This window comes from Crocodylus siamensis, chromosome 1, assembly GCF_052110815.1.
Source record: "Crocodylus siamensis isolate JL-2025a chromosome 1, ASM5211081v1, whole genome shotgun sequence".
NCBI classification, from domain to species: domain Eukaryota; kingdom Metazoa; phylum Chordata; order Crocodylia; family Crocodylidae; genus Crocodylus; species Crocodylus siamensis.
In genome coordinates this window covers 133,645,792-133,717,290 of record NC_143395.1, presented here as the reverse complement: position 1 = coordinate 133,717,290, position 71,499 = coordinate 133,645,792, and the positions used below count along the sequence as shown (strand labels likewise).

General features: G+C 44.7%; 3 protein-coding genes across 6 annotated transcripts in view; all 3 read right to left on the bottom strand.

Annotated features, from left to right (window-relative positions):
* LOC149873353 (sulfotransferase 6B1-like) overlaps nt 1-10,619 on the bottom strand; it is a 17,035-nt gene extending 6,416 nt beyond the window's left edge. Inside the window, exons 1-4 of one of the 2 annotated variants that reach the window (XM_090031489.1) lie at nt 10,011-10,619; nt 3,593-3,729; nt 1,557-1,646; nt 1-63 (exon numbers count right to left, since the gene is read on the bottom strand). The exon at nt 1-63 is cut by the window's left edge and continues 64 nt beyond it. In XM_090031489.1, the coding sequence (XP_089887615.1) occupies nt 1-63; nt 1,557-1,646; nt 3,593-3,729; nt 10,011-10,212 (492 nt within the window). In that variant the 5' untranslated portion in view covers nt 10,213-10,619. The remainder of the gene's footprint in view (nt 64-1,556; nt 1,647-3,592; nt 3,730-10,010) is intronic. The other variant, XM_090031490.1, reaches the window with a different exon arrangement.
* A 20,541-nt stretch (nt 10,620-31,160) lies between these two features.
* Nucleotides 31,161-45,219, bottom strand: LOC149873352 (sulfotransferase 6B1-like). Of its 2 annotated transcripts, none has more exons than XM_090043219.1 (7): nt 44,846-45,219; nt 38,399-38,535; nt 37,597-37,686; nt 36,816-36,942; nt 36,174-36,268; nt 35,008-35,164; nt 31,161-32,164 (listed from the first exon to the last, which is right to left on the bottom strand). In XM_090043219.1, exons 1-7 carry the CDS (start codon nt 45,045-45,047, stop codon nt 32,034-32,036), a joined length of 939 nt encoding a protein of 312 aa, XP_089899345.1. In that variant the 5' UTR covers nt 45,048-45,219; the 3' UTR covers nt 31,161-32,033. The 2 variants fall into 2 exon arrangements, with proteins under 2 accessions (XP_089899345.1, XP_089899354.1); XM_090043228.1 differs by lacking the exon at nt 31,161-32,164 and adding an exon at nt 32,171-34,207.
* A 6,222-nt stretch (nt 45,220-51,441) lies between these two features.
* Nucleotides 51,442-63,921, bottom strand: LOC149873351 (sulfotransferase 6B1-like). 2 transcript variants are annotated; one of them, XM_090031487.1, is made up of 7 exons: nt 63,720-63,921; nt 61,581-61,723; nt 59,468-59,557; nt 59,079-59,232; nt 58,116-58,210; nt 54,444-54,600; nt 51,442-52,375 (listed from the first exon to the last, which is right to left on the bottom strand). In XM_090031487.1, exons 1-7 carry the CDS (start codon nt 63,919-63,921, stop codon nt 52,245-52,247), a joined length of 972 nt encoding a protein of 323 aa, XP_089887613.1. In that variant the 3' UTR covers nt 51,442-52,244. The 2 variants fall into 2 exon arrangements, with proteins under 2 accessions (XP_089887613.1, XP_089887614.1); XM_090031488.1 differs by having other exon boundaries at nt 59,106-59,232.
* Between the last annotated feature and the right edge of the window lie 7,578 nt (nt 63,922-71,499).

Below are 71,499 nucleotides of genomic sequence, written 5' to 3'. Positions count from 1 at the left end.
GCCATTGGAAAAATGGTAATAAGAGGTAGCTACATCTTTTGGATTGCGAAGAAGCAGCAAGATCTAGAAAATTAAAGTGTTAATTAATTAAATATATTTCTGGAACTACATATAACAAGATTGCAGTAAAGGAGATAGGATATTTTTCAGGTTAACTACAATATTGGTGATTTCTGGGATCTCATACATATATTAGGCATAGAAATAATAGTTCAACCTTATATGGGGAGAAAGCTATTCTTTCACTGCCTTTCAGTGGTCAGATCTACATGATCAGCCAACTGTGAAGTTGTTACTGCCTACTCATTTAATAATTGGTTAACCAAGTACTAAATAACTGCCCAGTAACTGGCATTACTGTACAGTCCCATTGTCACATGGTTATTTTTAGCAGCTAGTGTGCAGTAGCAACAAGCTACTGTACAATAGGTCATTACTACCACACAGTAGCATTGCCAACACAGCTCATTCCTGGTGATGCTATGTCACCATAGCAATGAACTATGCACAGTAGCTCGTTGTTACAGCAACACGGTGTCTCATTTAGCTGCACCCTATATGTTTTGCTTACTTTCTCTGAAATGTGATTGAGATAATACAAATTAATAATACACATTCTGGGTGCACCTACACATGCAATAAATTTGAAGCAATAAACTTCAGAGCAGTTTGAGCCAGTGTAAACTCCCCATGGGTGCAGCCTGAAACATGCACTGGAGACAGTAGCAATTGGAGCCAAGGCAAAGTAGTTTATATCAAAGCCGAGGGCATGAAGGGTCAACCCCAGGCTCCGGATGGCAGTGTCGAATGATGGAGGGACTACCTAGGGCACAAAGGTGCTGAAAATGCAGAGCCATGTGGCTAGGCAGCAGGCAGGAATCTGGCCCCCTGCTCGCTGGGTTGATTGGGGGCAGTTTACGAAGTCATTGTCTATACATGCATTTAATCATAGTGAATGACCCTGCTGTAAGCTAGTTCTGTCTCTGACAGTACTGTCTTATCGCAGCGTTAATTATTTTACTGCAGCCTAATAGTGTTGCAAGAGACGGTGACACTTTACTCCACATCTAATTAGTCCATTGCACAGTTAAGCACATGTGTAGATGCAGCCTCTCTGAACTTTGTCACCTGTGTGTTTCTTCCCTTTATGGTGAGTAAATGCTTCTATTTAAAGAGACCATATTAAATTATAAAAGAGGCAAAATCAAGAGACAGGTTAGAAAAAAAAAGTGGGGCACCCTTAAGCTTCACCCATCTTTGAAACCCTACTTGAAATACCACAGTTAGGTGCCACCCACAGGAAACTGTGTAATTACGCACTTAATCACAGAACAATTTCTCTTTTTTTGATTTCTCTCATTTCTCTTAACTGCTGTTCATTGTAGTTTGGTGTCATATGAAGTAGCTGCCCTGTGAACAAAGACCAGGCATTGAAGTGGTTGAGCTGAGCACTTGGTACCTATTATGGAGACTGTACATGTGGCAATAGAAATTAAAAGTGGCTTGAAAGATCTGTTGAAATGAGTATGCCTTCATGATATCAAATGAAAACTCACCTTAGTTTTATTCTTGAAGATTGACTCAGGTATATTGTGAGGCATGAGATGAGTAAATATAATTCTTCTAGAAGGTAATTTCTTCATCCGCTTTAATAAAAATGAAAAAAAGAAGGAAAGCAGAAACTCTACTTAGTGAAATATTACCTATTGTTAGCCCTGCCTATACCTTTTGCTGGTGTATGTGTAGAAAATTATGATGGACTGGTATCCATTTTCATAGCTTTTAAGTTTTATGGTTTTTTTCTGTGACCAAAAAGAGGATTACATATTTGAGTGTCTCTAAACTATGGCACCTCCCCTTCTCCCCCACACAAGTGTGAAGATCTGGGAAGAGAATTGGTATCCAGTGCAGAGTACATAAAGGCTGAGTTTATCCTTACCCCTAAAGAAATAGTCAAAGCTAGAAGTAGGGAGCAGAATCTAACTGGGAAAGACAACAAGCTCGCAGTCCCAATTAGGTCAACAAGGGAAGCTACAAAGGGAAGATTATTGATACTAAAATAGATGGTACTGGGAATTAGAAGAAGAGAAAAGGTTCTGACTGGATTGGTAGAATGATGGTACATGAAAAAGAAAGTAATGGAGAGAAGAAGAACATCCCAAAAATGTTCATAGATTTCATAGACATTAGGGCTGGAAGGGACCTTGGAAGATCATCGAGTCCAGCCTCCTGCCCCAGGGGCAGGAACTCAGAAGGGGTCATAGGATACCAGAAAGATAAACTTCCAGATGTCTCTTGAAGGCATTCAAAGTAGGTGCTTAAACCACCTCCAGTGGCAGTCTATTCCAAACCTTGGGGGCTCAGACAATAAAGTTCTTCCATATGCCCAGCCTGAAATGGTCATGGAGGAGTTTGTGACCGTTCAACCTTGTCATCCCTTGGGGCACTCTGGTGAACAGACATTCCCTCAGATCCAAGTTCATGACCAACATCAGAATTCTGATTCAGCTTGACAGAAACCTTTGAACAGGATCCATAAGTAATAACTGGCCTTGTATAGAGCCTCAGCAAGGACTGGCTAGACATGGGATGATGCTACTTACTCAGCTCTACAACTGGCCCTGCTGGCTCAGCACCAAGGCACATTGGCAAAGTAGTATGTGAACTTTGTACTAGTCCTGTACATGCTCTCTCTCTTTCATGGGTTAAAAAAAAGAAAAAAGCTTTCACAGCTGTAGAGTTCAGTAAAGGAAAAAAATATATGAAGGAAAATATGGTTCATAAACAAAATTTCAGAGGGGAAAAAATAATGGGTAGAAGGACTGAAATATTTTGTTTTCAATGCTCCGGGTATTAGACTGGGGATTAAACACTCACGTGGGGAATTTTTTGTTCTGTTATTTATTCCTTGTATTTGATTTTGCATTAGCCTGTTTCTTACACCACATAGAGAAACATGTTTATTTAGTGTTCACAAGTCTCAGGTAGCTGTTAAGAATTTGTACTCTGCTCAATTAATTTATCTACCTTTTCCATCAGTTTTGTCAGTATGTTCAGAATTTATTGTGAACAAAGCATTCATTGTGGACAGCAGAAGTGTAACAAGCAGTTTCTGTGCCCTGGTAAGTGGGTGCCAAGCCAAGAGTGGTGGCAACAGCCAAACCTGCACTCCTCTAAGTGGGAGCCTGGGCCTGGTATCTGACTTAACCATTCCTTACATTACTGGTAGATGACTACCCTGCAAGTCAGGCACAGTTCATTCTCTGTAATGCATATTTCATACACAGTTTTTGTGTCTACATGAGACACTAACAGCACAGTAGACTAATTCAACTGCACATTAGTGCATCATGGCAAAAGCCGTGCTATTAGAATGAATGTACTGCACATTAGCAACACCTAAAGACTTGCACTGGTTCTACTGCACAGTAGTGCTGATTACTGCACATTTAGTACCTGTTTTTACAGGTACTAAACTTAATGTGCTGTAATTACAGAATATTAATGCACATGTAGATGCACCCAATATTATCTACTACAGTAAGTGTTAATAGCAAAGGGTTAGCAATATCAGTAAGCATTCAGTGCCCACCTGGTATTTCTCAGCATCTCCAACTTCCAGGTAGGGAAATTCATCTAGTTCATCATTCAGATTATTTGTTTCATCGCCATTATTCTTTGCACATGTTGTTACCAAGTCAGTTATAATTTGGCCTACCCAGTTTGTACCTATGAGAAAAAAAGAAGACAAAATCAGTACAAGAAATCTGGAAAAAGCAACTGGAATAACTTGTTTGCAATATGCTAGGTAATGGACAAGAAGAATCAATGAGACTGCAATAGGTAAACAAATTAACATTTCTAAAAAAAGAGCACTTTCCTTTTGCTTACTAAGAAAAATATGGCTTATGACATGATTTCTACTTACCTAAAAGCGTGGAGCAAACCTGAAGTGAATGAAGTAAATTGAACCATGAAATAAATTTGCTAATCTGGAGTTGTATCAGGGACTATTTATTCTAACAGGGGTTTTAACAGGTATATAGTGAAATTTGCTGCAGAACTAGCATATTTCAATTTATTTTTGCTAATATTCTGTTATCTATTTTTTAACTGAATTCCTGTACAGGAAGTGTCACAGTTATAGGGTAGATTGCTCTTCTGTCTCTTTTGGGTCTCTTGGACTTTACCCCTTCAAGTGTTAAGCTTCAAGCCCTTACCTGTTTCAGCATTAGAATTTTATAATCCTCCCATTCTTAGAGTTGAATCTGGATACACTGCCTCATATATGCCAACCATTTCTTACCCTGCAAGTCAGACTGGAGACTGGACCCTTGTTTCTTCCCTTCAGCAGCCTATGCTTAGTGAAATTAGACTATGCCTACACTGAGGTGGTAATATGTTCTGTCTAGGTCATTGTTGAGCATGTTCTGCCCAATCTATTGCCTCAAGTATGCTCCAAATCTGGAAATACAACAAGGAAGTTTGCCCTGAGGCATCTCTCTGTGGCTATTTGAGACTTGGTTTAGGGCAGGGGTGGGCAAAATATGGCCCATGGGTCATATCCAGCCCATCAGACCATTCTATGATGCCTGCAGAACCCCTAAAAAATTTAGAAAACATTTATCTGCTCCTGGCTGCTTGTCAAAGTTGGCAGGAGTCAGGGGCAATAGGACCCAGGGGGAGTCATCAGCAGGACACAGAAGCCCAGCCCTGCTCCACCCCCAGTCATTTCCCTACCTTTCTACCCCTGCACTGCTCCTGCACCGCATGGCTTCCGGCTGCATCACCAAACCAGGGAGCACAGGGCCTGTCCCAGTACTCCAGTGTGTGTGTGTGTGTGTGTGTGTGTGTGTGTGTGTGTGTGTGTTTTCATAGGGTGAGTCCCATATGCACCCCCCACCATACACATGCACACAGACCTCCCTCACACTGCAATACATAAAGACTTCCACACCCACACCCCCTCACACACCCCAGCTACCCTTCCCCCATATACAAACCTCCACAAACCCCATATCCATCCACATCCCACATATCCACACACACCCCCACATGCTCCCTCACCCCACACCCCCACACATATCCACCCTGTACAGACACAGCCATACCCTTCTCCACAGCCCACACACCCACAAACCTATACCCCCCCACACAATATACAAGAGTAAGCCTTCATTTTAAGCTATTATATACAATCACCTCTATGTACACTACACAAACACATGTAAACTAAGACAAAAATATTTTTTTAATCAGATTAATGAATGTTTTAGGTGTTCATTTTTTAGAATATAATTTGGTATTTTTCTAGTTCCAAAATGGCAAACCCCCTTGCTGAAAGGAGTACTTCTGGCAGCAAGGGGAAGGACTTCTGGTAACAAAGGTCAGTAGTTGGGGGGGTGGGACTCCCAGTCACAAAATGGTGACCAGGGGATGGGGCACCTGTCAAGTGCTACCCATGTGGCCCTCAACAGCTTGCCAAAACTCAGTAAGTGGCCCTCCACCCAAAATAATAGCCCACCCCTAGTTTAGGGAATGCTTCAGAATAGTCACTGGGGAGGACCCCAGTGTCTTGGCCATACATCTCTGAGTTTGAAGATGGGAGTGAAGACAGATGTCTAGGCTGTGCCTAAGAAACACTGTAGCTACAGCAGTGTAGACATGCCCATAGTGACCAATGGCTTTCTGAAAACCAATATACATATTAGTAATGGGGTAGTACATAAGAGAAAATAGTTTGAAAAAAAGAAATATCCAACAGCCCTATTTCATCTCAACCAATGACACGGCTCAGAGCACCCCCAGTCAGGTCATGAGGCACTACAGGGAGTTGGGAGTGGGGCTTAGGTGTCTGGGAGCTCAGGTGGTGTTTTCGTCCATCCTCCCAGTCTCGGCCTATGGGCTGAGGAGGGAGAGGAGGATCCACGCAGTCAACCAAAGACTGCGGCGCTGGTGTCTTCGGGAAGGCTTTGGCTTCCATGACCACAGCCCGCTCTTTGGCGAGAGAGGCAGCGAGTTGCTGGGAAGAGATGGCCTCCACCTCTCTCCCCTGGGGAGGAGGCTCTTCTCAGCCAGGCTGGCTGACCTGCTCCACCGGGCTTTAAACTAAGCCTGCTGGGGGATGGGGGGACTACTGCCACTGCTGGCCTGCAGAGTGACCCTTGCAAAGCCAGCAGACCAAGGCACTTAAGGGAGCCCAGCCCTGGCACAATCTGTGGGCAAGGCAAGAGCCCCCAAGGGCACACTTGCCTGCCTGTACACTAATGCCAGGAGCCTGGGCAACAAGCAGGACGAGCTCGTCCTCCTGCTCAGTGCAAAGAAATATGATGTCATTGGGATAACGGAGACCTGGTGGGACTCCACCCATGACTGGACCACGGGTATAGAGGGCTATATCCTGTACAGGAGGGATCGTGTTGACAAAAGGGGCGGGGGTGTAGCTCTCTATGTGAAGGAAAGCTACATGTCCCTGCAAGCTGATGTTGGCAACTGGCATGGACAGCTAGAGACCCTCTGGGTAAAAATTGGTGGGGAATACGGCACAGGGGACACAATGGTGGGAGTCTACTACAGACCTCCCACTCAAAGTCCTGAGCTTGACCAGGAGTTCGCCCGGGAACTGACTGAGGCTGCTTGCTCCAGGACCTTGGTTGTCATGGGTGACTTCAATTACTCGGACACCTCCTGGGAAGATCACTCAGCAAAATCCGAGCGGTCGCAAAGCTTTCTCTCGTGCGTGGATGACCTCTACCTGACTCAAGAAGTCTATGGGCCAACGAGAGGCAAAGCGCTGCTCGACCTAGTACTGGCTACGGGGGACGACCTAATCGGCGACCTAGTGATCGATGGGAAGCTGGGTGGCAGCAACCATGAGCTGATCACCTTCACCATCCGCCGTAAAGCTGGCAAGTCAGTCAGCAACACAGAAGTCCTTGACTTCAGAAAAGCCGACTTTGACAAGCTCAAGAGGCTAGTCAGTCAGGCCCTCAGGGAACATGACCCCAGGGAGATGGGAGTTCAAGAAGAGTGGTTACTTCTCAAGGAAGCGATCCTCAATGCACAAGCTAAATCTATTCCAACACGGAGGAAAGGCAGCAAGAAGGCACAGCAGCCCCCCGGCTCCCCAGGGACCTAGCAGACCTCCTGTGGCTAAAAAGGAAAGCCTACAAAGGATGGAGGATGGGATTCACCTCCAAGGAGGATTACTCCACGCTGGTCCGGTCCTGCAGGGACCAAACCAGGAAAGCCAAGGCTGCAACTGAACTCCAACTAGCTTCAGGCATCAAGGACAACAAAAAGTCCTTTTTCAGATGTATGGGGAGCTGGAGGAAAAGCAAGAGCAATGTTGGACCCCTGCTAAACCAGATGGGGCAACTGACAACTGACGCCCAGGAAAAAGCCAACCTATTAAATAGGTACTTTGCGTCACCCTTTCATCAGTCACACGGGATGCCCATGCCTGCTATGGGACAGGGAAATCTGGGTGAGGGGGATCCCCTACCCTCCATAAATGCTGACCTCGTGAAGGAACACCTTGAGAAGCTGGATACCTTCAAGTCAGCTGGCCCTGACAATCTGCACCCCAGGGTACTCAAGGAGCTGGCAAGCATCATAGCCCAGCCCCTGGCACGGATCTTTGAAAACTCCTGGCGCTCTGGTGTAATGCCCGAAGACTGGAAGAAGGCCAATGTGGTGCCGATCTTCAAAAAAGGGAGGAGAGTGGATCCGGCTAACTACAGGCCCATTAGCCTGACTTCTATCCTGGGGAAGATCCTGGAAAAGTTTATTAAGGAGGCCATCCTTGAGGGACTGGCCCAGGCTAACATTCTAAGGGATAGCCAGCACGGGTTTGTTGCGGGTAGGTCTTGTTTGACCAATCTCATTTCCTTCTATGACCAGGTGACCTATCACCTGGACAAGGGAGAAGAGATTGATGTCATCTTGACTTCAAAAAAGCTTTTGATCTGGTATCCCATGATCACCTCTTGGCCAAACTGGCCAGTTGTGGCCTTGGCTCCACCACGATCCGCTGGCCGGGAAATTGGCTCCGTGGTCGGACCCAGAGGGTTGTGACTGATGGCAGTGACTCATCAGGGTGCCCTGTGACCAGTGGGGTCCCTCAAGGCTCTGTCCTGGGACGCATACTGTTCAACATCTTCATTAACAATGTGGACATTGGAGTCAGGAGTGGACTGGCCAAGTTCGCCGATGACACCAAACTTTGGGGCAAAGCATCCACGCAGAGGACAGGCGGGTGATCCAGGCTGACCTGGACAAGCTCAGCAAATGGGCAGACGAGAACCTCATGGTGTTTAACACCGAAAAATGCAAGGTTCTCCACCTTGGGAGGAAAAGCCTCCAGCTTCCTTATAGGCTCGGCAGTGCTACGTTGGATAGCACTACAGAAGAAAGAGACTTGGGGGTCATCATTGACCACAAGATGAACATGAGCCTGCAATGCAATGCTGCGGCTAGTAAAGCGATCAAAATGCTGGCTTGCATCCATAGATGCTTCTCGAGCAAATCCCGGGACGTCATTCTCCCCTTGTACTTGGCCTTGGTGAGGCCACAGCTGGAGTACTGTGTCCAGTTTTGGGCTCCACAATTCAAAAAGGATGTGGAGAAGCTTGAGAGAGTCCAGAGGAGAGCCATGCGCATGATCAGAGGTCAGGAAAACAGATCTTACGATGACAGGCTGAGAGCCATGGGACTCTTTAGCCTGGAAAAGTGTAGGCTCAGGGGTGATCTGATGGCCACCTATAAATTTATCAAGGGTGACCACCAGGATCTGGGGGAACGTTTGTTCACCAGAGCGCCCCAAGGGATGATGAGGTCGAAAGGTCACAAACTCCTGCAAGACCATTTCAGGCTGGACATAAGGAAGAATTTCTTTACTGTCTGAGCCCCCAAGGTCTGGAACAGTCTGCCAGCGGAGGTGGTTCAAGCACCTACATTGAACACCTTCAAGAGTAAATTGGATGCTTATCTTGCTGGGATCCTATAACCCCAGCTGACTTCCTGCCCTTTGGGCAGGGGGCTGGACTCGATGATCTCCCGAGGTCCCTTCCAGCCCTGATGTCTATGAAATCTATGAAATCTATGAAACCCATTTCATGGTTCATTAGAAGCTAAGCAAGATGGACCACTATCTTGAGTTACACAAAGAAAGCAGATCAATTTATTTTTTTCAGGCAGATCTAGATAGCCTTTCAGAAACTGTCTCTCTCCAAACTGTTTTTCCCCTTTCATACCCATGTCCCTCCACAACCGCATATTATATTTCACCCTGGTCTCTAACAGTGAGAGAAAGATGAAATTCTTGTGTCATGAGGCTTACTTTCCCTTTGGAAATATTTGTTATAATTTTTATAACCGTGGAGAGTTTTCAAATCCTTGTAATTGTTGTATTCTTTTAAAAATCTTAAGCTTGTGGCTACTCCAATTTCCTATGGAAATAAATTCTGTCTTCTAGAGGTTCATGGGGAATAACTTTCAGTGTTATCAACCAGTAAGGGCAGGATACAGGGAATTACAAACAATCATGGAAGACTATGCATTAATGAATTTTGCATGATATCCCAATCCCAATATTTAATTTTCTCAAGAACAGTCACAAACTAAACATTTTTCATAGGAAACTAAATGAAAAATCTAAACAATGAAAAATATTGCACCTCAAGAAACCAAATGGTTAATTTCATGAAAGACATACATTTTAATTTTGCAGATCTAAATGTTGCAGCAGATACAAAACAGTGTACAAGCCATTTTTACTATGATAAATATGCTTTGATTTTTCTGATGTGTCCATAGCCATACTTTAACAATGACATTCCTAATTTGAGACCATTTGTTACCTCATGGTCATCTGAACTATTTCCTTTATATCTCACTAACAAAAGTGATTTATTAAAATCTGAGATAATTATTTCAGTGGTTTTGATATATCCTGATAATTTTTAATTATATTACACCTTATATTTATGAATAAAACAAACCATATTCACCAGATTTAGGGTACCCTGCTAGGATGACATCATCACTTCTTGCTTCAAATGCTTCCAAAGCTTTGAATTGCTCAGGACTACAAACAGTAGCTGGGTAGAAGATCCCCTTGTAGGAAAATAGCAGATCTTCACTCTTCATTGTCTCACCAGTGGCAATTGCCTTATCTACCAGATCAATAAATACTTTCCTGTTTCTTGCCATCCTTCTCTTTTTCTCACACTCTCTCCTCTTGTGCTGGATGTGAAGTTCTGTTTAAGCAGAGTCCCAGCTTAACTTTTAATAGAGGATTTTGTTTCTTTTGAACCAAATGCGCAAAACCTGACTCCACCTTCTTCATCTGTAGCGATGTAGGTCCAGACAAAGAGTATGAACCAGCAACCACTGGAGTTACTTAAGGTTATACCACTGACAAGGAAAGCCAAGGAAAGAAAGTCCAAAGAAGAAAACAAAGAAATTAAATATTTGCTTAAGTTAAAATGGTTATGTAAGTTTAAAATACCACATGTAAAAATTTGCGGAAGAATTAGTGCATAGAGTACATGGACATAATCCATTGATAAACAAAAAAATAACCCCGATGCCAGGTTTTACTTTGGTTGGTCAAACACAGGATGCTTTTCTGATAGGAGCTTCACCATTTTGTTGATATGCTACAATGGGATTATTTTTATTATACAACCTTATCATTCTTTGAGAACTGAGATGTGAAGTGCTGAGATCTGGAAAGAGAGCTGTCAGTGTGCTGGGCCCCTGGCTGCAGAACTCTCCTACTACGGTAGCTCACCAGAGGCCAGATTACACTTATACACCTAATAGCTGTAATAGAATCTTGGCTCCAAGTCCTCTATTTATCATTCTGCAAGACACAATGCCTCAGTTATTCTTTTAGGCTAGCCCATTGTTAAATTTGGATGGAGGCTAAGGAGTTTTTACCGTCTGGTGGTCATGTGAGGGCAGCTTACATAAGATACAGTTTTTTGTTTAAGAAGGGCATCATGAGTTATTAAGAGTTTGCAGGTTTGTATTCATATAACCCGATTAGTCTGAGTGTCAGTTTAGGGCCCTGCCACATGTTCAAATTAAAGCTGGGTAGAAACCAGATAAAAGGTTATTACAGATTTTGAAGCACTAATTTTGTAGCTGATTGGCTCTTTATAGCTGGATGAACATTTTCATGGTGTGATAATTACCTTGCATGTATAGCTGGTTTAAATTTATTGTACAATTAACCAGTTAGTTGTATAATATATGTAACGTGTGGCAGGGGCCTTACAGACCTATGCAAAAGGTAAAATCCTGAAGCCACTTAAGCCAATGCAAAAGCTTCTAGGAACTCTCAAAAAGGGTGAGAAGAGAAGCATTGAAAAAAACAAGGGATACCATAGAATATGATAGTCCTTGGAACTAATACTATATCACAATTGGCTGGCGTCTTTTCTCTAACCCAAGGGTGCTCGACCCGAGATTGCAGGCCAGATCCAGGCCAGGGAACTGTGTCACTTGACCTGCAGGGCTCCACAGAGGTCTGGAAATTTGGAGGCAGGGGAGGAGCAGCCATGGCCAGCCCATCCTATCCTGCAAAACCTGCAGCCGCAGAGGGCCCTGCAGCCAAAAGGCCCCCTACATCCAGCCACTCACCACACCCCCTGCCCCACCAATGCCGCCACTGGCTTCACATCCAGCCTCTCACCCTCCCCTCCCCCATGTCTGCCGCCACTGCTGTCACTGCCACTGCTGCCACCAGCTTCTTGAGCCACTTGCCACCCCTCACCCCCCAACACTGGCTTCTTCATGTCAGGGGGTTCCAAAACTATATTTTTCAGGGGAGACCCAAAAGATTGTGGGCCGGCCCTGGGAGTGGCAGCATTAATTGTTGCTCCCCTGCTGCCGAATATCCAGATCCATGGGGAGCCCAGCAAGCCAGTGTAAGAAGCCAGTCCACTGTTGTGCTGCCGTGCCCGCACACCGCGCCCCCATACTGCCCCGTACGTAGTATCCTACATATGTGTCGGCATATCGCCGCCTACAGCCCTACTGGTCAATGGGCACATGCGGCCAGTGTGGAATCATCGCGTGATTTCAAGTAATTGAGCATGCCAGTAACTCCCGCACTTTTTAACTGCCGCACTTTTCAAATCAGGCCATGAATAGAATGCCTGAAGCTGATTGGGTGAAAGCACACCTCAAGGTTGCAACGAGTATAAAAAGTGGTGGTTAACACTGCTCAGAGAGGACTTAGCGAAATCCACCAAGTGTGCAACTTCCACACACCATGGGGACCGGCCACCCCCATGCCTCCCGCCATCGAAAACTCCCGGCGTACCCCTTCCCTGGTTAGCACATCAGATCCTATGAGCAGTTCTGTTTCTCAGTAACTAGTGAATGGAAAACAAAGTGAAATCTTTGTAAGAAGTCTGCAGCCTGCACCTCTGATGCGGAGTGTAAGTAAAAATAAACTTGTTTGAAAACATAGGAGTGAGTTCCCTGCCTGTATTTATAAGTCCAGATACTTGATGAGCGTGCAACCCTTTGCAACCCGATCAGGGAGCAACATGGCATCACGAAAAGGATCTGGCGAAGGCAGCAGAGATGACCCAGGGTGCCAGCAGGCCTCAGACAAGGTTGAGAGGTGCTGCCCTTGGGCTCGAGGGAAGCGTCACCTCACCAGTGCAGAGGACTTGTGGTCCCACATAAGCGCAGCTGCATTAAGGTGTATCTCTCCCTGACCACCAGGGGAGAGGAATGGAGTATGTCCCTAAGCCTGGCTGCGTTTGGGTGCGTTATGAGCCATCTGTCGGTCATCTTCTGTCTGAGTGGGGACGATGAAACTGACCAAGGTTAAGCCCGTTCGGAGCCCCAACCCCACTCTGGCGCAAGAGTTCACCTGCGTCATTAGACACCTGAAGGAAGGAGGAAGCGAAAGCACTCCCCCAGATAAATTCAGCTGCCCAACTTTGAGAGAAGGCTCACGCGGCCATGAGCTGTTAATTCAATGCCGCAAGTCCTTAGAATCAGATGGCAAAACCGCCACTAAGTGGACAGGGTCGAAATGGGATAAGGGGAAAATGATAAATGTACTGTTTCAAACTGTGTCAATCTTGCTCTGAGAAAATACCAACCTAAATGTCCAGCTAGAAATGCTAGCCATGGCCGCTCAAAATCAGGCAGCCCTCACCCTGGCTGAGCCCGAAGTTGGTGGCTCTGAGGAGAAGGCAGAGGAGAAGAAGGGCGGAGTCGAGGCGGAATGTGATGATGCTATGCCCCGCCCGACGTTGTCTGCACCACCTCCTTATGTTGGACCGCCCACAGAATCACCTCCAACGTTGTACCCTCACCTCCTGAAAGACTCGCCAGCAACAGTACTCCCTCTTGCGGTTACCAAAACAACTGTCAACAATGGTGTGACTCAACAGACCATGACCTTTCATACCCACACCAGGGCAGAAATGCCAGAACTAATAAAAGAGATGGGGATATGCCCATCGTGTGGCTAGGCCGCTTAGAACAGGAGTGGGGACATGATACAGTCAATGAAGCAGAGGCGACTGTGTTAATTCGGTCCGGTTCCTGGAGTGGGCCACTGCACGAATCCAGAGGTGCTAGTAAACAACGGACACTGGCCTATTCCATTACCAGCAGTAGTAGCGGTCCAGTTCCTCAATAAGCCCCACACTTGGTTCGACAAGTCAACTTCGATAGCGACACTGAATCTCTCACCATTTTACTCGCAATCACGGGCATCGCTTATGCCACCTGGAATTCTTGAGCTAGTCACCTAGGACTAACAGCAGCCCAAAGGAACAGGTGATGGCCACACCATTTCTTGGCAAATCCAACTGCCGTGCCAATCACTCACGAAGCTATTGAAACCACACTAGAAGTTCTGGCCTCCAAGTATGTCATCACGTACCAACTACTACTCAATCCCCTTGATGGACAACAGCTTGGATTAGTGTTATCTTACCTCCCAAAGATGTTAAAAACAAGTCGTCAAATCCCGGCTGACCCACTTACTGCCCAGTACGAGGTGACAGATGGGAAGACTTAAGTCAGGACCTACCCCAACACCTACATCACAACAGGGAAAAATGATTGCCAACACCTCGTTCACCACAATTGGATGTCGTGGCGTGAAAGCCAAAAAGGCCCATTCAATTAACCCTTCATTTTATATTGTTGTTATGTTGTCTGTCTGTGGTGTCATATGTGTTGTTGCAGTTTTATCAACATAAGAAAAATGGCAATGATGACCTTCCTTCTAGGACTTATAGTGGGGCAAACCCTCAGTACGGCGTTCACTGATGCTGACCTGATGAACAACACCTTTCTTCATGCCGTGTCCATCCTTGCCACCGAATGCTTAGCAGCTGGAGGAGATGAGACACTTGTGAGCGACACCTCTTATCAAGTTTGTTTCCTTTGATTACACGATGTCACGCAATTAAGGTTGTGGTTCATTGCCACGCGCCCTGATGAACGTGAAGATGTGCTTCAAGACGTCTTATATGTATATTCTTGTATAGTTGCTCACCCATCTAACCTCGAGACTCATAGGGAACCCTTGCCCATAGTCAGAAATATTATAATGAATTGGCCTTATGTGTGTGTTGGTAGTGGTTGCCCACCCAACACAGTAAACTGTTCCTCCATATTACAAACTTTATTGTCCGCTATACATGTCAACACCACCAACATAAATGGCACATGGTGGGTAGGAGAACTTAAATTAACTCTAAGAAATTTTAACTGAACGCCCTCCGGTTCGTTGTTAGTCTCGAATTACATGAGAGCAAAACCTCAGGGAAATAGTGTCTTGTCGCAAAGGACCCTATTGATAACAACTAAGACAGCAAACAGTATGCGCATGTTAACCTCTATCCTTTACGGCTTGCATTGCCTGTGTTTAAACTCCTCAACCACCCTGATACAAGTCCCTGGTTTATTTGCCGATGTTTCCGATCCCTCTACTATTATCACCTTAACCCTTACTGTCTCACACCTAATTAATTATACGTTACTTAAACCGTTTCTTAACGGTACGAGGGGTGCGTACACATGCTAACTTAATAGCGAAAATAACACCTTAAACGAGTCATTCTTGCTTCCTGGCTGGTTGTGGTTCAACCTTAATTCATCTACCTCAACTCGAAACTTAAGCCCACACCCGAATCAGACATATACGATAGTGGCCTCCCTTTTAGGTGGCAGCGGTATTGAGGTTTATAATTATTCCCGCAGTCCACCCCTTCATGAAAGAAATGCTCTCTTACTAACAAATAATTTGATGAGGCATACAAATTAATGGACAGGTGGGACAAATTGGGTCTATGGTTTCCTATGTCCGGGTCTCAACAAAATTCGTACAAAATTGTTTTATTAACAGAATCCATTGAAAAACTTGCTAACATGATGAAATTAGGGTTCGAACGGGTACAAACGGCTATTCAAGATCTCCAAAGTGCTGTATATTATAACCACTTAGGCCTCGATTACTTATTAGCAACAGAAGGAGGCCTTTGCACAGCAACTGGCAATCACACACAGTGTTGCTTAAATTTTAACACGTCATCCTTTAACTTAACTAACGTTATCCAAGGTATCCAAGATGCGAAAAGTCTTATAGAGCAAAAAAATTATAATCAAGAAGACTGGTTTGATTGGGCCCTCGGTTGGCTAAACTGGTTAAAACTTGGTTGGCTAAAAAAGTTCATAATTAGCGGATTATTGTTAGTGTTGGAATTCTGTATTTGTATGTGTGTTATATGTTGTTTGTTTCAATGGTTAAAGACAAAAGTAATGCACCTTTCTGCTTTTGTATATACTCGCTTGCCTCAGGTACCAGGAGATGAACTGCTCAATTGGAAAACAGATGTGTTGTAAGTGTGCTTATGCACGACGGCAAGGGGGCATGTAAGAAACCAGTCCATTGTTGTGCCGCCGCACCTGCACGCCGCACCCGCATACTGTCCCGTACGTAGTATTCTTATGTGTCGGCATAGCACCGCCTACGGCCCTACTGGCCAATGGGCACGTGCGGCCAGCATGGAATCATCGCATGATTTCAAGTAATTGAGCGCACCAGTAACTCCTGCACTTTTTAACTGCCGCACTTTTCAAATCAGGCCATGAATAGAATGCCTGAAGCTGATTGGGTGAAAGCGCACCTCAGGGTTGCAACGAGTATAAAAAGCGGTGGTTAACGTTGCTTGGAAGACTTAGCGAAACCCACCAAGTGTGCAACTTCCACACACCATGGGGACCGGCCACCCCTGTGCCTTCCGCCATCGAAAACTCCCGGTGTACCCCTTCCTGGTTAGCGCATCAGATCCTACAAGCAGTTCTGCTTCTCGGTAACTAGTGAACAGAAAACGAAGTGAAATCTTTGTAAGAAGTCTGCAGCCTGCACCTCTAATGTGGAGTGTAAGTAAAAATAAACTTGTTTGAAACCATACGAGGGAGTTCCCTGCCTGCCTTTATAAGTCCAGATACCTGACGAGCGTGCATCCCTTTGCAACCCAATCAGGGAGCAACAGCCAGATAAGATGGCTCTGTGTTCCAGATCACAGCAGCGCACAGAGGGCATGTCTACATGAGATGGTACATTGCCACAGCAACATCGGTACGGCAACATGAATCAGCAGACACCACCCATGCCACCGCTGCTACTGTATAGTAGTAGTGAGCAACTGTACAGTAGCTCACTGCTACTGTGCAATAAGGTAGAAAATGACTCAAGCGCCACTGGGACTGCTCAGTACTGCTGGGTACCGTGCAGTCATTTAGTACTTTCTTTAGCTATGCAATAAAGCAAGTACTAAATGACACGTGTAGATGTATCCAATTAAATCAGGGCCATTTAGCCAGGAACCTCTAGGTTTAAGTCTCAGCAGGATCACTGGCACACTGCAGTCAAAAATCCCCAGCCTTTGCCACAGCCAACACCCAATGCTTTTGAAGAAGGTTAAACTCTCCTCCACCAACACACTTAGTAATAGGAAGAGGAAAAAATTCCTTTCTGGCCCTATGTGGCAACAACTGAAGCCCAAAAGCATGGGAAATACTCATAGTAGAGCACAGGCATAGCTACTCCTAGGTCATCCCTGATCAATGCTTTCATTCTTCTTGAACATGTCTAATGATGGAGATGCCACAACTCCCCTAGGCAATCTAATCCACAGCCTCACTATTGTAATAGCAAATATTTTTTTCCTCGTGTTTATTCTACACACATTTTGCTCTTCTTTATGTCATGCCTTTAGATATTTGAAAACTGGTCTCATATAAAATATTGCCATAGAATTACTGTTGGGAGTATCAGCACAAAACACATGCATAAGATATAGTAAGAATTAGTAACAAATAGATTTTCTGTGGAGCCTCTGCACTTCTGCTAATGCATTACAGTGGGATATCTCATTGCACAATTTCATTCTTCTTTGAGAACTGAGACCTGAAACACTGAGGCTGGGAAGAAGCACCTTGTGTGTCAGGCTCCCTGTGCAGAACCCTCCTGCTCTGGTTATCTACCAGTCTCTCCCTTTACAGATGTGCAAGGCACAATGCCTAGCTTATCCTTTTTTTGAGTTTAACTAAGGAGATGGAGATTTGGTTTTTGGATGGCAATTGCTGATTCTAACACTAGAAACAGTGGAAACTGGATCCTTCACATCTGGGTGGTTCAGAATATATTCAGTTCTCAGAGGTTGCTGTATGTAACCTGGGTGGTACCCAGAGACATACTCCCTCCCCAGTTGAAAGGATCAGAGCTGGTGCCAGAGATCTGTAGGAGGTGGAGCTGCCTGAGGTTCACAGCACTCCTCCTACTCTGTATAGAGAAGAGTCAGAACATCCATAAGGTCTTAATCATATACCATTTAATGAAAGGGGACAGGGGCTGGGACATAACATAGATACCAGGGAGTAATGTGTACACTCCTTTACCCAGGGGAACAGGAGACCTCAACAATGGTTAAGCATACTCATTCAATTGACAGGACAAGCTAACAAAATATGAGGCCCAGGTTAACAAAATATAAGGTGCAAGTTAACAAAATATAAGATGTCGGCACCCCAGGATGGCCGGGGGGAGAAAAGAGATGAAGAACCCAACTCCCACAGAGGATTCCCCCCAAAATGCCTTGGCCAGGAATCAAACACCATGTCTCCCACATGGTGAATGAGAGCTCTACCACTGAACTACCAATGCTGGTGCTTCTGCTAGCAACTCCAGGACTCTAGTCCTTCCAGGATCCCCCCTTGTGTACCATCCGCACATTGAGTCAGCTGCCTGGCTTCATGCCAGGGGTAGGTAAAACCCCAAGCTCAAGCCACTGCCCCCAGCTTGGGGCTTGGTGCCTCCCAGCTGTCTTCCAGGCTCTCTCCCATACCTGGGAGCCCCTGCCTTCTGCCCTGGGGGACACTGGCACTTCAGGCTGCCTGGCACAGGCCCAGGACCCTCCATGTACCGACCTGTGCACCAAAGCCAGCCCCATGCCAGGAAGGGGAAGATGTGGTCAAGTCCCTATCGCTGCCTGGGAATCCTTGCAGCTGCCCCCTCTTGGAAATTTGCTGAACTCCCCTTGATCCTAGTGCATTTCCCCTTTTATTCCCCTCCAGTGGGCTGGACATGGGAGGTGAGTCTTCACTCAGGTCTGGTTTCTCTATCCAGCTCCTGGGGGGGGGAGGGGGGAAGCAAGCCTTCCCCTTTTCAGGGGCCTGATTGGCGGGGAAAAGGAAATCCCTCCCACAATCATTTTTCAACTTTACAAAACCCCTGGTCCCAAGCTGCCACTCTCAAGTCCATGACATGTATAAAGGATGAGCTCTTTAGATATTTATTGCAGCTTTGACTTTAGAGGCTGCAATATTGCTCTACTCACTTGGAGCTTGGCAGCAGTCCTACACAGTCAGTAGCAGATCTAGGACTTAGAAAAGGGGGCTGCAGTCAAAATGGGGTTCTTGGACAGGGCCAGTAGGATGCAGCAGGCACTGCTGACTGCCCAGCCAGTGCAGGAAGAGGAGCTGGGAAGCTTGGCTCCAGAAGGATTGCAGGATTCGACTGTGACAAAAGAGGCAGCCTGCCTCTGAGTTTCAGCCTGCAGCTCTGGTGCAGAACACTTGGGGGGCCCCTGTGTAAGCATGTGTTGATGTAAATAGTTTCATAAACTGGACATCTAGGCTAGGTGCAGATGTTAGAGGAGGCTATGGGGTGATTACATAGCATTAAAAATGGCCTCCTGATCTAACTTAGTTCACCCAGGTGCAGAACTTACATTAGTTAGGTGGATCTAACTGTGAAATGCACAGAAGTTCAGGATAGTTAGATCCATCTAAAAATGGCCAACCTGCCATAATTTAACCCTGCCTCTGAGGCACACCTAACTTAGACTGGATTGGCCATCTTTAGACTGATCTAGTTGTCCTGAACTTTTCTGTACAGTCCCCACATTAAAGTCCCCACAGAATTTCCCAGGCCTTCCCCAGGGCTGGGAAAGCCCAGCTGCTGGCCCCAACCCTGGAGCTAAGATATTCCTACCCTCCTTTCTGGAACTGGGCAATTTTTAGCGCCCCCCCTTCTTCCCCCCACCTCCAAATGGACACCCCCCCATGAACCAACTAGGCCCACCCCCCGACAAGGCTACCAAACCCTCTCCCCCGTTCCATAAACTGCTCCCAGTGTGAGTTTTACCAGCATTCACCATTGTTGGGAGCTGACCAGGTAAGTTAGGGTGGGGACATGGGACAGGCAAGATCAGAGGGCTGTTCACCTCAGGGTGTGGAGGTTGGGGGGATAAAAATACCATCTGGTCCTGAGGGTGGAGGAGAGAGCTCTCCAGTCTCACAACCCCACCCCCACAGACCTTGAAAGCCCCCCTGATCCTGCCAACCCCTCCTGAGTCCCAGCAACCCCCAAAAACCCTGTCTGCCCCCCATATCCTACAACCTCCCCACAGACCCTGCCTGAACCTCCAATCCCCTCAGTCCCCTACCCACAGCCTTCTTGCCCTACCACTGTCCCAAACCCCGCCCCCAGCTATCTCCGTCATCCCAATTTACCTTAGATCAGTTGGCTATTTTTAACTCAATCTAACCTTTATCTCATCTCTCCAAATGTCCCCTAGATGCCTTTTCCACCCCAGGGAAAGAGCATTCTGGGTCTGGCAGCAGGCTGCAGAGACTGCTACCCCATGACATTATTTTTAAATGCATTGGATGCATCTACACAAGCCACTTTACTGCACATTAGAGCAGTTTACTGTGAAGTAATTGTGCCCATCTACATAAGCACACAATTACTATGCAGTAAACTGCTCTAATTGCAGGTAAATTTACTTGTGATTAGTTACTGCACAGTAGTGCTCTTCTCGATGCCTGACCAGAAGCAAATATGCTCCTGGTCAGCCAAGCAGCAGGGAGTATGGCTGATCACTGCCCCAAGAAGCTGCCTGCTGCCAGGGCAGGCTCCACCACCAGTGCCCAGGTGGGCCTATGTCCCCCTGCCCCAGCATCAGGGAGCTCACAGACCCCATCCTAGAGCTCCCCTTGGCTGCTGCAGAGGACAGTGTAGAGCCAGTGGAGGTGGGAGCAAATTGCTGCCATGAGCAGCAAATCTTCTCCCAAGTCCCTGCATGTGTAGATGCCTGCCCTAAAACATTTATTTGCTTGTAAGTAAACTGCTCCCAGATCAAATGCACATGTAGACACACCCCCTATGTTGAATACTATACTTTTGTACCAATTTTGTTGTGAGTGTAGTTGACTGTGCCTGAAGAAAAAGAGGGAGGCGCTGAGAGAGATGGGAGGGGAAACAATAGTCTCAGGGAGAACAGAGAGCTGGAGAAAAAGAGTGGTCCCAGGGAGGATAGAGCAGAATCTGAGGAGGGGCAGAGAGAACTGCAGTAGCACAATGAAGACTTTTTGTTTGGAGTTGAGTAGTCTGCTTTGTTGTTTGCAATGTTAGCACTCTGAACCTCCCACCACCCCTGCCCCTTTTGAAGTAGAAAACACTTTCTTCCTGGGAGCTGATCAAAAGAAAGGAGCTCTCTGAGGAGGGGTAATAGATCACTGGAGAAGCCAGAGGCAGAGGAGTCAGTGTCTCAGAGCCAGAGGCTCACTTCTTATGAAAAGAAGAGACCAGATGAGTCTTATTCTTGGGGGGTTCCCAAGGCACAACTTCAAGGTATATGATCTATTACATGAGCCCTCTGCTCCTTCAGATAGCAAGAGGAGGAATCAAGATCTCTCCATGAGCAGTAGCTATGATTTCAGGCCTTCTCTCTGTGTACCCATTAGCAGGATGTCCCTCTGTCACTCTCTGAATCTCATTCCTATAGTCCCAGTCACTTACTTGAGGCCTTTGACTCTCTCTACCTACACCAGAAGTTGCTAAATTATTCATAAAAAACTGCCACATGTTGGGATTGGCAATTGCCCTGATATGGCAATGCCCTGCCCATGCCATTGCCCCTCACTCTCAAGCCACGGCCTCCCAGCCCTGCTGATGCCCCTCACTCCTGACCTGCAGCCCCCTGGGCCCTGCTGGTGTTCCTTACTCCCAACTCAAAGCCCCCTGGCCCTGCCAGTGCCCCTCACTCCTGACCCACAGTCCCCTAGCCCTGCTGCTGCCTCTCAATCCCAGCTGACAGCCCCAATTGCCAAGGCTATGGGGCCACGGACCCAGGTCCACAGCCCCCTGCTACCCCCCTGCCTCCTCCAGCATCACCCGAGCCCCAGCTGATGCTTGTGGGAGGCAGCAGCTGCTGCAGCAGAGTTGAGCCTGGCTTCCCCACTAGAGTCTTTGCATGGCAGGCACAACCTGGCTGTAGGAGCAGGACACCCACATCTCCCTGTAGAGTATGTGGGGTTGTGGGGTTGGAATGATACCCTCCATGAGAGTCTTTGCCATTACACAGCCCTTCCCCTGGGAGTGGGGAGTGTACAGAGCACAAAGAGTAACCCTTGGCGATCCTGTGACATTGCCTGTTCCTCAGTGGCAGCAGGCCAAGTCCAGGCTGGTATGGCAGCAGTAGTATTGAGCATGCAACCCAAATGAAAAGAGCCCCAGAAGGTAAGACTCCTTTCCTCTCTCCTTCCCCCTTCCCTCCTCTCCCTCAGCTCTAGTTGTCAGCATAAGTCCCCACACACACCCGCCTCTGCTCAGGACACTGAAAGAGCTTGCTACCCCTCTGTCCTCTGTCTATCAGAGGGGATGCCCACTCTCTGTCAAGGAGCAGGTTTTAAGATCTGGCACCAGGGAAGTAGAACCTGCCAGACTGGAGATTAGAGACGGAATGCCAGCTTGGAGGAGTGAGTCTTAACAAAGAATTTATAGAATTAAATTTCTTGGCCAAAGAAGTGATCATGTCTTAGTAACATGAGTCCTCGATGTAGCCTCCTGCTAGTACACATTTGCTGAGGAAAAGGGAGATGGAGCACACCATATTCTGTGCAGGTTACATAATGTGCGTAGCTTTACAAGGCCTTCTGAGTGTGCAAATTCAAAGAGAGGGGATTAGCCGAAAAGCAAATGCACACATGTTTAAGCTTTTAAGAAAGTGTTTATAACAGGGGGAGGCTTAAAAAGATTAAAAGCTAGATCCAGATTGATGAACTAGAAGCCTAAACAGGACTTAAGAAGGATTCAGGCACATACATTGCAAAAAATATCCAGAATATTCTCTCTGTAATCACAATATTCTCACTGTAGTAGCCACAAAACTCATTAGGGGTATTTTTACACATCCTTCAGGGGTGCTGGCTGGCAAAGTTTTAGAGTGGCTCTGAGAGCTGCTCTAATTAAAGTCCTGTCACGTCTTGTGTATCAGCATCCCCGTGCTTAAAAATGGCAGTAGGGGTACTTGAATTAAAGCTTACTGAACAAGCTTTAGTTCAAGCACCCCAGCCACCATCTTTAAGTGTGGAGATACTGATACACGAGATGCAGGAGGCTGACTGAGTCTAGTTCGACAGGTTGGAATTCCAGCAGGCCAGAGCAGCCTCCACGCTCATGTATAGGCAACCTCGGTGCCCCAAATCATTCAGTGCCTACATTTTGCACAACAAAGACCCCTACATGCCTGAATGTAAGCTAGACAAAGCCTTGGCTGGGATGATCTAGTTGGGGATGGTCCTGCTTTGAGCAGGGGGTTGGACTAGATGACCTCCTGATGTCCTTTCCAGCCTTAATTTTCTATGATTTCTATTATTTCCATGTATATGTGGAAGTGCCCCAGCCTCAGCACCTAGGCACATCACTCCCATCTAAGTCCCTAGAATCCAAAAGCAAGGGAGGGTAATATTTAAACTATGCTAGATTTGCCCAGAGGTGCATTAGCTTTCTGAGAGCGTGCCTAATATGCACCAGCATTACTGAGTCCTGGGTTCTGATCCCTGCTCCCAGGACTTCTTGTGACTCTTTCTATCTTTACCTATGGCTCTTGCGCACCTGGATGCACAATGGCCTAGCTACAAAAGGAGAGATGGTGTGTATCCCAGTCATAATATTTGATAGTCTGGTAGTTAAAGCACCATACTGGGAAGCAGGAGGTACAATGTAGGCTGAAGAGGCCTAGGACACAAGTCTTCCACTGCCTGAGTGAGTACTCCAACTACTAGATTGAGGTGATGAACCTGAGACACTAGTGCTACAAGTGGCACAGGCAGCCTCTGGGTGTGGCACACAGCAGACTGGGGAGGAAATAGGCAGCACGCTGACAAATCACACAGGAAGAAGAAAGCGAAAGCATCAGGTCAGACAGGGAAGGAAGCAGAATGCAGAGCATCAGATTGGGCAAGGAGCAGAAAGAGAAGCAGATCAGGAAGGGGATCCAAGTGGTACTCAGGGAGGGTGAGGGGCTTAATTTGTAGCACACCTGCCAAAAGGGTTGGCCTCCATTATACTAGGAAAAGTATCCCCCTCCACATAGGTAGGGGTCTGCCCTGGATCCCACATAGACAGCAGTGCCTAAGCTCCAAAGACAGGTTGGAGTACAGACACTCTCCTCTGCTTCATGTTTCTTATTGGCTAGTTCCAGGTGGTTCCTCACTCAGTGCTTTCAGAATTGCCCTTTGGAAAGCCCACTGACTGCAGGTACCCGAGTCACAGTTTTCTTCCTCTATCTTAGAGCAGGACAGCAATGCACCACTCTTAATGTGGAATGCCCTGTAGGTCTACAACTAGCTAAGTAAAATAACAGTCACTACCCTTTACATTCTTACCACTGAATATGGACTCTATTTCAATAGCTCCCTTGATGAAAGAATGGGAGTGCAATTATGCAGTTTTGTTCACAGGCTCAAAGGTATTTAAATGCATGCAATATAGGATACTGCCTTTAGCAAATGGTGCCTACTGTTTATTGTAGACTGGAAGCATTATCACTGTTAAATTCTAAGATTCAAAATGATTAGATTTATTTTTACATTCCAGGTAGTGCATTTTAGCAGTTTTGTAGTATTGAATTGGATGTGATTGTTATAACTGCATTGGTTAAAGACAGTAATCTTTGTGGGCAGTAGGCTTATTATAAAATTGAAGGCTAATAGAAATTGATATTATTCAAAGGAGAAGCAGAACATAAATGTTTGTACATCCACACAAAGAACATTAGAACAAATAATTTACCTTTTTTTTCTTATTGTGATCAGAATGAGATCATGTTGTGGGAAATTGTAGGTTCAATAACAGTGCTTAATCATCAAGCTTTGTCACATGCTTTCAGCCCTCTCTCAGTTCCTTCTACACCCTTCTCAAATTTCCTATCCATTTCTTGGTTCTGAGTTTCAGTATAAGGGCTCTTCCAGGTGCTAATATTCCCTCCATGGTTATGCAGTTATTTCATTACATTGTGTGTATCACTGCCACATGACATGGAAAGTATGTGTTAACACTCATTACTTATTTTCTTAACATTGAGGCTGTTATGACTCCACTTGAATACTACCAGCAACAAAACATGGACCCAATACTCATTCCCTTTTGATAAGTAGAATATAAGGCTAAACCTGATTTAAAAGAAAAAAAACCCTCAAATGCCTAAAGCAGGAATAAGAAGGAATTAGAGCACCAAAGTCTAAAATGACAATTGAAAAAACCCTTTTCAGCTGTCATCTTTCATCAGTCCCATGGGAAGCCCAGGCCTGCTATGGGACAAGGAGATCTGGGTGATGGGGATCCCCTACCCTCCATAAATGCTGACCTCATGAAGGAACACCTTGAGAAGCTGGATACCTTCAAGTCAGCCGGCCCTGACAACCTGCACCCCAGGGTACTCAAGGAACTGGCGAGCGTCATAGCCCAGCCCCGGCACGGATCTTTGAAAACTCCTAGTGCTCTGGTGTAGTGCCTGAAGACTGACCTATCACCTGGACAAGGGAGAAGAGATTGATGTCATATATCTTGACTTCAAAAAAGCTTTTGATCTGGTATCCCACGATCACCTCTTGGCCAAACTGGCTAGTTGTGACCTTGGCTCCACCACGATCTGCTGGCTGGGAAATTGGCTCTGTGATCGGACCCAGAGGGTTGTAATTGATGGCAGTCACTCATCATGGTGCCCTGTGACCAGTGGGGTCCCTCAAGGCTCTGTCCTTGGACCCATACTGTTCAACATCTTCATTAATGATGTGGACATTGGAGTCAGGAGTGGACTGACCAAGTTTGCCGATGACACCAAACTTTGGGGCAAAGCATCCACGCCGGAAGATAGGCGGGTGATCCAGGCTGACCTGGACAAGCTCAGCAAATGGGCAGATGAGAACCTGATGGTGTTTAACACCGAAAAATGCAAGGTTCTCCACCTTGGGAGGAAAAATCTGCAGCATCCTTATAGGCTTGGCAGTGCTACGTTGGATAGCACTACAGAAGAAAGAGACTTGGGGGTCATCATTGACCACAAGACGAACATGAGCCTGCAATGCAATGCTGCGGCTAGTAAAGTGACCAAAACGCTGGCTTGCATCCATAGATGCTCCTCCAGCAAATCCTGGGACATCATTCTCCCCTTGTACTCGGCCTTGGTGAGGCCGCAGCTGGAGTACTGCGTCCAGTTTTGGGCTCCACAATTCAAAAAGGATGTAGAGAAGCTTGAGAGAGTCCAGAGGAGAGCCACGCGCATGATCAGAGGTCAGGAAAACAGATCTTACGATGACAGGCTGAGAGCCATGGGACTCTTTAGCCTGGAAAAGTGTAGGCTCAGGGGTGATCTGATGGCCACCTATAAGTTTATCAGGGGTGTTCACCAGTATCTGGGGGAATGTCTGTTCACCAGAGCAACCCAAGGGATGACAAGATTGAATAGTCACAAACTCCTCCAAGACCATTTCAGGCTGGACAAAAGGAAGAACTTCTTTACTGTCCGAGCCCCCAAGGTTTGAAATAGACTGCCGCCAGAGGTGGTTCAAGCACCTACTTTGAACACCTTCAAGAGACATCTGGATGTTTATCTATGACCCCAGCTGACTTCCTGCCCCTGGGGCAGGGGGCTGGATTCAAAAATTTTCCAAGGTCCCTTCCAGCCCTAATGTCTATGAATCTATGACATGTTGGATGGACTGATAATCTATTACCCTAGGGAAATTATAAGTATGCTGCAGCCTACTAAGCAGTCAGCTGCTAGTGACCGCTTAGAAGTTAACTCTTAAAAAAAATGTTTCCTGCACAGCTCAGCACCTTGATGGAAAATAGGAGAGACCAAACAAGAACTGTGCACCAGAATGAATGCACACCAGAAATCTATTAAAGACAAGAACACCCAATTACCTGTGGCACACTTCTTACAAGAAAACCACTCTCTCTCCAATCTCTTAGTTGTAATCCTCAAGGGAATTTACAAAACACTTTTCACAGATGAGTCTATGAACTTCATTTCATCTACCTCCTGGATACAAAAAATAATGGACTAAATATAGGCATCGGATTTATGACAAATTATAACCTGCCTGACATCTGACTCCCCAAGATACCTCTCCACTATTTACCAGCTACATTCATTCCTCTTCCTTCCCTCCCCTCAGTCTGTCTCTCACCCACTGACTGTTCAATTTACATATTCACTAACTGGCTTTCTTGCATGCATACCCGCTTCTGGCTTCTTTACTATTCATTCCGTCCAGGAAGAGCACAAACCAACTGCAGATGCTTCATCAGCCTGATGAAGGGTATTTATACCCAAAAGCTTGCTAAGAAGAATTTTTCCAACTATTTGAATTGGTCTAATAAAATATATCAGATTTATCCAAAGAACCTTGTCTGCCTATCAGAAAGATACCTTTCCTATGAGAGGCTCTCAAGAGCATATGCTAACATTTAATCCTATAATGAAATGCAGATTATATATAATAAATATACAGAAAATTAGTCATATTTATGGTTCAGGGCCTAAAATACTGGTTGGCGGGAGACATATATCCCTTCTCTTATGGATTCACACTGATATGAATCAACAGCACCAAATACAGTGAGTCTTACAATATCCCTTGCTTTATTGGATGCTGTTGATTCACTTTTAAACACACAAAAAAAAATTCCATACAGCTAGTAGTCACAAACATCACATTCAGCCATTTCCCAGAGTCAGTATTTGATCTGTTCATTCTCTCTAAACATGTATCTAGGTAGAAAGATGGCCTCAGCCTGCTCTTTATGAAGTCAATGGCAAACTTGCCCATACTGGAAACTTAATTAAATTCACTGAGACTTGCTTGCTATGTGTAAAAATGTATCCAATTCATATTTATTTAGCTACTTCTTTCTCACAGAAATAAAGTGTCTATATGTATTTTAATTACCTCATGTGAAGTTGACTCAGCTAATTAATTCAATAGGCTGAATTAACTCCCAATGCAAAGTATTTACCTAACAACCCCAACTTCATTATAAACATATGCTTAACTTTTCTGAAGGTTGGTGGGACCAGGATAATTTTGTCTAAAAACACATTTTATTAAATGTGTGGATGAGGAAAGGTGACTAATTGTTAGATTTGGAATCTGAACTCTTTTTTATAGATATGAAAATTACAGCCCAGGCAGTAGCTATGCACATATCTCATGCTGCCTAGACTATATGCCTCAACCCTGCTTTTTAGAACAGACAACAATGGCTGGGAGACAGCAGTTCACTCTCCCAGTCTATTTAGTCTTTGGTTCCTTTGCATAGATGTTCCCCAAAGATGCCTCTGTGGCCACATCCAGATGAGCCAGATGTTTGTTTCCCCAGGGACAAGTAGCAGCAGAATACCTTGTGCCACTGCTACTTATCCCCAGGGAACACCCATGCCATGTGCATTCTGGTATGCAGCAGGCTATCCCAGGTATGGTAGGAGAGGCTGGATCCAGCAACTATGCTGGGTCCAGAAGCCTTACCTGAGGTCCTGGGTGCATCTGGGAGCTGCAGCCATGGTACCCTTGCATCTGGGAGCCTGGGGGGAGCTGGAGTGTAGCTCCAGCTGGCCAGGCTCTGGTTTTGGGTGGGTCACAATGCCACCATGTGTGCTGCCTTGCTTTTTTTGTTGTTTGTTTGTGCAGGTTTTTTTGACCTTGGGATCTCCCAGGGTCAAATCCCACCCCCTCCCCACCCCTGCTGCAAGGAATGCCTGCATGTGGTGGACCGAATGCCTGCATGTATACTGTGGGACACTGCAAATGTGTCTGCAGTCATATTGTATGTCAAGTTTAGCTCATATATTTAGTTCAATGACAAATATATGAGCTATATATATTTGGGGGCAATAAATAGTATATTAGTATATAAATTTGAAGAGTCATGTGGTTCCCTCACTCCTCCAGCTAGTTCCCATACTAACAAAAAATAAAGGCTCTAGATAGGCTTTGGAACATTCATTGAACACACAGGCTAGGCATCAGCAAACAAAGGTCCCTCTGGCATTAATTGCATGTATTGCATAATTTATGTTTGAACATTGCCCCTCAAGAAAAGAATGTTTAGTCCTGTTAATTATTGTATCAACTGTGTCTCACATAACACAGGAGTATTCAGTCTAAAAGGTTAAATTTCTTTAATTTGCCTGGGATTTCTTTATGGCAAGAGAATAATATCTGCATATTCATAGATCCCCTAAACTCCCTGGACACCAGTTTGGCAATATAATGGACTTTAAAGTAGGCATGAATTTAGTATATTTACATTTTAAACCCTCTTTACGCTGCCATAGTGATAAAAAAGTTTCCAATGAGACCTGTGCTAAGTGGCAAGTATTCTCTTCAGATTTGGATTTGGCCAATTCAGAGGACAGTGATTCAATTCAAAGAGTCAGATCACTGTCCTGATTCAATTCGGCTGAATCAGATCTGAAAACTTTGGCACCAATTCAGTGCTGCTTCAGAGATTTGGCCATAAACTAATCAGGCAGCTGACAGCTGCTTACAGCTGGTAAGTCTGTTGGGGTTGGGGGACAGGGGATGGAACGGGTGTGGAGGAGGGAGGGATTGGGGCTGGGAAAAGCTGCCCAGCTGGGGCAGGGGAGGCATGGCATGAACAGCGCATTCCCCCATGGCTGGGGGGCTGCGCTGGCGACAGCAGAAGCCCAGCAGCAGGAGCCTGGCAGCGGTAATCACAGAGCTCCCACAGACGCCACCAGCACTGTCAGTTGGAGGGGGGGGGGTGGCGAGCGCCAACCATGGATCGGCAACCACCCACAGATGCAACTAACAGTACCAGCAATGCCTTTTTTCAGGGGGTGCACCACCACACTCAGGGGGCACCTGTGTGCACCCTCTACACTTTGCCCCTGGGGTGCAGGGCTCAGGGAGGGAGGTGGGGGAGGACATGGGATGCAGGTACAGTAGCACTCAGAGCAGGGGCTCTGCCCTGCTGCCACTTGCCCAGTTGGGTGAGGGTGGAGGGTGCGATGCAGGCACAGCTCACTTCAGGCAGAAGGGGGCAAGTAGCAGCAGGGCATAGTGCCTGTCCCAGCGCTGCTACACCCACATCCTGCACCCCACCACGCACCCCTGCTGGCAAGCAGCAGCAGTATTTGCCGCAGCTCATAAGCGGCAGCAGTGCCCGCCCCCCTGCCCCGGCTGGCAAGTGACAGGAGGGCAGAGCCCCCACTCCCAGTGCTGATGCCAGCACAACAGCTTCAAATTTAATACCTCATTTTACAGGGGTTAATTTAAAGCACTGCACCCATTTTTGAAGTGCTGCAAAGCCATGCACTTCTGTTAAGTCACGACAATAAAACACTTTAAATGCAAAAAATCCATTTCTGTATATACCCCTAGTCTTTGTATCTATGCCTTACTCCTTGAATAACCTTGGTAAAATCAATATTAGAATGGAAAGCATGAGGTTGCTGTTACCCCTGCCTATTGCAGCTGCTCTAGGCACCCAGGTATACGGTGTTACACCTCCAGCTCTCTGGGAGGTTTTGCTTCAAGGAGAAAAAGAGTTGTATTGAGAAAACTTTCTAACATACTTCTTGAAATAAAATCTTCTGCTAAATTTCTTTCTTCATGAATTGAATGTTTTTAGGAATACAGTTGTTCTCAGTAAATTTTAATCCAGTTTCTGAGAAGGGAGGTTTGTCTCAAACTGTTAATAATAGATTGTTAGCTTTCAGAATTTACTTTGCAGACGGGAACTTTTCCAAATGCAACTTGGCTTGTGGGAGAGGGTGTTTATATAGTCTGGAAGAAATTCAAAGGACTTGGCTCTTTTTTCATTCCTAACAGCCAACTTTCACACCCTCTGCATTCAAACCAGATGCTTCTTCTTCTATACTGCATGGGAGCCATCCAGGGGTGTGTTGTTACAGAAGTCACAAAAGAGAAAAGGTGCCTACTTTCAGTTCCATTGCTGGGCTTCACCCTGGAGAAGAGCAAACAGAACCAGTCCCTAACAGGGAAAGTCCTTCTAAGCTGTTGCACCCCTGAACTGGAAGGGATATGTTAATCTGCAATGCTGGGATGGTGTATGTTCAGTGCTGTCACATAGATATAGTGCACACAGATGCTATATGGATCAAAGGTAACATTAAAAAATTTAACTCAGGAGAAATGCTATTGGTGCAACTTGCTTGCTTGACTCATGCACTAGTATCAATATATGGATTTATTCATATTAATTGTAACAACCAAGGCTTGACATCAAATAGGCATGCAAAATCATGAAGCATCCCTGAAACCAGGTGGAAGATATTACAAGAGAGTAGTTTAATTGTATTATAGATAGAAGAATAACAAAAAGAATAACTGAGAATAACGTACAAAGAAAAGAGGACTGGGCCTGATTCTGATCTAATTCCATAATTTTTACACTGGTTAAACTCGCTTGATATCAATATCTCTATTGCTAATTTAGACCATGAAAAATAAGAAAATCAAGATGATGTTCTTCATGATTCTAAGCCAGATTCTTTGTGGGTGCAATTTCTCTGACTTCAGTTGAGTTTTACTCACTTAAGGGTTCTGTCTTGAGAAAATCTAGCTGTAAAATCACAAGAAAACCCCAAAACCAGAAAGGTGCAGAAGAAGATTGTATTTTCAGCAGGATAAAGAGCCTTAAGAGAATATTGTGCTCTGTTTGAGCAATGCATACTATATTTTGATACAACTTCTACTAAGATCTATGGAAATAATGTCATTGATGTGCTCAAAGAGGTGGATCATAAAATAAGTTTGATTTAAGTTTTGTGAAGAAGCCCAGCCTGAAACATTTGTGGTAAAAATATCTTTATACTAAATGCTTTTACACAATCCAAAAGACTGATAACATTTAGAGAGATAGGGCAAGATGATAGTTCCTTCCAACTGATCACTACTAGAGTGGCATTGTTGTGTTTATCTGGATATGATAGCTTATAACACTCGGTGAAAGGATGAAGTCTAAATGTGCCAGATGTCTTGAACTTAAAGTGAAAATCATATATAAAGGTCTGTTGCTGAAAATCGCAATTGTTATAAATTCAGAAACTTTTGCATCATTTTATTTTTCTCATGTATATGATGCAATTGATCTGAGAGGACAGTAGGAAGCTCTTGCTTCAGCCATCCTATTTTACTTCTCACACTTTACACCAGACATTGTACTTTATCTTTGCACCAAGTTTGGTTTGTGCTAAGCATTCTTCAAATATTTTGTCCATTTCCTGGTTCTGCTCTTCACTGAAAAGGCTCTTCCAGTCACTCACACCACCTGCAAAGAAGCAACACTGACATTACCCTAACATAGACATAAAATAAAAGCCCAGAAAAAGAAATCCATGCTAATGAAATCCATGGAGTTGCATCAGTGCTAAGTAACTACAACAGAATGAAAAACTAGTCCCACAGTGTTTAATCACTTGAAGTAACACATGTGTGCACGTACACACACACACACACACTATATATATATATATAAAACATATACACATATATACATTTTCTAATAAATGTGAGAGGCAAGGATTTCTTAGGGCAGTATCTTTTATTGGACCAACTATGTAGTTGGGATAAAATAATAGAATTGGAGAGAAGTAGGGCTTGGAGCGACCTCCAGAGGTCACCAATCCAACCCCAACCCGAGGCAGAATCATCCCGATCCAAACTATCCTATACAATTCATAATTTAAACTCTATGTAAAATTACCATCAACCCTGACACAACACAGACATAAAACCCTTACCTGCCACAGGTAAAGCAGGGGAACCATGACATCCAAGGTTCTGCCTCTACTAAAGTTTGTTAAGATATACTTAAAAGATCCCAGGTAGAGGGCCACACCACAGAGGAAGGCAGAAATCCCTACAGTTTATACCAGTGTGGTTATGTGGTAAAATTCCTTCCTGACCCCAAATATGGTGATTGGTCTGACCCTGAGCAGAGGGGCAAAACCCTCTACCTAGAAACCTCTGGTTTTTGTTCAACAGGAGCATCGGCAGACCCCAGTCAAAATCCTCAGCCTTGGCTGTACCCAACATCCAATGTCTGTGAGGTAGCCTTTAAAAACACATGTAACAGAAAGCAGGGACATAGGAAGCCACCAAAGACCAGAAGCATGGGAAATGTGCATAGTAGAACATAGGCATAGCTATATTCAAATCATCCCTAACTAGTGGCTGCCCAACCTCTTCTTGAACACCTCTAGTGATAGCAAGTCCACAGTTTCCCTAGGCAGTCTATTCCACTGCTTTACTATTCTCACAGTGAAGAATTTTTAATGAATACCCAATCTAAATGTATTTTGCTGTACCTTCAAGCCATTGGTTAACCACTTCCTCTCTGCAGCAAGAGAGAAAAGGTGCTTTCCCTCTTCAAGTATTTGAAGACTTCTATCATGTCCTCGTTAAGCACCTTCTTCACAAGCTGACCTCACAGATTCACAGATTCACAGAAGTTTAGGGCTGGAAGGGACCTCATGAGATCATCAGGTCCAGCCCCCCTTCTCTGGGCAGGAAAGACTGCATCAAATAACCTCAGGAAGATGTGCATTCAGTCTCCTTTTGAAGATCTCCAGGGTAGATGCCTGCACCACCCCCACTGGAAATCTATTCCAGAGTCTGGTCACATGAATCATGACAAAGTTTTTCCTTACATCTAGTTTGAAACCTTCTTCTAGGAGTTTATGACCGTTGCTCCTGGTTTTCCCCCGGGGCACTTTGGTGAATAGTTGTTCACCTAGCCCCTGATGCTCACCCCTTAATATTTGTAAACCACCACCAAAACCTGGCAAAGTCTTCTCTTTTCTAGGCTGAACAGTCTCATATTGGTCAGTCTTTCCTCATACAGCTTGCTCTTCAGGCCTCTAATCATACAAGTGGCTCTTCTCTGGACTCTCTCAAGTTTCTCCACATCTTGAAGTGTGGCACCCAGAACTGGACACAGTACTCCAGCTGTGGCCTTACCAATGCTGAGCAGAATGGGAGAATAACTTCATTAATTTTGCTTAAGATGTAGCACCACAGAGCCTGTAAGTTTGTTGCGGATGTTTCTGCAGATGGAGCACTTTTCACTTCTCAGTGTTGAACAGCATCTGGTTCCAGTTCTTGTTCTGGTCCTAGTCCATCCATCTAACTAATCTGTCTAGGTCTGCCTGGTTTGTCAGCCTACCCTGATGTGTGGCCACAGTTCCCCACAGCTTAGTGTCATCAGTGAACTTTGCCAGTGTGCTTTTCACTCCCACATCCAGATCATTAACAAACACCCTTCCAGTCGGCGAGGGTCTTGCATAACAAGCAGCCTTTTTCATGAGTCATGCTGAAAGAAATAAAATTTATCTCACAACTTCACAATGCATAATTTCACCTGAGCAATGAAAAGTAATGATTTACAAGGGTGGAAACAGATGTCGCTTTTCATTGCTTTTGTGCCAGAGGTCCATATCCCTTGCTGAGCTACAAATTGTGGCTGCAATGAAGGTAGTATCAATTTGTGCCACTGTTGAGTGGCAGATGCCTGTTGATGGTGGGAAGGTGTCAGCCTGCATTCTGTAGCCACTCCAGGCAGGTGCTCCAGAGGCTTGAGAGCCCTGATCCCATGCACACCAGGACTTCCTGCCCAGGATTGGGCCCTCCAAACCCCAAAAGTGCCTGCCCAGATTTCCCTGCTTATCAAGATGCACCCTTGGGATCTCAGGCTTGTCTTGATAAGCAGGGAAAGTTGGGATTTGCTTCTTACCAAGATTACCCCCAGAATCTCCAGGGACATGTCTCAGTAAGTGGAAAAACCCTGAATTTGAGACTTTGTTGGAAGCTGGTGTGGCCCAGTCAGTTGATTGTGTCAGCCCTGACACCGCACTGGAGCCAGTTTGAGACCCCAGTGTGATCCTGGGACTTAAACCAACAGTCAGCCGCCCCCTGGACAACAGTTGGGCCAATCCCAGAACCCCACCATACAATTTTAGTGCAACAAGTATATTCAGCTGTTATTTATCAAAGGAAAAACTAAATGGATTTTCTGCTTATAAATGCTAACATTAAGCATGTACATGTCAGCAGGCAATGATTTTCGATGCCATTTACTGGGAAACGACAATTTACATCTTTTTAGGTATTTACCTTTGCGAAAAAGGACATTGCCAAACACCCCATGAGTTTCCTTCGAGTTATTTTTCATAGCCTGGAAGCTGCTCCTCTCTGCAACCCCCTTAAGCTCTTCCTCAGTCAGAGGCAATTCAAAGAACTTTGCTATTTTTTTCACTCCCAAGAGTGGATTCTGAAAAGAGGAAAATAATGCATGAGCTATTATTCAAACATAATTCATCATTTCCTTTCCATGGCATTTCTACTTTCAGTGCTAGTGCTACACATTCCTGTAGAATATTTAGAGGACTTCATTGGGAGAGCTGATTCACAGATATTGTAGTAGGTGTCTGTACAGATATGAATGGTACCCCATAAAGATAACTTTCTATATGCTTGATTTTACAATAGACTCAAGTAGAGACTATGAAAGCATAAAGTTTGAAACTATGCTGAGACAGATATATGCATACTAATTCAATGAGGAGTTATTTGGGAAATGTGTGTGTGTGCCTCATACCATATCAGAACCCAGGAAAATGTCTCATGGAAATATTCTATTTATCTATTTTCTTCATTATAAACCTGTTACAAAAGGTGTGCCAAAAATAAAAAATTTTAATGCTTTGGCTAGAACGCTGATATCACCTCAAAAGATAATAATGCAGACTGTCACATCCACAAAAATTCAGTAACAAGCACTTCCTGAAGTATGAATTATTCTTTAATCAAGACTACAAGCAAAGTACTTGGGGAAATGGGAAAAAAAACAGAGCAGGGGATGTGGGTCAGAGCTTTAAACCAAGGGATCCAGAAGAGGGAAATAAAACCAAAAATCCCCTGGTAGCACCAGGGTTTGAATTAGGGGAGGTGTTGGGGGGGGGTGAGAGCTGAGCACCCCATAAAAGACAAGAGCCCCCCTGTAAGATTTGAATACCATAACTCAGAGGGGTCTCCAATTTCATTAGGGCCTTGTGATGGGCAGCCCAGATCTTTTTGCAGGCTCCCACAAAAGTCAAAGTGTAATTTGAACCCTGGGCAGCACCTACTGCCCAGATATGGCAGCTAGTTCATTAAGGTGGGTAGCAGAGCTATGACACTTCCAAGGTGCTCATTCTTTTATGGGAGCATTATTTCCACACAGCTTCAGTAACAAACTCTCCCTGATGTATACATTATTCTTTAAATAGAATTAACCTCACCTCTTTCACCTCTTCAAATGTTATTGGCATAACATGTTCATCGTCAGCATGTTTGTTCCATTCAGAAAGGTAGGTAAAATAAGAACCCCAAGGTACTGGAGAAAATCAAAGTATTAGTTTAATTACTTCATTGCTATCAAGAATTTCATTTCTATTATGATCAAGAATGAGTAAAGACTAAATATGTTATCATAAAATCTGGATTCAAGAAAAGATTCCTCAGCAGAGGAAAACCCTACTACAGTACTCTTCCACTCCCTTATGAGGCAATACAAAAGTATCAACAAGATTTTTTCAGAGGTGTTTGCTTCTAAATACTCATAATGGGAGAAAGGGAACAATTCTAATCCAACCTATTACAAACGTTTAGTCTTAGACCCAAAAATTACAGTCAGTTCTATGGATTTCCTTCAAATTAGGTGCCAAAACAAAGTCAGCAAAGTAGATTTCCTTACAACCCCTCATGTCTTCACTTCATAGTTAATCCAAGTACTTTGAAATCTTATCTGAATGCTTAAAATTCTTTCCAAAAACCTCTGTACTTTTGTGTTTTAAAAACACGAATTTGAGTTACAAATTCTACATTCTTCAGATGTAATCTACACATTAAACAGTTGGGGTAGCAAAAATAAAGTATGGTACTGTTTCCAGTCATGAAGTCTTTGAAGAACTCATCCCAGCTGTCATAAGTTGGAAATGGAGCCATCACTTTGGAAAACTTGAAAAAAGATGTGGCTAAATCTTTTGGATTTCGAAGCAGCAGCAGTATCTGGATAATTAAAATACGGAGTGATACACAAATATATTTCTGAAGCCAGGCATGAGACGATTGCAGAAATAAAAAAATATAACTTTCACTTTAATGACACTATTGGTAACCTCTTGGACCTCACATATTAGACACTGAATTGGATCCTATATGTAGAAGATGCTATTTTTTCACTATCCTTCATTAGACTATGAAGATTTTTGCCTTTTTTTCTCTTGACTCATGCTTGTTGGGACCATACAACTTGATAATACACCATCAGTCAGTGTGACTTGTTTGACACCCACATCTTTCATTCCTTTATGGTGAGTGGGATGAGATTAAATGATAAAAGGGAGAAATTCAGCAGTTCACATTGGAAAAAAAATAAATGAAGGTGTTCTCCCAAGAGAAACAATTCACTTTACCATACAAAGGATCACTCTCTCACTGGGGACTGACTGTTAGGGAGCTGGATATGCCAGCTTTACTGCCAGAATTGACTGCAGTTTGGTATCATGTGAAGTGACTATATGGTAGCTAAGGGCCTGGCAATGAAGTATCCACACTAAGTATTTTGTATTTATTATGAAGCCTAGAAAAATAGCCATCTAAAGAGACATGAACATTCTCTTGAATTGAGCATGCCTATAAGACATTACAATGAACACTAACCTTAGCTTTATTCGTGAAGACAGACTTAGGTAAATTCTGAGACATGAGGTGAGTACGTATAACTCTTCTAAAAGGAATTTTCTTCATCCGCTTTAACAAAAATTGAAAGAAGAATGAAAGGAAACACTTTGATTTATGTAATGTTGTTATTTTTTTCATAAGCCAAAATATACTTTTCCAGCTGAACCAGCCAGCCTGGAAAACTCTGCTGTCCTGGTAACCAATTCCATGCCTTATTAGTTTCCTACTTCTTCTGGCACCAATGTGGACTTTGCCATTTGAGAATTTTTAATTGATAGGTCCTCCACCCTCCAACTGGAGACATCATTCTATTAGTAGGAAGAATGGAACTTACAATTTCCTTATTTTTCTTCTTGTATCTTACCAAAGGCTGGGACTTTTGGTTGCTAAGTGGAAACTTAGCTTATTCCCATTTTTGCCCCCTCTCTGTTTATGAACTAAACCGGTGGTTTGGGCTTGGGACTATTGGGAAGGTGGAGGTCCCAGTGGTGCCCTAAAGAAGGCTAGAGACAGGGTCTGAGGTGCGCACACAGTGTCATATACACATAGCCAATTCGTAGACTACTGTGACTGTTTAGTCTGCACACATAGTGTGTGCACTCACATACTGTCCACGCTGCGAGGAAACAGGTCTGCTGCTTAGAGATGACCAGAAGGTAAAGCATGCCAGCCTTGCTGTACTTGTAAAGGGTCATTTTGTTGTGATGGAGTATTTCACATATGCTTTCAATAATACTGAAAAAGAAAATTTGATTAATTTTAATAAGTATTCAGGCCTTGCCTGGTATTTTTCAGTGTCTCCAATTTCAAGGTAGGGAAATTCATCAAATTCTTCCCCATAGATAGTTGGTTCCACTTCAGGCTTCTTTTCAAATGTTGTTATTAATTCAAGTAGGATATGGCCAAACCAATTTGTACCTGAAGGAGAAAAAAACAAGCAGAGATTTTTAAAAAAAACTTGGGGAAATGGTATATCTCTTAGATTTGTTTGGATATACAGCATTTCGATAGGTGCCAAGTAATGGGCAAGAGAAATCAATGAGATTACAGTCGATAAACAGATGAAAAGTTTTTTCTGAGGGTGTTGGTATTTATTACCTTTTAAGGGCTCTTAAAATTGGAGTGTCCACTGTCCACATATTAGGGCAGGAAAACACAACCTAGGTACCTTTTGAGCATCTCAGAGATAATCTTCTTCTAGTGATGATTATCTCTATCTTGTCATGGGCAGCTCATGTTGCAGGCATATTAGACTCCTCCACTAGATCAGGATGAGTTAGAAGCAGTCCTCCAGCATCCCAAGAAGCACTGCTCCTACCCTTCTCCAGGTAAATGCTCTTTTTTCACCCAGAAGGACAGTGAGGAAGCCAGGGGACAACTAAAGATAAGAATTTCCACTATCTCTCCTTTGCTCCCATTCCAGGCTCACTCCCAGCCCTCAGGGCCCTCCCACTGCCACCCTGTCCAGGATTCAGGCCCCCACCCCTACCTCCTCTGTCCCTTGGCGCTCACCCTTGTCCCCCACCTCCCTCTTCCATGTCCCCAGCTCCCCACCTACCTGCGCCACTGGCACTGTTATAGAGAAGCAGGCAGGCAGAGAGCCAACTTGTCAGCCCACCAGACTTCTAAATGCAGGTCAGAGCAGTGAACATTACACAGGGTATTAACTTTTAATGTGCGACTGCTCACAGTACATGCTAACTTTAACAATGACTAACATTCCTTAGAAGCACATGATAATTTTAATGTGTAACTGTGCCCTCATGCAGGAACTTTTTCCCTTTTTCTTACTAGTGGTGGATATTGAGTTACACCCAAAACATGGCTTACTCATAGGGTTTCTGAGATGATACGTTAGAAGATAATAGTGTGGATCACACAGTTTCAGTTTACTCCTTCTCGGTTCCAAGACAATGATCAAGTCTGAATAGATCTAAATACCAAAAGTGGAACAATCATCATAAAAGCCTACTGTTGCTATGTCCTGGCTGGCTGGTTGGGAAAATTCAATCTGAGCAAAAAGGATAATGTCATCTATCAGGAATCCTGGTTTTCCCTGATAAAAAAAATCACAAATTCTGTGATAAAAAACCCAAAATCTGCTATTAAAATGAAATGCCACTATATATATATATATATGTGTGTGTGTGTATATATATATATAGGTATCAATTGAACACAATGTTCTATTGATATATTTACAATTTTAAAGCAATTTGGAAGCCTACCAGTGCCTCAATCACTATAATAAATAAATTCTAAATACCTATAAATTTCAGTATTTGATTTTGGATTTTTTATCATGGAAAATTAGAGCTCTCCCTGCCCTCTTAGCTCAAGAGGATGCAGGTCCAGGTCCCTCACTCCCAAACCACAACTCCTCAGCCCAGCTGGTGCCCCTCACTCTCCACCCACAGCCCCCTGGGTCCTGCTGGTGCCCCTCAACCCACAGCCCTTTGCCCCCCACCCAGCTGTCATGACTATAGAGCCAGTTTGACAGAACACCCTTTAGAGTGTCTGTCACTTTAAGGGCTGGATTAGGGAGCTGCCAGGTGGCTAATGAGAGTGGCCATTTTGGGAAAGCTCTGTTATAAAAGCACAGCATTGTTGAGATCAGTGAGCTGGGGGTAATATTGCTTGGTGGAGTTCCTGCTCTGGGAATATCTTGGAGGTGAGGGTGAGACTATGAGGAAGGAGGCTTCATTGATCCTGGGCATGACCTAAAACTGCACCCTACCAGGATGGGGAGGCCTTCCTGTGGCAGGCACGGCCACGTAAATACCAGGACTGAGAACCTCCTTGGTGTAAGGTGGGTCAGGGCACCTAAATCCCTGCCCCCACCTTCGGGTGAGTTACCTGTAGAACTAAAGGGGGCCAGGCATGCTTTGTGAAGCACCTGAGCCTGTATGGGTGCAAGACCCCAGGTCCTGAGACTGGCAGGGTGGAGTAGTGGGGCCAGTTAAACTGAGAGAAGAGCAGCTGAGTCCCAAGGGGGTGTTTGACCCTGGGCCCCAGTAGGAGGGGCAGTGTGTTTGCCCCAGGAGGTGGGAGTAAGGAACAGCCCAGTGAGGGGCTAGGGCTGAGAGAGCCAGAAGTGGGGTGAATCAGTGGTAACTGCTCAGATGAGGGTCACAGAGAACCCAAAAGCCTGGGCCAGGGCTATCTGAAGTATGAGTGGACAAGCCTGAGGATCTCTCCAGAGTAGGGCAGTGGAAGTGTGGCCTGGAAAGGCAGCATGTGAGAGGCCCTTGTGAGAGTGGGGTGGAGTGTGAGAGACCCTTGTGAGAGGCAGGAAGTAAGAGAGAGGCCCAAGTAGGGTGGTATGTGAGCAGCCTTACGAAGGGCTATGTTCGACCCGGCTGTAAACCAGAGCTGTTTATGTTTACAGCATGACATCAGCGAGGCATGGGACATGTGTAGGGATGGTAGGAGTGTGTACTGATTGCCTGTGGTCATCTGGAGTGCATGAGGCTTCAACTACCTGGGTATCTCATGAGAAGAGCACTTGGCCAAATCCAAACGGTCACAAAGCTTCCTTACATGTGTGGACAAGCTCTACCTGACTCAAGAAGTCTGTGGACTGACAAGAGGTAAAGCGCTGCTGGACCTAGTACTGGCCAAAAGGGATGATCTAGTGAGTAACCTAAGAATTGAAAGAAAGCTTGGAGACAGTGACCATGAGCTGATCACTTTTACTATCCATCACAAAGCTGGCAAGTCAGTCAGCAATGCAGACGTCCTCAATTTTTGAAAGCTGACTTTGATAAGCTCAGGAGGCTTGTTGTCATGGCCCTAAGGGGCCAAGACTCAACAGGGAGGAGAGTCCAAGATGAGTGGTTGCTCCTTAAGGGAGCAATCCTGAAAGCACAAGAGATGTCCATCCCATCTCAGAGGAAAGGTATCAAAAGGACACAGCAACTCCCTTGGCCCAGCAGAGAACTCATGGACCTCCTACATCTAAAAGAGAGGCTTATAAAGGATGGAAGACAGGAATCATCACTAAAGAGGAATATTCTGCATTGGTTTGTACCTGTAGGGAGTGAACCAGGAAAGCCAAGGCTGCAACTGAACTCCAAATGTGACAACTGACATCTGACACCCAGAAAAAAGCCAAGGAACACCTTGAGAGGCTGGACACCTTCAAGTCAACTGGTCCTAATAGATTCTACCCCAGAATACATAACGAGCTGGCAGGCATCATAGCCAAGCCACTGGCAAGGATATTCAAGAACTTGTGATGCACAGGTGAAGTACCCAAAGATTGGAAGAAGGCCAATGTGGTGCCTATATTCAAGAAAAGGAGGAAAATAGATCCTGGGATCTACAGGCCGATCAGCTTGACCTCAGTCCCTGGGAAGATTTTGAAAAAAACTTATCAAGGAGATCATTCTTGACAAACTGGCTGATGGCAACATCCTGAGAGACAGCCAGCAGGGGTTTGTTGCAGGTGGGTCTTGCCTAGCCAACCTCATTTCCTTCTATGACCAGGTGATATATCACCTAGACAAGGGAGAAGAGATTGATGTCATTTTCTAAAGTTTTAAAAAGCCTTTGATCTGGTGTCCCATGATCTCCTCATGAAAAAATTGGCCAATTGCAGCTTCGGCTACATCACAGTACAATGGCTGGGGAATTGGCTCTGAAGTCAGACCCAGAGAGTGGTAGTCAATGGAAGTGAATCATCATGGCACTCCGTAACCAGTGGTGTCCCCCAAGGCTCTGTCTTTGGACCTGTACTCTTTAACATCTTTATTAACAATGTGGACACTGGTGTCAGAAGGGGACTGGCCAAATTCACCAATGACACCAAACTTTGGTGAAGAGCATCCATACCTGAGGATAGGTTGGTGACTCAGGCTGACCTTGATAGGCTTAGAAAGTGGGCAGATAAAAACTTGTTGACATCCAATATGGATAAATGGAACATACTCCACCTTGGGGGAACCCCCCCCCCCCATATAATGCTTATAAGCTCGGCAGTGCTACACTCATTAGCACCACGGCCAAAAGGGACTTGGGAGTCATGACTGACCACAAGATGAACATGAGCCACCCGTGCAATGTCACAGCTGGTAAAGCAAACAAAACAATGGCTTGCATCCATAGATGCTTCTCAAGCAAATCTCAGGATGTCATCCTCCAGCTGTACTTGGCCTTTGTGAGGCCACAACTGGAGTGCTGCACCCAATTCTGGGCTCCACAATTCAAGAAGGATGTGGAGAAGCTTGAGACAGTCCAGAGGAGAGCCACACACCTGATCAGAGGGCAAGAGAAGAGGCCTTATAAAGACAGGCTGAAAGCCATGGGACTCTTCAGCCTGGAAAAGTGCAGGCTCAGGGGTGACTTGGTGGCAGCCTATAAGTACATGAGGGGCATGCACCAGGGTCTGGGGGAATGCCTGTTCACCAGAGCACCACAAGGGATGACAAGGTCCAATGGTCACAAACTGCTCCAAGACTGTTTTACACTGGACATAAGGAAAAACGTCTTTACTGTCCAAGGCCCCAAATCCTGGAATAGACTTCCTCCAGAGGTGTTGCAAGCACCTACTGTGGACTCTTTTAAGAAATGTTTGGATGCTTATCTTGCTGGGATCATTTGACCCTAGCTGTCTTTCTGTCTCTGGGGCAGGGGTCTGGATTCAATGATCTTCTGAGGTCCCTTCCAGCTCTAATGTCTATAAAATCTATGAAGAGCAGCCTCCCACCTATTTGACATCATAATGATTTACCAATAAGGTGTGAGAGATGAGCAAGGCAGGCAGTTTGCCCAGAGACAAGGGTGGAGCCATCATAGTATCAGACCTGGAAAGTGCCTTTGTCACCTTTGTCACAGCCAGGGACACAGTTCCCTACCCCCTGCAGTAGCACCCAAGCCCCAGCTGCTGCCCATGGGAGGTGGGGGCTGCTGCAGTATAGCATGCTGCCTGGCTCCCTATCCCCCACAGGCAGCATGGCCAGAACAGAGCCTCTGGAGTGGGTAGTGTGGGACGCCCACTGTGGGCTCAGGTGGGGGGGCTGGGGTTGGCTCTGTACCACTGTACACGCTCCCAGGGGGGCACATGTGCAGGGTGGGGGTGGGGGCAGGTACAGGCTGTCCACTGTGGACTCAGGCTCCCTGCCCTGCTTCCCTCCCCTGGGGCCTCCACAACCCAGCAGGCAGAACCCAGAACGGCAGAGCAGGGCCTGGAGGGGAAACTTGTTGCTGCTGCTGCTGCAAGCCCTGCGCTACCTTGGCAATGTGCCTCCTGCCTGGCCTGGAGCAGTGAGGGGCACAGCCCTGCACTGCCACCCTTGCTGCTACTGGGCAGGCAGGGGACACATTACCAAGGCAGTATGGGGCTGTCAGTGGTAAGAAGCTTCCCCACCCAGCCCCACTCTCTCCTGCCATGCCAGGTCCTACCCACCAGGCTGCGGAGGCCCTGGAAGGAAGACAGGTGAGCAGGGAGCCTCGAGCCCACAGCCTGCAGCCCTTATCCACCCCCACCCTAGACACAGATCTGAGGGGGCATATATCTGTCCTTCCCCCACCTGGGAGTACACGCAGTGGCAGGGAGCCAGCCCTAACCTCATTCCCTGGATCAGCCACATGCAGCCCTGGCCCTCTCCTTGCTGGGGCCCTGCAGTCATGCACTGGGGCCCTGGGCCACAAGCCCCATGCACTGCCCGGTTGGGCAGCAGCCTCAGCCCCAGCCCTGTCCTTCCCAACTCCCTCCCTATGGGGGCCTCAATTATAAAAATATACATGGTTAATTACTCACTGATTTTTTTGCATGATTTTCCAAACTTAACATTTCAATATTTCAAGAAGTTTCAGAAGACTGATTTTTTTCATAAAAAAGTAAATGAAACATCTACAAAATGAAGTATTAACCAAATGGCTAATTATATGCCAAAGCAAAGACTGTAATATCACCTGTATGCTAAGAAAGCACATTATGTTTGTAGTGAGAACTATGCTTTGATTTTCCTGACTTTTGCATAGAATCTTTTAACCCTAAGACTACGACTAACAATAATAGTTATTTGGAAAAGAACGTGAGAAGTCATTTTATACCTCCCATAACCTTCATAATATTTTCCTGATCAACATTATTTAATATAGACTAGAATAGCTCTTTTGTTTAAAATATACTACCACCATCACTATCACTATCATCACCACCAGCATCATCAACACCATCATCATCATCTACTTTATATTTTTACAGTAAACAAACTATATTCACCTGATTTAGGAAACCCGGCGAGAATCATGTCATCACTTCTGGCTTCAAAGGACTCCATAGCTTTGAATACTTCATAAGAGCAAAGAGTAGTGGGATAAGGAATCCCCTTGTAAGTGAACATCAGGTCTTCACGATCCATAGTGTCAGCAACAACCATTGATTTTTCCAAAATATCAATAAATTTTCGATGGGGCCTTGGCATTTTTATCTTTCCTTCATACACACACACTCTCTCTCTCTCTCTCTCTCTTTCTCTCTCTTTCTCTCTGTTGACGTGAAGCTGTATGCAGACAGAGCAGGGCACAGACTACCTTTAAATACAGATTTTTTGCTCCACATGAACAGCACTTCACTCCTCCCTCTATCTCTGTCAACAGCAGTCCAGACAAGAAGCTTGAACCAGTTCCAACTGGATTAATTTCTACTCATAATATTGACTCCTCTGGGAGTTGGATTGGAGCCCAAAATGGGAAGCAAGGAAATCAATCTACTGCTTTGGTGCTTTAAAGAAGCTGTTAATGTTTAACTTATGCATTCTGGTTACTTTTATGAAGAGAGAGCTTCAAATTTACTATCTCCTAAAAAAACATTTTGTATCTACTTGTGCTTACAAGCCTTGTTGCACATACATGCAAGTTTAGAGATAACGGAGAGTAGTTAACTTTGCCAAACAGTACTTACTATGACAGGTTAGCAACAGCTGGAGGAATGTTTTCTCTGCCGTGTGTCTGTAGGGCTATGCATCTGGAGACTCTAAAGGCCCCCAAACTAGAAAAGCAAAGAAATGAAAAAAGAAGGATTTAAAAAAGAATTCTTGGGAGGAAAACTGAGAAGGACACTAAGAAAGACTTGGGCAGGACAGAGTAATGGATGAGCATACATTTGTTACCCCTAGAAGTAGAAGCCTGGCTTAAATGAGAGCCAAAAAATATTACCAAAACTAGAAATAACCCATAGTTGAGGAGACAAGGTGTGTGGTGTAGGAACAGATCTTTTATCTTTAACTGTGTATCTCTCTTACTACTAAATTAAGAGAAAGGACCTTTATAATCATGTGCAAGATCTTTCTGCTTGCTTGTATCTATGACATGCTATGACATGAATCTGTAGCCCAGATTGCACACTTGGCTGGAGTTCTGGGACAGGGTATGTTTAAGCTATGAGGGAATATAAGAGATCACAGGGAAACAGGCCATTGGATTCTTGATCCCTCTCAAGATAAAGTGCAAGACAAAGGATCCAGATCCCAAAAGTGTGCAATAGGAACAGCAAGTCAAGGCTTGACAGACACTGACAACAGTGCACTTATGGCTAACCTGTTTTAAACAAGAGGCTATTATTTACTATATACTCTCAGCACCCTTACTCCCTCCCCGCTCCTCATTCCATACCTCGCCTTTGTTTTTCCTCCCACCCCTTTCATCTTGTCTTAAACAAGCTCTTTGGAACAGGGGCAGGTTTCAATGTATGTCTATTGAGACCCTAGCACAATGGTTCTCAAATGTTTTAGTCTCAAGGTAGGTCGAGCTGAAACACCCCTTGGGAAAATGCCAGCTCTTTTTTTTAACTCATTTTTGACTACAGAAAAATCATAGAGCAATTCCGCTGTTGCAAAGAGCTCAAAGATCACAACAGGTCAGAATGCTTTTAACAATATAGATTCCTATTTGAAATCTCTGGATGGCTCTTGTGAATCATGCTTGCAAATTTAATAATGTTAAAATTATGTGGCAACTCAGGGCACCCTTGAAAGGATCTCAAGGCACCTGAGAGTGGTGTGGGACCCTGGTTGAGATTCACTGCCCTAGAACAGAGGAGCAATGCAGGAACTACCATAAACATCATCATTAAGAAATCTTTAGAATGGGATCTGTTCAGGGAGGAGAAACCTCCAGAAAGTAAAATCATGGAGAATGTGGGTAAAAACCTGGAACAATTTACATGAGTAAGTAGGTGTACGTAAGGAGCCATGTACCTGCCTGGCCAGCACATAGTACAGGCATACCTCATTTTATTGCGCTTCGCTTTATTGCGCTTCACAGATATTTCGTTTTTTACAAATTGAAGGTTTGTGGCAACCCTGCATCTAGCAAGTCTATCGGCGCCATTTTTCCAACAGCATTTGCTCACTTCACATTTTTTAGCAATAAAGTATTTTTTAATTAAGGTATGAACATTGTTTTTTTAGACATAATGCTATTGCACACTTAATAGACTACAGCATAGTGTAAACATAACTTTTATATGCACTGGGAAACCAAAACATTTGTGTGACTCACGTTATTGCGATATTCGCTTTAGTGCAGTGGTCTGGAACCGAACCTGCAATAACTCTGAGGTATGCCTGTATATGTATATCCATGATGCATGGGTAACAGGATCCCAAACTGTGTGCAAGTGCCAAAAAAGCCACACACAAAGCAGGACAACTGTTGTTTAGGTGCACAAAAGGGAACAGAAGTACACCATGGGCGTACACATACAATTAATGCAACTGAATATATGCCATCTTAATTAAAAATAATCCCAACAGCAGCATCTACACGTGCATTTAAGCACAATAATTTACTGCACTGCCAGATACCACTTGTATCTGACAGGACTATCCAGCAGTGCAATAAATTAGTTTACTGCACCCTAATTACCACATGTACATGTAGATGGTGATGATTTACTGTACAGCAAATTAATCTGCTGCTCAGTAAAGGGTGTCATGTACAGAAGTTGCTTTTTTGCCATTTAAAGTGTTTTATTGCCATGTCTTAACAGAAATTCATGGTTTTACAGTACTTTAAATATGGCTGCAGAGTTTTAAATTAACCCTGGTTAAATGAGATATTAAATTTGAAGTGCCATATTCTACAGAACTTCAGCAACCTACAGTGTTTTAAATAACTTCTGTATGCTGGAACCTGCCCAGAGCCACTTCTCTGTACAGTGCCTCCTGCCTCCAAGCTGGACAGTGCAGGGAGACTCAGAGGCTCCTCCCACCAAACACTGCTCTTCTGTGGGCATGTCTACACATGCAATTAATGTACCTTAAGGTTACTGCACATTAAAATAAGGCTTGGGATGAAGCCCTGTGGACAAGAAGCAGCAGCACCCTGAGCTCTCCCTTTGCTTTGCTTGCTGAGAGAATGGGGGAGCTCTCTGTCCCCAGTCCTGGCACTGCTAACCATTGCCCCTCTCCTTGCCCCAACCCCAGCAGTTCTCCCTGGTCCTGGCACTGCTCAGCTCCTGGATTGCCCCAGGCACAGGTGGGGAGTGGGAGCCAACTGGGCCATGCACTGCACAGGCAACAGCCGGGCTGAGGGGACAGGGAAACTCTCTGTCCCTGGCCCAGTGCTGTGGGAACAGAAAGCTCCCCCACCCCCTCAGCAAGCAAAGTGAGGGAAGAGTTCACAGCGCTGCTGTCACTCGGCCACAGGGCATTGGCCTAAGCCAGCCCCACCAAGCCAGGCTGTGATGCCAATCTCTGCACTAGAGCTGCAGACCACTCCTCACCCTGCCCCATGTGGCCCTTTTCTGCCTAGGCTGACTGGGGAAAAAATGTTAGTTAACCTAGTATCTGTATTTCTTGGTATTAATAAATCACAAATTGGCCTAATTTACTGCACAGTAAATCCTGCACACATGTAGACAGTGACTCTTTGCTGCACATTAGATTAGATTCATAGTGTGTAAGGCCGGAAGGGACCTCAGAAGATCATCGAGTCCAGCCCCCTGTACCAAGCAGGAAAGACAACTCGGTGACCATCCAGTTCCTCTTGAAGATTTCCAGCGTAGGCAATTGCACCACCTCTGGAGGGAGCTTAAGTTAGTCCAATGCACAGTAAAGCATCTTGTGTAGATGTACGCTGTCATGTTTAACAGTGCAGTAACTATAGTGCTATAAAAATGCTCTAAATTACAGCACTGTAAAATGTGCACAGAGCCCTTTTGTACACACCCTCCCTAAGTGTTATATCTCTCATCCTGCAGAGGAAGGACTTCAATTGACTTCAAGGGAGCTGCCTGTTTTATACTTGCAGGAAATTTGGCAGTTTGATTTTAGTGCTGGTAAATATCTCCCTCCATGACAAGCTGGTCTGGACTCTAAAGAGGAGAAATGTAGTATAAAACATATGATCTCACATTGTAAAAATCCATAGAAATTTTTAATGAAAATCCCTACAAGGGAATCCCAGGCATTTAATGAATCCACAAACACCTAAAGGATGACATAGACTTTTTTTCTGGCAAAGAACTCCAATAATCAGAAATGTGCCCAGGGTGACATTTATAAAAAATCAGAAAAATAAGTGGGCAAATCCAAGGGCAAGCTTCTACAAAAATATATTGGAATATTTTTGCCAAGTTTTCTTGACTGCAACTGTTTCTGTCCTGCATACAGAAGTACAAAGGTACGTTTATAGTGATGTTCTGTTCCTTTCTAGTCACCTAAGTGGTCATTTTTGGTCATCTACATTGCATTTTTGAAACTCACATGCAGGCAGTAATTCTATTCCTGGACATCTGACCTTGTATGCATAGATGACTAGGTACATGTGCAGATTGGGCATGTTCAGTAGGCTCCACATGGGCCTCATGTATAACCATGACACATATGTTCTCTCCTTGTGGATGGGTCACAGCCTTAAATGCCTGAAAATGTAGTTCTCAAAGGGAACTTGAATCTCTGTGTCTCTGACTTCCCAGCACCACAGTCTAATCTCCACACCAGAGATCAGCAATTATCCGGCCCCTTCTCTGACATTACTTTTGAAGCTGGCCCCCTCAGCAGCCAGCAAAGAGAGGTATGTGGGTGATATACAGGGCCGAGGGAAAGCAAGTAGCCCAGGGTGTATGTCTCAATGAAGTGGCCCATAGTCTGAAAAAGTGGGTGCCATTACTCCCACTGAGGCAGAAGCTTCCCCCTACACTGCCCCACAGCTACTTTTTCCAATGACTAAGTTAGTGTCTGCCTTTAAAAAAGAGAAAGGTCTTGCTACTGTGTTGCCTTTGGTATGATGGTTAGCAAACTGTGATGATAGGCAGTCAAAGACCCAGCATCAAAGCCCCTCTGAGGATGTGGAGCTTGGGACCCGTGTTCTCAGGCCTCCCAGGAAAGTGACTTAGGCACTCATCTATTGATGGCCAGAGACAGAAGTGGTCTTGCTCTCCCTCTTGTCACATTGCATGCCTAGGAATAAAATCCTTCTGGGTTAATAAATGCTGCAAATAGCCCCTTATGTTTCCAGGAAGGACTAGACTGCTGCCTTTAGACAAAGAATTCTCCTATTAGATACGAAAGTAGTCATATGTATCAGCAGATACAGGCCACAGCCACCAAACACCATGAAATAAGAGCTTGACCTTGTCCCTGCCTGATAATTGTAGTTAGGAGAAAAAATACTGTGCACTTTTCTTGCAGCTGACATGAAATATTTGAACAAAAGTGTACCTTGAACCCAGCCATGTAAACATTATGCAATGATGGTTACATTTCTACATTAAGCTCCTTAACTTACGAAATATAGGGTATTATGCTTCGGATTTCAGTTCAATGTTCTGTTTTCTTAGCTGGGACTAAGACCTAAATCAGATGTTGTGCCTCACCTAGATGTGTATATATTGGGCTTTGTGTATATGGCTTTATGTTACACCAGGATTTACACTGTTTGTACAGCACCCAGCCCAGAAGGGCTTGGACTAAGTCACAGTCTCCTGACACTTCTATAGGACTAATACTGAATAAGAAGAGGAAAAAAATCAGATAGCTGGCTAGAATTACAGATAACATTGTGTTTGTGTTTGTGTTCTTATTTCAACTTTTCAATCACTCATGACTTCCACAGACATTCACCTTATCTGTGGCCAAAGGCAAATTTATTTTAGAAAGACAGAACAAACATCATCCTGTCATATTTAAATAAGAAGAAAGACAGAGAAAATATACCCTTTTCATTATAAGGAAATACTTGCTTTTCTTACTCAGTATTACTCCTATAGTAGTGTCAAGAGACTGTGACCTAGTCCAAGCCTTACTGGGCTGAGCACTGTACAAACAGTGTAAACTCTGGTTCATTGCAAGCCGTACATGGAAGTAAGGGGATATGAGGAGTCCCTTCACATCTCTTCATAAGTTTCTGGCATTACCAGAGGTGGTGTATAGGAAAAAACAGCCACTGGCCTACTATTGCCCTTCCCTCACATGCAGGTGGGCAGGAGTACGCTGTGGGCTCAACCCTTTGTACTGTCTTCAGAAGACACCAGCCAACACTTTGAAGCTGACTCAGAATAAGAAAGTAAAAGAGCTAGCAGGGATAACTTCCCTTTCTGGAGAAAGGATGAAGCAGGACTCTGAGTCACCTTAGTGCTATCCTTGGCACAGTTATATGCTGCCCTTTACAGAGGATGGACTCTAGGTTCACAGTTCAGCTGAAAGTAAAATGACACTGACTCAAATTCTTACCATGCAAAAGGATTTTTTTTTATTTCAGTAGCTTGGTTGTTGCCATTCCTGAATGACAGCTGTGAGAGTGTAGTGTTGCAACCCTTTTGGACATTGTCTTCCAAAATTATGTTGCCAGGGATTGGCAACCTATGGTGTGCAGGCCAAATCTGGCCAATAGAGCCTATTGATTTGTTCTGTGGGTATGGGGCTATAGTGACATTGAGCAGCGAGGTCTTCAACAGCACTCACTTTCACTATCCTGGCACAGAGAAAAACAGTGGCAGCAGGTGCAAGGAAAAGTAGCAGTGGCGGGCACCTTTCCTGTGCTGGCAGTGGTCACTTTCCCTATGCTGATAGTGAGGGAAGCAGCAGCAGCAGGCATGAGGAGAAGAAGCAGTAGTGGGCAGAGAGGAAAAGCGGCGGTGGTGGACATGTTCTCCATAGTGGAGCAGAGAAAAGTGGTAGCTGCCCATGTTTCCCCTGCCAGTCACAGGGAAAAGGGGCAGCAGTGGCTGAGTCCCCTAGTACCTTCCCATCCACCTGCAGGCACACCTCTGACCAAACTGGGTCAATCCGGCCTGTGGCCATAAAAATTATTTACTACTGATGTAGCCATGTGAAAGGCATTTCTTTAGCAAATGTTGCCCACTCTTTATTATGTATGAGCAGTGTCACTAAAAATCTATGGTGCAAGGTGATACAAGTTGTTTTTATCCCCAGATCATGCACTTTAGCAGCTTTGTGGTACTGAAAGTGACCATTAAAATGTCATTGTTTAAAGAGAAAAAATTAAACTAAATCATCATAAAATTCAAGGCTGGTAAAAAATTCTCTCAAAAGAAAATTAGATTCTTAAAACCTTCAAGTAGTGAAGTTGGAATCAAGTACTACATAATTTGTCTTGATTTCTGCAGAATCAGCTCATCCTGTGGAAAACTTCTGTCAGAAATTATGCTTTAATCTTCATGCTTTGCAGTACTCCTTGTACTTTATCTTGACTCCCAGTTTTGTTTCTGCTAAACACTCTTCAAATTTTCTCTCCATCTCTTGATTTTGAGTTTCAGTAAAAAGGGTCTTCCAGTCACCAATAGCACCTTCAAGCAAATAGAGTTATTTCATTACACTGGATGTATCACTGCCTCATGATTTGCAGCTGTTCTATTTTAACAATTTCAGCCATGATGTGCCTAAACTATACCAGGGACATCCAATTGGTGGCCAGTAGGCTGCATGGACAGATCTAGGATTTTGAAAAGAGGGGTGCAAATGATATGGTGCATCATCACATACAAAACAACATATATTTTTCTCCAGTTAAAATGAAACTTGAAGCTTTACTAATATACTAGAAGCCTGGGGCTATATTGTTCAGTTTAAGATCCAAGCAAAAACAAATATAATTCCATGGATTGTGCATTAATTTTCTGCATTATATATAATGTATAAAGAAGTGTAACAGAGAAAAAAGTAATGAAAAGTTGTTTCACTAGTCCTGCAATCATTAGAATTAAATATATATCTCTCTTTCAGATTCATAAAATTAAACAAAGCCAATACTCCACTGAAAGTTTTCTCCACGCATGAGGTTATGTTTTTAGCTAGAGTCAAAAACAGTCTACAGGGCTGTGAAAAGGAGCTATATTACCAGGAGCATCTAATAGCAATCAGAATTATGAAAGAAAGGATAGCTTAATTAGTGGGACATCCAAACCATTAGAAAAGGGTTGTTAACATCTGTGGACTGAAGAGTTTAGAAGGAATCAGATAGATTATGATGATCCATGAAGTCAAGTGACTCCCTCAAAGCTGCCTGAATAGAAATGCAGCTGCCACTGCCAGACAGTTGTTTTTAAACTTTAGGTGGACCAGGGATCAAAGAAGGGGAAAGGATGCAACAGCACCACTACATGCCCGCCCACCCCCCGCCAGATCTTTTCCTGTGTTCTTTTTCCTTTTAAAAGCTCTTTAATGGTCCTATTAGTCTAGCTATCCTCACTTCTGCAATTCAGTTATCTACTAGCTTCCCTTAGTAATGTAGCTCCCATTTCACACCGCTGAAGAAAGTTTTTAACTCTAGCTAGAAACATTAACCCACATGTGGAAATGTTACTCAGGTAAACATTAGCTCAGGTATGGAAAAAACTTTCAATGAAGCATTGGAGGCACTGCCAAGATGCTCAAGAAAGTTTGATTTTGTTTTATGGATCTGAGAAAGAAATATACATTTAACTATAATGACTTCAAGATTAATGAAACAACATCTTTTGATAATTTTGACTGGTATCTTGTGTTTTTATATATAATCTATGATATAGAAAATTAATGCACATTCCAATAAAGCTTAGGGTTTGGGGGGCTTTGTTGATTTTTTTGTTTTTGTTTGTTTGTTTTTGCTTCAGTCTTAAACTGAATAATATAGCGTAAGATCTTTAGCTTATTAGTGAAGCTTCTAGTTTCTTTTAAAATTTGTGTTGTGTTATATGTGATGATACACCGCAACATCTGCACCCCACTTTTCATAATCCTAGATCCATGCACAGTTGTCAGTTTCCCAAGTTACAACAACTAAAATTCACCAACATTTCAATTACACTGAGCAGCAGACAGTTCCCAGAGCATCCAGCTCCCGGAACCCCCTCAGCAGGCCTGGCTAAAAGCAAGATCTTATACTTCCAGGGTCTGTGGGCCTGGGCCCATGTACCAGGAATATAGGTAGGAATCTATCTGAATTCTGGTTGATTTTGGTGACAGTACATTAAACTGAGATATTTTGAAATAATCCTCAAAAAACAGCATTTTCTGAGAAAACTGTATCAGCCCTATTGCTTGTATATGAAAGAGAACGGCTGCATGTAAGGTACAAAAACTGAATTCAGTATTTGTTGGAAAAGATATATGAATAAAAATGTAATAAATGACTCTTTACCAAACTGAAGACTGTCCAGCTTTGGGGAACTTTGTGGGAGGTGCCACTCTGAAGTGAGGAATGAACTAAAGAAATGTTGTGATTTACACACTGATAAAATGCTGTGATATACATGTTTTAAACAGAGCATCAGTGAAATATATTTACATCCAATAAATTCTACTACACTTCCTGCAATGGGAAGCTTGAAATGATCTACCAGTAGAGGACTCCTAGTTCCTTTTTTGGTAATTTACCTTTACGGAAGAGAATATTTCCAAAGGTACCATGGGTTCTATGGGAGTTCTCTTTCATAGCCTGGAAGCTGCTCCTGTCTACAACTGCCTGTAGTTCTTCCTCTGTCAAGGAGAACTCAAAGAATTCAGTGATTTTTTTCACTCCTAAAATCAAATTCTGAAAAGAGGGGGGTACCATATTTCAAATTGTTCACATAAAACAGAGAAGGTATTGTGTTCCATGTACCAAGACAACAATGGAGACAGAACTTTTGCCACAAGAATACAGTATATAAAGTTTTGCATCTGAGGATTTCAGAGTGAGTCAGAGATGTAGCAAGCTTTGTCAGTGCCCTGGGCAGAGATGGAGAAGGAGGGCAGTGGGGGCCAAACCAGAGACGTATCTGGTAGTGTTTCTACCTTCAGCAGCTATGAGTTCTACCTTCCTCCTTCTGGCTGGTGTTCAGGACCAAGGGGCTGGAGACAGAGACTAGGTAGAGACATTACACTTAATGCACATTAAGCATACAGAAAGCACTTTAAATCTATAAAAGAATAAATATTCACAACATTGAAAGTGTTTTATGAATGGTGGATCCTAGTCTAAGAGAACCCTTGATGGATACAGTATTAGACTAAAGAGCTTTAAGTTAGGGTGTTTTTTTGAACATCTGTACCACATCCATCGTACTTCAGTGTAGGTCGTGTTCTGCTGCTATCACAGGGACCCCTTGCTGGGTGGCTTGATAGCCTTGACTGGTGCTCCAGGCAAGCACCAGCCCAGCCCTGCCCCTGGGCTGTCACAGAGAGGAGAGAAAAGGCTCTGTCTCCTCCCTGCACAACCGGGTGGGAGGGTGGGAAAATGAAGCCTCTCTGCCAGGTTGATTCCCCCCACCCCATGCTTGCAGGTTTGGATCTTGGCAGGGGCTGGGCTGGGTCCATGCAGCAGAGAGGCTCCATTTCCCACCCCTTGGCTCCAGTTTCCAGTATGGAGAAAAGCGGGGCTGAACAGCCCTGTGCTGCAACTTCTGGCTCCCATTGTAAGGAGGCTCAAGAGAGGGGGTGGGAGAAAAGAGCCCCCACCATGAGGGCCCCCCCACAGCTTGTTGGATGAGGTCATGAGGAAGGGAGGGGGTGGCCCAGATCTGCATAGCAGAAGGGCTCCCTTCCTCCCTCCCTTGCCCTACCCCAGCCTCTTGACAGCTGCACCCAGGAGCTGCAGTGTGGGGATGCCAAACCAGGCTTTTCACTCTGCCAGGAACTGCGGCCAGGAGGAAAAGGACCTCTGCTGTGAGGGTCTTGGAGGGGGAGTGAACCAGGTCTGTGAAGTGGCGGGGCTCCCTCCTTCCACCAACCCCAGTTCCTGGCATAGTGAAAAGCAGGGCTGCAACTCCTGGCTGCAGCTGCCAAGAGGCTGGGGTGAGGGGTGGGAAGGAGGAACCCCCTGGACACATGGACCTGACTCAACTCCCACCTGAGACTCCAGCCAGCGAGCTGTGGGGGGCCACTGCAGTGTGGGAGGTTCTGCTCCCCTGCCACCTTTCATCCCCACTGCTGACAGTCGGCAGGTGGTGGGAGGGTGGGGTTCAGGAGGGGGACCGCTCTGGCAGCCTCCTGAGAGGTGTGTGACAGCGGCCCACCCCACAAATGGTGAATGTCTTTTTGGTTCATTCCTGCTCTAACTTATAGCACTTTGTACTATAAGTACTTTAAGTAAAATATGATAGAGTACTTCTGCTAGGGGCTTTTTGAACATCTGTACTTAGAATGATTTATAGTCCCAGTAGCTGTAGGCTCCATTGCAGAGAGGAACAAGGAGAAGGGGGATGGGACCAGTGCAGCTCAAGGGTCCCAATAGCTACAGGGAAAGGTGTCCGTCAGCCTCTTGCCTGTCCCCCTCCCCACACCGCTGCAGGTGCTGCTGAATGCTATGCCTCCGCTATCACTTCCTGACTCTTTCCCTGACTCCACACAGCAAGAGTCTGTAGCTGCATCAATTCCAGCACCCCTTTGCCTCCATGCTAGTGCACCCCCTCAATCAGCACCTAGGGCTTATACTCCCTTAGTCACCCCTTGTTATGCTACCGGAGTGATTTGTGAATCTGGAACACGCTAATATCCCATTTTAAACACGGGCCAACTGAGTTTAGGGAATTTTGCTGGCCTGATTTTTTCAGAAATGCTAAGCACACAAAGCCACAATGTCTGGCAAAGAAACTCTTTGCTTACAAAAGCTCATGCCTCTCTGAACTATTTAGTCTCTAAGGTGCTGCTATGCCCTGCCTTTTGCTTGACCTGAGGCTAACAATGACATTGCCCAAACAGGACAATCTGGTCTCCTCAGCGTACCAGCACTGCTCGACTAGTGATTTGGCAGGAAATCCAATTCCCACTTGTTGCAGTGATTGAAGAGGAGGCTGCAAGACAGCACTTGTCACAACTGCTACTGTTGCAAGGACACAGCAGGTTGAACCTGAGCTCATAATTATGGAACAAGTACAGATAGTAGTCTCCACACATGGTCACCTTCTGCCTGCACTGCAATGCATGTGAGAATCAGAGAACAGGAGATACCTAGGTTAGGGACTGGTGCACAGTAGGGCAGTTCGCTGATAAAAAGCTCTGTACTTGATAAAGGTTTTGAAGTGATTTCTGGGTAAATCTCTGCCCTCCCCTTCAGGGCTGTAGAAGGAGTATCCACCCTCAGGCAAGGGATGGGAGTTTGGAACTAGATACTAGCTAGGGGACCTAGCACTCCTCCTTCACAAGGAAATTTATGCATGTGGGCAATCCCCATTCAACTGAGATTATTTGCATAGGTAAAATGATGCCTAACTGATGATGAACCAGAATTTATAGTGTGAGAAAATACATCTCAGAGTCAATCTATTCCTAGTATTAATTGTTTTATGTATATTTACTCAGCAGAAATTCATACAAGTGAGGAGGGACTATTCAATCATCTTGTCTTACTCCTTGCATAACACAGGCCATAGCATTTCAACCAATGTTTCTTCACACATAACTAGCCTTGTGTTGAGCTAGAACAGTGGTTCTCAACCTTTTTAGACTTGAGGATCCCCTCGAAAGACTCAAGGAACCCCTCAGCAAATGTCAGCTGTTAAATTGTCACTGTTTTTTATTACAGAAAAATAATAGAGCAATTCTTCTGTTGCAAAGAACTCAGAAAAATCACAACTGGTCAGAATGTTTTTAACATTGTGGATTCCTATTTGAAAACTCTGGGCTTATCTTGTGAATCTTGATGCTAACACTACATAGCACCCTTGAAGGGCTCTCAAGGCACTTCAGGGTGCTGTAGTACCCTAGCTGAGAATCACTTAGCTACAGAAGCCATTTTAGGAAAACTGTCTAATCTGCTCAATGCACTTTCACACAGGAATGAACTAATCAACTTCAAAAGGAGTCTTACTCAGACAATGATATTAGATCTAAGGTGAGATTTTTCCAAGGCACAAATGACAGCTAAGCCTCTGCTCCTTGGACTTTCAGTGAGAATACCTGTACCTTTGAAAACCTTCCCTTAGCTTTTCTAAATTTCTTTTCTTCTGCTTTATATATCTTTGGCATCTTAATGTTAATTCAAAAGGGACAAATATATGGTCTGAATATTTCAGTAATAAATGTAATCTGAAATGTAAAGTAAAGCACCCTTTACATAGTTAACCTCACCTCTTTTAATTCTTCATAAGTTGTACACATAATATTTTTATTGTTGATATGTTTGTTCCATTCAATCATGTAGTCAAAATAGGAGCCCCAGACCACTGGAAGGAGCAAAGGTTTAAATTATCATTTTGTGCTTTTGAATGTGGTAATATATGAACAAAGGACAATGGGAAAAAAGGACAATGTCTGCTTGAATAAACCAGAGCTGACACATGGTAGCACGTTTTCTTTCCATGGCACAGTGGAATGATTAAAATCAGTTCTTTTTTACACATTATGGAAGCTTTAGTTCAGTCCATTCATAAGTAATAGGCATTTAGTGAATGCTGTTGTAGGCTCTGTAGTTTTAAACCTAGGCCATAGGCAGGTGAGATGCATTATAAGTATACGCCTGCAGCTGTGGCAGACACAATGCCTCTTAGAATTTAGGGACAGAAGAGTTGCTATTCCACACTTCAAAGCTGATAAACATGTCTCTCGCCCACTGGGCATCAGAGCAACTGTCACGGAAATTTCAGTGGCAATGGGTATGAGTCTTCCCCATCCTGAATCTCCCTACCCACGCAAGAGAATATGGCCCAATCACAGGCAGCACCAGCCAACCAGAAAAAAGCTGCTGGGCATAATCCTGATCTAATGGTTCAAGGGGATTGTGTGTGTGTGTGTGTGTGTGTTTGTGTGTGTGTGTTTGTAAGAGTTACTACTTGTCCTTTCTTCAGCGTCCCTCATTTCTTCTTGATGTGTGATGAATAGGACAATCCAGCTCATTGTATGTAGAATCAACACCTTTGCTACCAGTGTGGATGAGTGGAAAGAAAAGCCTTCAAATGCAGTAGTGTTACTAGGATGGAGTGAGTGGGACACCAGCCCTGGGTGCTGACTTAGAGGGGGGCACTAGCAAGGGAGGATCTAGGATTTTGAAAGGGGGTGCATTCAAACACTTGAACATTTCATCCTTATTTTAACAGAAGAAGTAAAAGAAGTGTATGGTACCTTCTCCACACATAAAAGCACTGAAGAACTCATCCCAGGTTTTAAAAGAAGGAAGCAGAGGCATTCCATTGCTAAAGTGAAAATAAGATACAGCCACATCCTTTGGATTTCTAGTCGGCATCAATACCTAGAAGGACAAAAAACAATTTTTCTAAAAGTTAGCAAATAGTTTTCAAGCTGCCCATAGGCTGAAAAGTATCCATGAACAACATTCACTGAAACATTTCAAATAACAAAACTGTAAAAAATTAAGTCTGTGCATAACTAACTGGCACACTCAAAGAATTGGTACATGTGTAAAATAAACTCTTACTTTCAAGCACCTCTAATACTGACTGTAATATTTTAAAATGCACATGAACCTTGGCATTATTCTTGAAAACAGATGTTGGTAGACAACCAGGAAGAAGATGGGTTGCCAAAACTCTTCTAAAAGGTAACTTCTTTATCCTCTGCAATGACAAGAGAAAATGGAAATTAGTACACTTAATGAAACTTTATGTTTTAAAACATTGTGGAGTGAATTTTAGTTAGGAATCAAAGCAGAAGAATTCTATGCATGTAATAAACACACAACATACAGGAAGCATCTACATGTGCAATTAATGCAGCTAAATAAACTCTGGCACAATTCACACTGGAGCTGCATGTGCACCTTGGACCGCAGCATGTTGAGCTATAGCAGTAAAGCCCTTCCCTGCCAGCTAGCCTTGTACTGAAGCATCCTCATGAATCAGCCAGCCCCATTAGCGTCTACACATGTGTTGAAACAGAGTAAATAACTCTGCCATAGGACAGTACTTGTGTCAGGCATTACTGTCCTACAGCACAGTTAACTAGTTTACCCTGTCCTAATAGCACTGCATGTGTAGACACTGCAGTTTTACTGTGGAGCTAATTAGTCAATTCTGCAATAAGTGTGTCATGCAGACATGCCCACAGAGGCTTAATTAATTTTCTCCACATTCCTACCAATATGACTTTCCTTACAGAAAGAAGTTATTGCAAAATAAACTAGAACATGTATTTACAGTGCACTGACCCTACTGGGACACTTTTTTCCCACTAACTGTATGTCTACATGGTAATGTAAGAATACCTGAACTAGCCTGTATACTAGAGGCACCCCATTACCTGCTGAGAACCAGACTATATTAATCCACACACGTCATTGTGCTATCACAGGTAATAAGCTAAAGCACAGAGCAGCTCTAGTGCTGCTTTGTGCCCTAGGTCTGATCATGATCTTAGTTGATCCTTGATAGACATTCAGAGAAGAACAAGCATTTATGTGGGGAGTTAGTGTGGAGTAGCTATATCACAGTAACTATTCCAGGCCATTTGTCTGTGTAGACAAACCCCGTGCCTCACCTCTGAACTGTTGGAGACATCTCTACTATTCCAGGGTGCTACTATTCCATCCTTGTTCCCTCTACACAGATTATTGGCAGTGATACTGTGGTGCTGGTGGTGGATTTTGTAAGTGGAAATCTGCCCCCCTGAAGTCATTGAGAGCTTCTAGCTATTAAGCAGTCAAAGATTCAACTACATTTCAACTGGTATTAAAGTTTCTTCCTGTGTAATTAATCACTTGATTTCTAAGTTTTCTATTCTGCCCTTGTATTATAGCAATAAGACTTTTCAGAACAATACAAGATTATTTTCTTTAAATTCAGCAATACATTAATGCAGAGATGTCAAAACAAGATTATTTTCTTTATATTCAGCAATACATTAATGCAGGCATGTTGAAGACATAGCCTGTGGGGTCAGATCATCCAGCCCACAGGGCTCCTGGAAAGGCAGGGAATTCAGGAGTGGGGTTCACTGCCCAATTCCAACATATGGAGCATCACTAGGGATGCAAGTTGGTGGTGGAGAGGTGAGTAATGGGCGTGTTAATCCCCACAGCACAATAACCTGTGGAAATAACACCATTGCAACTTCCCCCTCTGCTGCCAGAAATGGGGCTGGATCCAGCCTGTGGGACCAATGGAGTACAATGCCCCTGCTTTAAGGCAACTGGAGTCCTCACACATTTGTACCAGTCTCCCTTGACACTGGTGGCATAAAGTACCACCACCTTCTGTTCTCTCAACATCTCTCCAGGCTCTATCACACCTCCCTCCACCAGGAACTCTGTTATTCTGGGAGGGAAAACTATTTCAGTATAAATAGAATATACTGCTTGCGAAGTACCTATCTATGCCATATACAAAGTCATGTTTTTGAACTTGTGAGTATCTATGTATTTGAAATTGATTTATACCTTACATAGAACTTTTCATTGATCATTTATAAATATTTGTTTCCACTAATATTCAATCTCAGTATGGTCCATCTATTCTAGCTAAAAAGGATTCATTATACTTATCCCAAATCACTTCCTGGCAATGGAGCATGCACCACTTTCTATATTCTAACTGTTAGGGATATCGATTGGAAAATTTAGAATTTTAATTATTTTATATCAACCTCAAATTTTCCTGGATCTCCAAATTCAAAAAATGCATAGTCTCCTTTTTCTTCATATTTCACTCTTTCTTCCAGTGCTTCTTTATTTTTCTTTAGATCTGCTGTAACCAAGTCATTCAAGATTTGGAGAATCCAATTACTACCTGAAACAAATTCTAAATGATTAAAACTGAAGAAACTGAATACTTCTTACCACAAATATTGAATAGCCACTTGAGGAAAAAGAAAAAGTTAACAAATTTAATAATACATGTATCCTTGAAAATAAGGAGTTATGGAAAGACTGAAGGAACAGTACGTGCAGAACTGCTCAAAAATAAAAGGAAAATGATCTTGGTAATTATTGTCCAGAGAGTATGATGTCAATCCTTACTGAAAAAAATTAAACAAATAGAAAAAACCTCTATGTAAATAAAAAGTATACTCAGCATTTTGATCTGGAAGTGCTTTGCAAAAGGGGGGTCAGTATCATAAAACCCATTTTGCAGGTAAGGCTACTGAGACACTGAAATGAATGGAGTCATGGAGTGTTATATGGCAGCCTAATTAATAACAGAGCTAGGGGAAAAAACCTGTCTCACACCAGTACTCTAAACCTTAGGCCTTATATTAGACAATCAGTTTGACAGGAAACCATTGATTATGATTTCTAGTATAGTTTTTAAGCAGCTATATATCACCATCACCTCATGGGAATTTCATTTACACCATACTTCTTTAGCTAGTTCAAGAGAATGTCCTAAGCAACAATGTCAAAAGCCTTATTTAAATTGTTGCATATTACATCCATTGTTTTGCCCTTTTTCTCTAGGGTTCTTACCTGTCAAAGAAAGGAATTACATTAGTGTGACATGGTTTGTCCTTGACACATCCAGTTGGGTTATTTTTTCACTGTATTATCCTTTAGGTGAATAGGGATTAATCACTAAACAATTATTCTAGTATCTTTGCAGGTTTTGAAGTTAGGCTGAGTAATTTTAAATTCCCTGGTTGGTCTGTCTTCTTTTTTTTAAATAAATGAAAACAAAATCTGAGAGGAAGATCATAATGGAATATCCCAGTAATTGGTGTCAGGATTCAGGTTCTTTATTCTGTGCTGCTTGCTACATACCACCAAAACAAGGGGAGAAAGTGAACAAGGCTTTTTTTCCAACAGCTAACCTGGTGCTTAATGGAAGACTTTAATTTCCATGATGTATTTGGGAGGGCATAAATGTAGAAACCTCATTTTTTAGTTCTACCCTCCACTGGATCCTCTTTCTTCCCTATCTTAAAGATAAGCACTATATTTGTCCTTTTTCTATCATCCAGCACCTCTTCTGATCACTGTGAGTTTTCAAAGATGATCACCAGTGGCTCTGCAATCACATCAGCCAACTCCCTCAGCATCCTGGGGTGCTTCCCATCTGGTCCCATGGACTTGTACAAGTCCAGCTTTTCTAAATATTCCCTAACCTGTATTTCTGCCATTGTTGGCTGCTCACCTCCTCCCTAAACTGTTCTGCCAGGTTCAGTGGTCTGGAAGCTGAGCTTGCCCATGAAGACCGAGGTAAAAAAGGCATGGAGTACTTGAGCTTTTTTTACATCCTCTGTCACTAGGTTTCCTCCCACATTCAGTAAGGGATGCACACTTTACCCAATCCTCCTTTTGTTGCTAACATACTTGTAGAAACCCTTCTTGTTACCCTCCATGTCCCTTGCTGCTGGAACTCCAATTGCACTTTAGCCTTCCTGACTCTTATACTTCTTCATAGTCATATTTCCATGTTTCTACTTCTTGTTTATATAAGTACTAAAAGACTGTGCAATAATAACTGTGCGGGCAGCATCTCATGTAGATGCAGCTAAGCAGTACCAAACATCACATGCAAAAAAGTAAGAAAGTTAAGTTATTACCGCTTTGGAAAGAATACGTTATTTTGGATTCATTTATATTCTCAGCTTTATGTTAATTCTTTTGTAGTGAATATGAGAGTAGATACGAACCTCACCCTTGTGGTGTTCAGAGAATCCCATTGGAAGTTCTGCTTCCTAGCATCAATCAAAATGAATTATTTGGTGCTTTAACGCTGCTTTATAATGTTACATAACACTGTATTTTCACTTGAAGCAAAGGCAAAAGAAAAAGAAGATATTTACCACTTTTTGGATATCCTGCTAATAACACATCATCACCCCTGGCTTCAAAAGACTCAAGCGCTTCAAAAGTCTCTGGGCTGCACAATACAACAGGGTACAATACCCCGTTGTAAGAAAACACATTCTCCTCTGGTGGCATGTTATAGGCAAGAGCCATGATCCTGTCCAACTTCTCAGTTAATGCTTTTCTATTGGAAGACATTTTCGCCTTTCTCTAGCTGTGAGATTCTTTCCAGGCAGAGGCAAAAATTGCCTTTTAAGAGATTTGTACCTTGGTAGGACAGGTGATCAACATTAGATGACTCCTCCTACTTATGAGGAATGTTATAATAAGCTGTAGTTGTAGCATTGTTGCCAGCTCTTCAAATTCTTTCTGAATCACATGATTTCCTCTCCTGCTGTACCACCTCTGGCAGTGACACAGAGTTATGACCTGAAGCAATTTGGACGAAGGTGGATGCACACACTCCCCTGCCACTTCCAGCCACAGTTCACTGAAAGCTGGAATTTCTATGGCACACAAATGCCAAAATTCTTTTTTTTAATCTTTAAAAAAGCCAAAATTTCCATTTTGAAATAAAATTAAAAGAAAAATAAACTATTACTATAATTTAAACATTTCATTTAAAAATATCTTTTCAAAACTGAGACTAAGAATCCAAGATGAAAGGCTGCAGTGTGGCTTCAAGTGGACCCTTGGCACTTGTTTCCCAACCAGCCAGCAGTTTGGCAGGGTGCTGGGTCTTATGACTGAGCCAGGAGACTGATTTTGATAGCCAGGGCTCCCCGGCTCTATGATATAGATGTACCCATAGAAAGTAGGAGACACAGTGTAATGCCAGTCTTCTTAATTTTAAAAACATAAGATTCTTTTAAAAATTTTTAAAAATCATTGCTTTTAGTCTAATTTGTGATTTTGGGGCATCTGATTTGTAGCTTATGAACTACTGGAGAAAGCTGAAAATGGATAGTGCCACTCACACCTAAACTTTGTGTAACAGTGTGCCAATGTGGGCTCACCAGATTGGCTTGAGATACTTACCCTGGGCTAGAAACAATGTGGGTGAACTCTGAGCGACCCTAAAGGTGAAGCCGGGGAGTCCTGCCCTGTGGAGAAGGAGAAGCCAATAGAAAGAAGGGGTTTTCAGTCCCCTCATTTGCATGGAAGGGGGATGGCTGGAGTGGGGAGCCAGTCACCCTGAGCCCTGGGAGGGACTGCCGGAAGGGATAAAAGCAGCAGCCAAACAGGCATGGGGGGCTGCTGACAGTAACTCTAGGGAATGATGCAGGAGACCTAAGAAAAGCTGGGGAGAGCTGACCCAGCAGAGGGAGCAGAGAGACCCCTCTGAAGAGCCTCGAAGGCCCTGGGAGAAGAAGGCAGGGGCAGTCAGCCATGCCTCCAGCCCTGCAGCAGAGAGGAAGCCACAACCAGGGCTTTGGGCAGAGAGCTGGTGCCCCAAGGCCCCATCGCAGCATGCTGGATGTGCCAGGCATCCCGGAGGCCAGGGGTGGCAATCGGCCCCCCTCTCCACTGCAGAGAAGACGCAGCAGCCAGAAGTGTAAGCAGCATCCTTATCCGGAGCAGGGAGCTGGGCCAGCAAGTTGGGGAAACCCCTTACCTTCCTGGGGAAGCGGAACAGCAGCAAGCAAGGCTTTGGGATCCTGAGGAGCAGCAGAGCACTAGGACGAGAGTCCCTGGGAGTTCGGGGTACAGGCCAGCGCTTGGAGTGGGATTGGTGAGCTGCGAGGCACGTGGGGGGCTGGCCAGTCATCTGGAGCAGGGGTTTAGAGCAACGACCCCTAGGAGCTGCCTGTAGTGCTGACCCTCTGCCACTGACTGCCCCATAGGGGAGGGACTCAGGAGTCCCTTATACTGCAGCTGATTGCCATCGGATGGAGTCCCTGAGCTTTGTGCTTGGGTCCTGCGGATTGCTGCACAAGCCTACTCAGTTGCTTGTTGCTTGCCTTTTCGGTTGCCATGGGGGGTCAACCTTCAGTCTCTTTGGTGGGGTTGGGGTTTGATACAATTTTAATTGCTGCAGACTGGAACAGCTTAACCTGTTGCAGCCTGTCACTTATTGGGAAGCCTGTTGGAGCTGCTGAGAGTAACCACCTAGCTTCCTTGTGGTAGCACCTCAGCAGTGGCTGAAAGCTGCCAGTTACCCGTCCTGAGGTTCTTGAGTCAAGGGTTGACTAATGCATTCTGGTTTGTTTTGTGATTCTGGTTATGCCATTTAAGTACACTTGTAGATAACCTTTTCTATTATTCTTGTTTTGTAAATAAAGTGTAAATAGTTAAATCAGTTAAGTGTTAGACCTTCTTGGGACCACGGGCTGCTCTGTGGGGAGCAGGGGCTGGCTGAAAAGTAAATTGGTGCTGGCCAGAAGCCCTGCCCCACTCACCACACCATCCCTGATATTGGGCAGGGGTGGCAAGTATTGGGCCGCCACCCAAGTTACATTTGTTTAATGTTTTTTTTCCATCACACCCCACTAGAACGGCTAATTGTGGGAAATGGCGAGCACAATTAGCTTCAGCACTAAAGCAACAGGAACCAGACTATAGCAGGTTAAAGCAGGGGTCAGCAACATTTTTGGGCAGAGTGCCCTAAACACCCGTGACCTTGACTTGTAAGTTGTTGTTGGCATGCCAGGGGCAGTTGGTGGGGGAGCCACGAGGGGCCTGATTCTTGTAGTGGCGGTGCAGCCCTGGCCTCTTCCCTGCTGTCTGCCCCAAGGTGCACGTGCCAAGCAAAATGCCTTTAAGTGCCACATTCTGGCACCCATGCCTACCCCTGAGTTAGAAACTACTCTAGACATTAGTGGTTTTCATATCAGCTGGGCCTGAGGAAATTCACCTATGACACCTGCTGAAGCAATCTTAACTGTTAGCAATTATCTTTGAGAATTCCTGGAGAAAATCCATCAAACTGGAAGAGGGCAAACAAAATGCTTATCTTTAAAAAGGGTAAAAAAAATGATGATCCGTTAAATTACAGACCAGTCTGTGTACTACGAAAGATAATGCACCAAATAGTTAAACAATCTATTCATAAGCTCCTAAATAAAGTTGTGCAAAAACGAGCTGTTTTACTTTCATGACAGGCTTTTCACACCTTGTGATTAGAGATGATCTTTTTTTGATTTTAGTAAAACTTTCTCGATTGTTTCACATGAAATTCCATAAGCAAGCTAAAGAAATTTGATCCAGTTATCAGTATAGTTTTTCAGTTATCAGTGGTTCACTGTCAAGCTAGAAAGATTTATCAAGGGAGGTTCTGAAGGATCTACTCTGGGTACCATAAAGTTCAGTCAACCTGAGCTTAATACTTCTTTGAGCTAATGTGATTAAAGCACACCAATTTCTGCAGCCTACAGTACACATGGGAGTGGTGTGACTGACATCACATACAGCTGCTTTCAACCCCCCAGCCCAAATGACCAGAAACCCATTTACAGTTGGATTGACTGGGGGGAAGCTTTTGGCATGAGTCCAAAGGAAGCCTTGAATTCACACTGCTGGAGCCCTCTCAAAAAAAAATATTGTTGTGAATTATTTGGATGATTTCAGTACACATTTCCTGATGATAACCAGCTGGAAGCACAGTGGAGAACAGGATCAGAATTCAAAATGAACTTGGCAATTTGGAGAAAAAAATCTGATATAAATGGTCCACAATTGAGAAATACTACACATATTTAGGAATAATCAATGTATAAATACAAAATGGGAAATGATTGTCTGGTCAGTTGTTTTGCAGAAAAAGGTTTGGAGGGTTATCATGGATTACAAGTGGAATATAAAGCAATAATTTAATACTGTTCTGAATCAAATATCACAATGAGATGTATAGAAAAAAAGTGTCATATAAAACAGATAAGCTACTGAGCACAGATAGTGTCAGGTCATGGCCTTGGACCAGGCGCTTCAGCCTGTCTTGCACAGCTGTTCATTCCAGTCTGCAACCTCCTTATCTGAGCACTAGGGCAGATACAGGTGGTCAGAGCCCAATATCTGGACCTAGCCACCTGCCCATTCCCTACAAATGGAGTGGATTGCCAAGGTCAGCTGACCCTTTACCCTTTTCTATAAAAGGGTAAAGTGTCCGGGCAACAAACCTCAATCTTTTATCAAAGCTGCCTCACCCCTGACTTGTGCCATGAGTGGCTGTCTGGTGGATTCTCTGGCTACCCAACATGGCTTGTCCATGGACCCTGAGTTTGGCCTGACCCTTTGGCTCCCTAACCCAACTCTAGTTTGAGCTTCTGGATGCCCAACCCATCTGGCCTTCTGACCCTGTGCTGTGCCAGACTCTCTGGATTTCTGACTCCATTTCCCAGACAGATCTTCTGGTTTCTCACTTCCTGGCTCCCCTACACTCAAACTCTGTACACTCCCCTTGGATCTTGGTTGTTTCTTGTACCCCTGGGTGACCCCCAGACCTGATCACCCATGACCCAGCATGACAAGTAAGGCCTTAGCTGAAGAGCTGAGTCCAGTTTTAGGTACTGAATTTCAAGAAAGATATAACAGGAGACAAGGAAAGCTTGAACTTCATAGACCAGGGATGTCAAACTCAGATGGCCATGCAGCGCAGATGAGTTGTGTAGAGCCAAACTATAGGCCAGATCAGACCCATGGGCCTGCTCCCTTTATCTCTTCTCTTTTTCCTTCCCCTCTGTGCTCCCTACTCCCCCAGTACCTGATCCAGCAGCTGCTCTAGCCAGTCTGGGACCTACATTGTGCGAGGGGTGGAACCCAGAGCAACCAGAATGGGCACTGCATATGCCTCAGCCTGGTCAGAGTGGCACCTGCAGACTGTGCTGCATGTGGCACCTGCTGTGGCAATTCCAGGACTGCATGGCACACAGTGCCTGCTCCAGTCAGTCCAAGGCGGGCTGGAGCAGACACCATGTGCAGCACCCATCCCAAATGCCCAGCCACTGCTGCTCCCTGGGTGGGCTCAGCCCAGAGAAGAGCAGCACCCTGGTGGTGGTAGTGGCCAGGCAGGAAGGTTAACCCTTTCCTGCCTGCTCCCCTGGGACAGACAGCATGGGCAGCCACAAGTAATCAGTGTGGGGGGAGCCCTGGGGATGGGGCAGGGGAGGGGCAGGGTGTAGGGAAGTCTTACCTTTCGGTCCTCCAGGTCCCTGCTGGCCTGAATGTGTGACTGCTCCAAACTCGAGTTAGCACCAACACTCATCAACATTTGTACAGCTCACAGTATAATGTGTAACAAGGCCCTACCTCTCTCTGCTCAAGAAAGGTATTAACCAATTGGAAAAAAGCAAGTCTGGGGAACATGATTTATGAGGAAAAATTATTATCCTATCCCTAGTGGACATGGAGAAGAAGTAATTGTCTTAAATTACACCAAGGGAGATTTTGTTTGGACATTAAGGCTCTGAGCAGATTTTATCTCCATCAAGCACCAGGAAATGTTGCTGCATGGAAACTCTTGCACCATGTGACCTGCTTCATGTCCACAAGGCAAGTTATCCAGAAGGGAAAACGCACTCAGGAGCTTTCTCTGCTACTGCTTGCCAGCAAGGATGGCTGGAAAACTACTGGCGGGAGCCCTCATCTCTCCTTCCCTACCACCACTACTACCTTCAGCTGTGATGCTAATGAAATGTGAGCTTAGAGCTCCCCCCAGGTGAAGGAGCTGCTCTTCTGACCCTTGTGCAGAACAGGGGAAACCAGTCAAGGGCAGGATGGGGGGCAGGAGCAGCAGAGCTCAAACTCTCTCAGAACAACTTATAAGGTGCTTTTGTGTATATGTTTCGCCTTTCTCCCCATATTGTCCTGAATGATAGCTTTCTGAACAAATTCCCTCGCCTCTCAGATTACTATTGTATGTAAGTAAAGTATGTCAGGCTGAGGTTTTGTTTACACTCTGCTTCTTACAGGGAAGTGGTGCTAAGGGCTCCTTAAAGAAGCAGACTTAAGACTTAAGGCTTCTTGGGGAAAAGAAGGAGGGATGGTGAGTCATAATATCCAGGGATCCTGGTTTTCCCTGATAAAAAATGGCAAATTCTCAGATAAAAAAATAATGAATTCTCTGATAAAACCCCCAAAATCCATGATTAAAACAAAAGTCCCCTCATTTGCCCCTTCCCACAGCCCCCCTGGTCCTGCAGGTGCTCCTCATTTTCTCCCTCCACAGCCCCCTGGCCCTGATGGTGCCCCTCACTCCCTACCCACAGCCCCTTGCCAACCCCAGCTCTGCTGGAGGGCAGGCCATCTGCCAGACTTGTAGGGCCAGACACCTGGATATGCAGCCCCCTGCCCCTGGCAGGAGGTGGCAGCTGCTGCAGCAGAGCATGGAGCTCAGCTCCCTGCCCATTGCTTGACTGCTGTGGGCTCAGGTGGGGGAGAGAAGTGGCTCCTTGCTGCTGCGCACATTCCTGGGGAGGCATGGGGGACCCATGCCCCCTAGATCCATGTGCAGGGTGGGGGTGGATGCGGGCTGCCCACTGAGAGCTTGGGTTCCCACCCTGCTGCCCCCTGGGTCTCCGCAGCCAAGCAGGTGCGATCAAGCGCTGGGGATGCAGGGCCACACAGGGAAGCTGCATGCTGCTGTGAGCTCCACACTACAAGCTTTGCCCTGGCAATGTGTCTCCTGCACATGTGGCAGCAGCAAGGGGCACAATCTTGCAGTGCTGCCCCTGCTGCTGCCGCATGACCAGGGGACATGTCACCGGGGCAACACAGAGCTCACAGCAGTAAGGAGATCCCCACATGGTCCTGCTCTGCCCTGAAATGCTGGGGTGCACCTGCTGGGCTGTGGAGGCCCTGGGGGAGGACAGCAGGGTGGGGGCCCAAGCCTGCAGCAGGCAGCCTATGCCCACCCTGCACACAGATCTACAGGGCACAGGTCCCCCCAACCCCTCAAAAGTGTACGCCATGGTGGAAAGCTCACCCCACCCCCTCTGCCCCCCCAGACAAGCCACCTGCAGCCCTGTCCCACTCCCCTCTGGGGCCCTGTGGCCACACATTGTGGCCCTGGGCCCCAAACCCCATACACCGCCCAGCTGGGCAGAAGCAGAAGCCTCAGCCCCAGCCCCAGCCCCAGCCCCAGCCCTGCACATCTCCCTCCCTCCTTCCCTCTCTATAGGGGTCTCAGTTCCCACCCCTTCCCACTTGCCTGAAGGAGCTGCTCTTCAAGCTGCCTGGTGACCCTTCCTGACTGCCCTCCTTCCACTCCCTTCCAGGCCCCTGCAGGCTGGAACTCTGCCAGCCTGCAAAATGCTCTTTGCAAAACTGCAAAATCTGTAGGTTTCTCTGGTAAAATGAGAAATCCATGTTTTCTTCCAGCAAAGGGGGAAATCCTTGGTTTTCCCTGTTTTTCCATAGGAAATGGAAAACCCAAATCCCTAGTCATCTCTTGCTGAGGCATGTTGGTCCAGCAGAGTTCAACACAGAGGTCACAGATGGGGGTGGAGTAGGGCATACCACACTGGGATGCTGGAGGACCTGGCCAACCACTATTACTCTATGAGTAACATACTATACATTATTCCAATGAAAGCATAGTGCAAATGAGGTAAAAAGGTATTCTACATTTTATAAGTAATATCTCTGTGGCTGGATGACCATTTTTGTGCCTTATTATCAGGTGATAATGTGTTTGAACATGTGTCACATTCCAGTTTATTGCTCTAGTAGTCTTACATTCAAAAGCTTATCTAACTTTATCCCAGCTACGTAATTGGTCCAATAAAAGAGATCACCCTAAGAAATCTTTGCTTCTCGCATAACTTTGGGACAATCACAGCT

Bases quoted from the DNA above. Each gene is read 5' to 3' on its own strand.
- LOC149873351 (XM_090031487.1), bottom strand. From the start codon at position 63,921: ATGTCTTCCAATAGAAAAGCATTAACTGAGAAGTTGGACAGGATCATG. The intron at 61,724-63,719 runs GTAAATATCTTC...AATTTGTTTCAG, and splicing joins AGCAGGATATCCAAAAAGTG to GTAGTAATTGGATTCTCCAA. The intron at 52,376-54,443 runs GTAAATTACCAA...ATTTGCTTGAAG, and splicing joins AAATATTCTCTTCCGTAAAG to GTGCTATTGGTGACTGGAAG.
- LOC149873352 (XM_090043219.1), bottom strand. From the start codon at position 45,047: ATGCCAAGGCCCCATCGAAAATTTATTGATATTTTGGAAAAATCAATG. The intron at 38,536-44,845 runs GTGAATATAGTT...TTTCTCCTTCAG, and splicing joins CGCCGGGTTTCCTAAATCAG to GTACAAATTGGTTTGGCCAT. The intron at 36,943-37,596 runs GTTAGTGTTCAT...TTAATTATCCAG, and splicing joins TCTTCACGAATAAAGCTAAG to ATACTGCTGCTGCTTCGAAA.